This window comes from Pinus tabuliformis, chromosome 4_1 (assembly GCF_031772625.1).
Source record: "Pinus tabuliformis cultivar Carrire ecotype Pingquan chromosome 4_1, CPIR1, whole genome shotgun sequence".
Taxonomy (NCBI): Eukaryota; Viridiplantae; Streptophyta; class Pinopsida; order Pinales; family Pinaceae; genus Pinus; species Pinus tabuliformis.
Genome location: NC_142303.1, coordinates 358,633,293 through 358,705,381, shown reverse-complemented (window position 1 = coordinate 358,705,381; position 72,089 = coordinate 358,633,293).

The following is a 72,089-nucleotide window of genomic DNA, read 5'->3' as shown; positions in this document are numbered from 1 at the left end:
TGCATTCACATCTTCATCTGCTTTTAGTTGCCCGTCGGCGGGTCTGGACAACCTTGGCCCGGACTTTGCCTCACCAAGATAACATTGCGCAATTTTGAGAGGGAAGGTTATGCCTTCCTCCTGGAGAATGTGCAATTTTAGCTAGTGACTACCCTCTAGTCTTTCCTTGCATAATTCTAAGAGGCAGTGATTGCTGGGCCAGAAAATTGCGTAATGCAGTCCCTGGGCTTGCAACACTTGCCAGCTGAAATTGCGCATTGCGCAACCCTAGCACCCAGCAAGCCAGTCTGGATTGTGAATTGTGCAATTTCAATAGCCAACCAGCCTCTCAATAGTCCAGAATGCCTTTTGTGTAGTTTCGGCAGTCACTCTCCTAGCCTCCCAGTGAAAATTGCATAATCCTTGCCAGTGAGTCACACGTATGTAGCATGTCATCCATCAAGTTTTCTTTGGTTTTAACTGACAGATTTCTTGCCATGAATGTCACCATGTCTCCAGATACAATAGGTGTTCATTCATCTCTCAACAGTTCAGGATCAATGGCCTCCAAGGGAGCAAGATCAAATGACACCGACGGAAGTGCAACTAGAGCAGTAGTTGAGCGAGTGTCTACAATTTTTCCGATCTATGAAGACACCAAGCTGATCGTAGACAAAGAAATCAAGCTGAAATGGAAAGAGGTCAATGATGCATTCTCAGGCACATTTGGGGAAGATCTCGAAGACTGCCAAGTCTATGTGAACATTCACAAGTCCGGCTTGTAACAGATTGCATGAAGGTATCTCACATTCCCATGCGTGTACATGATACATTGGATCATCTTGAACACTGATCTCGAGACGATGACATTGAGAAGTGTCAATGGGGCGAATATTTCTACCTTCAAGGCACTGGATTATTAGCAGATGTACCATTTGTTGAAGCCAATGATCACCATGGGGACACCCTTCAACATACCCAGCAGTAATGCCAACTCCAGGGATATATTAAATAACTGGGTGAAGGAACCAGCCAAATTCAGGATGACACCCAACCAGATTTACAAGATGAAGATACTGTGGAAGGCATATCAATACTTGGTCATCTTTGCATGTCACTTGTATGGCCAAGAGAGCACAGAGACCTTCCCACAGAGTTGGGTGATCGCGTTGGACCAACTGGCCAGTGAAGGAAAAGCATGCAACTGGTCTGACATGTTGGCTCACAGGCTGAAGGAATAGGTCATAGGAGCTCGGTAGCTTCCCAAAGGTCAACAAGTAGAAATCTACATGTCCACCTACATCTTGGATGCAATCTATGCCCATCAGGAGTTCCCGAGCATGAAGTGGGCATGGACATTGATAGAAAACTCTGTCAATACTTATTGTAAACTGTTGTCCGAATGCAGCTTCAAAGGAGTTATCACACAACTGTCAGATCATTTTGTCACCCCGGTGTATAAGATGATATTTGAGTAGGATCCACCTTGCATGTCGAAGGCAGCAATGGAGGCACTGATCGACATAGAGGATTGGTATGCCTCACCATCTGACACCTCCATATGGATGTACAACACAGAGAAGCCTCCGCATGTTTTGCTGAATTTTTCCATGGACAAGCTCGTCATGCGAGAAGGATCCTACCACATCTCATGTAGAAAAACCCATAGATTCACAAGCTCATGTAATCTACTAAAACAAAAGACAAGAATCTACTTCTACTCTTTATAGTGGAAGCCCATAAACATTGAGCAAACAATAATCAATAGAGGAAGAGAATCAAAGGCACATAACACAATAAATATTCGGGGAAAGACACAACTAAAAACCCCACTATTTGTTTTGTATTGATCTATAAAATCAAGATGAAATTACAATTCTTGTTCTCTCTAGAATAATCCCAGCACTCAACAAATTCAATCTCCAACTCGTAAGCAAGCTCAAGGCCAGAGATTAGTCTCTTCACAGGCTCTCCATGTCTCTATTCCAATGTGTAATTCCTATGAAGGATAACTTGTATTTAAAGGGAAATAAAGCCTCTAAAAATAGCATAATCCCTCAAGCATCAGTTCCTGAATTCATGCACTATTAGTGCAACTTAGAAAAATATAAAACAAATAGTACATTGTCCCTGCACTCTAGTCTCAACTGGTTCTTTCTCATAATCAACATGCATGAGTTTCTGATGATGGGATCTTTAGCTAACTAGAGTAGCACTAATTAGGTCATTAGTGTCTCAATTAACTGTTTACTCACTATTAGTTCCTGAAACTGACTAGAACTAATTTAACTGGACTTAACTCAATAAATAGATTTAACTAATTACAACTCATTCATAACTCATCCTTAACTCCTATAAGTTAGGGAGAACATATACATGTCTTCTAAAAGAATCGCAAATCGAATTTCCTAAATTAATTAAGTTAATTAATCTTAATTAATTATTTTCAAATTGCTATGAGAAAAGAATTCTATTTTAATTCAAAGCTTAATTCAAGGACAAATTAAATTGGAATTTCTTGTTTCTATTTCTCAACACTCCCTCTCAACAAGAAAGGGATTATCCACTACCCCAATCTTGTCTTTGTGAAACTCGAATTTACATTTTGGCAATGCCTTTGTCAAGATGTCAACATCTTTCTCCTCCATGGGAATGTAATCTAACAACATGATCTGCCTCAATACACAATCTCTGAGATGATGATACCGGATATCTATATTCTTGGACCGATCATGAAAAAATGGACTTTCAGAGAGTTTGATACAACTCTGATTATCACAATAAATCATTATCGGATCCATCTACAAACCGAACAAACCAACCAGGATCTTCCTCATTCAGATAGCCTCACATGCTGCTTGACTTGAAGCCATGTACTCTGCCTCTGTCGAACTAAGTGCAATCAATCTCTGTTTCCTTTTGTACCAAGAAACTGCAGATGGCCCAATACTAAGGATCCCTCCTGATGTGCTCTTCATATCAGATGGACTCCCTACCCAAATTGCATCAGTGAAGCCTTGAATCTTCACTCCCTCTGTCCATCTGTACCACAACCCAAACTGAGTAGTGCCTCTGAGGTATCTCAATACATGCTTTGCCACCTTCCAATATAGCTTGGTAGGCCTAACCATCGCTTGACTAAGTTGGTTAACTGCATAATGCATATTTGGTTGTGTGTTCACCAAATACATGAGTGAATGCACAAGCTGCCTGTAAACAGTAGCTTCCACTACTTCTCCTTAAGTAGCATCCTCCTTCCTCCAGTTACTAGCTAGAGGAGTCTCCATGGGTTTACTGCTCTCCATGTAGAATCTCCTGAGTATCTCATTGGCATACTTGCCTTGAGAAACAAACAACTGCCCATCTCCCTGTCATACCTCCATGCCAAGCAAGTAATCCATGAGCCCCATGTCCTTCATCTCAAACTCTCTTGCAAGGTCCTCCTTGCAAAATTTGATGAGCTTCTCATCACCTCTCAGTATGAGATCATATACATAAATTACAATGATCAAAAGCTTACCTTCCACCACTATGTGATACAGGTTTGCATCTACTTCACTCTTTGTGAAGCCCAACCCAATGAAGTAGCTATCTATCCTATTGTACCAAGCACGGGGTGCTTGCTTCAAACCATACAATGCTCTCTTGAGTCAGCTCACATGTGACTGATGGTCCAAGGTTTTAAGACCTTCAGGCTGCTCTATGTACACCTCTTCCCCAATCATGCCATTGAAGAAGGCAGTCTTCACATCCATCTAATGGATACTCCAACCCATTTGTACAGATAGTTCCAAAATAGATCTGATAGATGAGTACCTTGCAACAAGAGTAGAGGTCTCATCATAGTCAATTCCCTCTACCTATGAAAAGCCATGGGTCACAAATCTGGCCTTATGCTTCTCCACACTACCATTTGTAGCTTGCTTTACCTTGTAAAGCCAACGGGATCTCACAACTGACTTGTCATCTAGTCTTGGGACCACATCCCAAACACTGTTTCGAACTATGGAGTCATACTCCTCCACCATTGCATCAACCCAAACTGGCTGTTGCATTGATTCTTGAAAGGAAGATGGCTCTATCACAACACATGCACCCATAAGTGCGATGTATTGAGTGTAACTCTTTGGTGACCTCCTCTGTCTGTGCTGAGAAGAGGGTGCTCCCACATTCTCCCATGCATCATCCAAAAATATGTCAGCCTCTCTGGTGCGCTTTCTTCCCTCTCTAGAAGACTCTGCCTGAGTGGATAACTCCACTCCTAGAACCTCTGCATGTGGCTGCTGCACATCAATCTGAGGTTCCTCAACCTTAGGAACTAAAACTTCCTCCTTCGCATGTAGCTCAAGGGGTACTCTTATGGCCTTCTCCTCATCAAACTTGACATCCTTGTGAACCACTTTCATCCGACTAGTTTGCATGTACACTTGATAGTTGTGGGGAGTATCAGTGTACCCCACAAAGATCCCCAACTCTGCTATTGGCTCAAGCTTCTTCCTTGCATCTTTAGTCACATGGCAATAAACCGATGACCCAAAAATCCTGAAGTGACCAACATTTGGCCTCTTACTGGAATAAGCTTCCTTTGGTGTTTTACTCTCATGTATCCGATGTGGACTACGAATCCAAACATAAACTGATGTGTTGCATGCATCAGCCCACAAGTGTAGTGGTAGGCCCTGATCATGCAACATCGCTCTTGCTGCCCCTAATTTGCTCATGTTCTTCCTCTCGACAACCCCATTCTGTTTAGGGCTATGAGGTGTCGTCAACTCTCATTTAATCCCTTTTGCTGCACAAACGTTCTTAAACTCATTGGAGACATATTCTCCACCATTATCACTCCATATAGATTTAACCTTCTTTCCTGAATCTTTCTCGACCAATGATTTCAATTCAAAAAACTTTGTGAATGTCTGATCCTTTCTCTGCATGAAAAATATCTAGCATTTACGAGAATAGTCATCTACAAATATAACATAATACCTATGTTTGGTGGTGGATACTATCAAGAATGGTCCACACACATCTGAATGGACTCTCTCTAGAATAGACTTTGCTCGACTGCCTCTATCTCAAAAGGATGACCTAGTTTATTTTCCCAAAGTACAACCCTTGCATGTATCAACTTGCTCAAGCATACTTTTGGGAAGACTGTTAGATATTTGCTGCAATATCTTCAAAGCCCCATGATGCAAGTGGCCCAAGAGCCTGTGCCACAACTTGCCAACATCTCAACTCTGCATCTTTTCTGCTTTTGAACTCAAAGCAGCACACTCCTCTACCTCCATCTTATAGAGATTCTGAACTCGAATCCCTATCTTCTTTACTTGATCCATGGCTATGTGTCGAAGGAACACCTTTCCTTTCAAAAATATCACATCGTAGCCTCTATCCTCAAGCATGGCAATAGATACCAAGTTCTTCGTTAGTCCGGGTACATGGATAACATTCTTCAAGGTGATTAGAGCTGCATTCTCCCTCTGAAAATTAATAGTGCCCACACTAGTAACAATATACTTACTATCATCACCCATCTCGATATGCATCTTGAGATCTTTCTCCTCTAGTTCATTGAATAACTCTTTGTCGCTAGTCATGTGGAAGGAAGCTCCACTGTCTAAGTACTAGACACTTCCCATCATTGAAGACATCATGCATGCAATGAAGGAAAAGTCCAATTCAAATTGAGAGGCCAAAGCCTCACCTGCCGCTCCTCCTGAGGACTTCCCCTTGGACTTCTTCACTGGATAATTTGTAGCAAAGTGACCCATCTTATGACAATGAAAGCATTTAACTTTCATCATCTCCTTCTTCTTAACTCCATGATAAGAATCTGATTTGGAACGAGAAATTTTACCTTTCCCCTTCCTTTTCTTGATCGCCTTACACACTGATCCCGAGACAATGACATTGAGCAGTGTCAGCGGGATAGAGATTGATACCTTCAGGGCACAAGATTATCAGCAGATGTACCATTTTTTGAAGCCAGTGACCACGATGGAGACAACCTTCAACATACCAAGTAGCAATGCCAACTCCAGGGATATCTTGAAGAACTGGGTGAAGGAACCAGCCAAGTTTAGGATGACACCCAACCAGATTTACAAGATGAAGATACTGCAAAAGGCGTATCAATACTTGGTCATCTTTGCATGTCGCTTGTATGGCCAAGAGAGCACAGAGACCTTCTCGCAGAGTTGGGTGATCGCGTTGGCCAACTGTGCAGTGAAGGAAAAGCATGCAACTGGTTCGACATGTTGGCTCATAGGCTAAAGGAACAGGTCATAAGAGCTCGGCAGCTGCCCAAAGGTCAACAAGAAAAAATCTACATGTACACCTACATCTTGGATGCAATCTATGCCCATCAAGAGTTCCTGGGCATTAACTGGGCATGGACATTAGCAAAAACCTTTGTCAATACTTATTGTAATTTGTTGTCCAAATGCTGCTTCAGAGGAGTCATCACACAACTGTCAGATCATTTTGTCACCTCGGTGTATAAGATGATATTTTAGCAGGATCCACCTTGCATGTCGAAGGTAGCAATGGAGGGATTGATCGACATAGTAGATTGGTATGCCTCACTATTCAGAACCTTCATACAAATTATAGTGTGGAGAAGCCTCCACGTGTTTTGCAGAAGTTTGCCATAGACAAGCTCGTCATGCAAGAAGTATCCTACCACTTCTCAGAAGGACTGTCATCTAGGTTACACCGGAAGAAGAAGGCACCTTGGCCCACTCTTCTGTTGCATACCAGGTTGTACGAGATATGGAATCTCAAGCCTATGGATGTTGAAACAGAGGAGATCAAGAAATATCCTTTTGATGTCCGAAGCTTTAATCCGTATGACCCATATTGTATTGTGAAAGATCATTGCATGAGAGTACAGTTTTAGTGGATCCATGGGGCATGTCATTAGGTGGAGGAAGACCCATGGAGATATTGTTATAGCTTCTCGAGGCCCAATGAACTAGTTGGCATTACCGTGGAATGGTTAGCGAAGTAGCATCTAGGAGAGCACCACTAGTAGCAGTAGCAGAGGTAAACATAACAGCCTGCGATAAAGGAAAGAGGAAATTTGTTGACAACATGGAGGAAGAACAAAGCTGCAAGTTCAAAGCAGACTCACTTGTGCAGAAAGCAACTTTGGCAATAGAGGCAAAGAGGCAATAATGCGACAGGAGGAACACACAAAGGAAGAGATAAAAACAGAGGATGGAGGAAATAGTGAAGGAGTTGCATGAGTTGAAGGAGAAACTCCAGAAGGAACAAGAGCTATGTAGACATGAGAAGGAAGCACAAAAAGAATAGGTACATTAGGGGGCGTAACATGTACAGATAGATGAAGTTGTAACTGTACAGGTAGTAGACTCATCCAAACAACTAGCACCAAGAAGACAAGGTGAGTAGTCGCAGGAGTAGGACTTCGCTCAAGATATTGAACAAGAACTTGAGCATATGGATACAGATATGGAGAAATAAGAGCTAGAGCAAGATATTGACCTCATGGCTTACCACCAAGAGGTCGACCTACCAACTTCACCAGATGCAGAAGTGGAGCAAGTCCCAAGTGACCAAGGAGACACTTCGATCCTTGGAGAAAATCTAGAAGAAGAGATGCACAACATATTATTCGACAAGTCACAACATAGAGTTGTGAAATTGCACAGAGTATCTACTCCGGATGATCACACATCTCCCACACAATTTGAGGAATGAGTGATCATGTCTGATGTGTGCAAGAATCCAACAACATTGACCGATGCTACCAGAGCATATGCCGAAGCTGTTAGGTAGCGGAGGTCCCGCGTAATGGTTTTGGGGCAGAAAGCCCAAAAAGTAGGATTAAATTATTGTAAAAACTCCAAATTATGCAGAGCACGAATTATAATAGGATTGAGTCAAAGGGTAGTCTGCTCGAAAGTAATGTAAAGAAACATAAATAGAGTCTGCCCGCGCAGGGATCGCAGGCCAAGGAAGGGTATAAATAGAGCGGAGATCTATGAGGGAAAGACAGTTCTTTTTGGAAAATGAAATGTAATGGGTTTTTGAATAAGATAGTCTGAAAGCGTCTGTAAGTCCGAGTAAAGGGTTAGGGTAGTAGATAGAGGCTCTACAGCTGTGTGTGCAGAGGCCTAGAAAGTCAGCAACTGGGTGTGCGGTGTATAAATTTGAATAATATAACACTCATTCACAGAGATTATCCTGATTATACACTATTTGTGGAATGCATGCATAATACATAACCTCCTCTACCATTGATCATCAATTTGCGGAATTAAAAAACAATTGCATGCGCACATTGAAACATCAATCACACATATCAACCCAGTATGTAATGGGGAAAGCATACAGCTGAAAACCCCCAACTATCTGCATATTATAATGATAGAGAACATGTAACAATACATAGTACAATACTCCTCACAAGTACTTAGTACTATCTCCACCTGCTACACACAAACTAGCTCAGATCTGAACAAGTCACGAGTTCAAATCTCCTCCACTATTTGCCTGCCTCTACTGCGCAATCCAAGTTGAGAATAGATCAGATCCAAGTTCGAATTTCCTTGGAATGTACTGCGCAATACTCATTGGCAATCTCAATCAATGATTGTGCAAATCTCATGCACAGCTCTAGTCACAACTGATAGTAGTCTCACCCTTTCACCCACCTCTAACACTTGTCTCCACTGAACTGTCCATGCACTGAGTTAACTGATGTATTCTTTAGTTGATTTATGAGTTAATAATTAGTGAATTAATTAATAATTAACTCACATCACTCATCACTAGTGTATTTGGCAGTTAGACTAAATACAACTAGTTCAACTAAGTCAAACTGAACATAACTCCATCAACTCCACCAAACTCAATCACTTGAGTTCTAACGGAAGTCCATCATGCAATAGCTCAACTAACCCATAGGAAAAGCATATTTCCTTCTGGCAGTTGCATGTGCCACATCCTTAGCTCGAACTGAAGTGCTGCAAGAGGATAAGATAATGTTTATAGTCCAAATATTATTAAGAGCTAATAATATTCGACTGTTCTATTTTTTGACTAGCAGTCTAAAAATAGACTCCGCCCATATGTCTAAAAATAGAGTTCCATCTATTTTTACCAACATGACCAATCATCCATAAATAGCATCCTGCAACTCATAGACCATGATCCATATGTCTAAAAATAGACATAGTCTAAAAATAGACTTTGCGCCAAAAATAGACTTTGCGCCAAAAATAGCCTGCGGGCCCACTTAGTGAAGGCGACTTCTTTTCACTAAGCTCCATCATCTTGTTGCATTTTGAACACTCCCTCTCAACAAGATATGGATTATCTGCAACCCCTATCCTGCCTCTGTGGTATTTGAATTTTCTCCTAGTGAGCGCCTTCGTCAAGATATCAGCATCCTGATCCTCCGTGGGAATGTATGAAAGTAACATGATTCTTCGCTGTACACAATCTCTGATAAGATGGTACCTGATGTCAATGTGCTTGGATCTATCATGAAATACTGGATTAGCCGAGAGTTTAATGCAACTCTGGTTATCACAATAAATCACAGTAGGCTCCAAGTGTGACCCGAACAACCCAACCAGGATCTTCCTCATCCATATAGCCTCGCATGCAGCCAAACTTATGCCATATACTTGGCCTCTATTGAACTGAGTGCCATGGATCTCTACTTCCTTCTGTACCAAGAAACTGCTATCAACCCGATACTAAAGATCCCTCCAGATGTGCTCTTTCTATTCGCTGGGCTCCCTGCCCAATCTGCATCCGTGAAGCCACATAGCTTCACCTCATCCTCCTGTCTGTACCACAATCCATATCCCGATGTGCCTCTGAGATAATGCAATACATGCTTGCTTGCCTTCCAGAAGAGCTTGGTTGGCTTAACCATAGCTTGTGAAAGCTGGTTAACAACATAGCATATATCGGGTCGTGTGTTGACCAGGTACATAAGCGACCCCACCAACTTCTGATATACAGTGGCATCCACTACCTCCGCTGAAGTAGCATCCTCCTTCCTCCAACCTCTAGGAAGAGGAGTATTAACAGGCTTGCAACCATGCATGTTGAACTTCTCCAGTATCTCCCGGGCATACTTACCCTGAGAAACAAATAGTCCATCACTGCGCTGCAAAATTTCCAATCCTAGGAAATAATGAAGAAGGCCCAAGTCCTTCATCTCAAACTCTCTAGCAAGATCCTCCTTGCATGAAATTATCAACAGCTCATCTCCTGTCAAAATCAAATAATCTACATAAAGTACAATGATCAGCAACTTACCCTCCACCACAATCTAGTATAGGTTAGGATCCGCCTCACTCTTGGAGAATCCAAGTCCGATGAAATAACTGTCTATCCATGTGTACCAAGCATGAGGTGCTTGTTTCAACCCATACAACGCTCTCTTGAGCCTGCACACATGCGACTCGCTGCTGAAGATCTTGAAACCTTCGGGCTGCTCTATGTACACCTCCTCCTCAATGACTCCGTTGAGGAATGTAGTCTTCACATCCATTTGATGGATGTGCCACCCCATCTGTGCTGAGAGAGCAAGAATCGTCCGTATGGAAGAATACCTTGCGACAGGTGCAAAAGTCTCCTCATAATCGATCCCCTCTATCTGTGAGAAGCCTCGGGAAAAAAATCTTGCCTTGTACTTCTCCACACTCCCATCAGCTGCCTACTTCACTTTGTATATCCATCTCAAACCCACCATTGATTTCCCCTCTGGTCTTGGGACAATCTCCCATGCACTGTTTCTGACAATCGAATCATACTCTTCCACCATGGCATCTACCCATGCGGGATCCTCCACAACTTCCTCGAAAGAGGATGGCTCAGTCATGACACATTTGCTCACAAGAGCCATGTATCTAGTGTACCGATCAGGTGACTATCTCTGTCTGCGTTGTGCTGTAGGTGGTCCTACAACCTTCTCTGCATCTTGAGCCAGTCGCTCAGCTTCTGTAGTGCGCTTTCGCCCTCTGATAGTTGGCACTGCATGAGTGGTCTCTTCCACTCCATGAACTTCATCTTGTGGCTGATCCACATCCTGAAGCTCATTCTTAGGAACTAATAGCTCCTCATCTGCATGCAAGTGTGGATCCCTCTCAAGCGAACACTTCATGGCTTTCTCCTCCTGAAATTTGATATCCCGTCGCACAACAGTCTTGCGACTGTCTGACAAATACACACAATAGTTCTGGGGCGTATCAATGTACCCCACAAATATCCCAACCTCTGTGGTCAGCTCCAGCTTCTTCCTGGCATCCTTCGTCACATGCATGTAAACAGGAGAACCAAAAATCCTCAAATGGGAAATATTAGGCCTCTTACCAGAATAAGCCTCCTCGGGTGTACTCATGCCAAGTATCTTGTGAGGACAACGATTTTGCACATATACTGCAGTATTGCATGCCTCCGCCCACAAGTGAAGGGGTAGGCCCTGATCATGCAACATCGCCCATGCAACACCCACGATCGTTCTATTCTTCTGCTTAGCAACCTCGTTCTGCTGTGGGTTATGGGGAGCTATGAGCTCTCTTCAAATCCCTTCTGCACTACAGAAGTCCTTGAACTCGCCAAAGATGAATTCACCACCATTGTCGCTCCTAAGAGCCTTCACCTTCTTCCCTGATTCCTTCTCAACCAGTGCTTTGAACTCACAAAACTTTGAGTATGTCTTGCTCTTCTTCTACATGAAGAAGATCCAACACTTTTGAGAGAAATCATCAACAAAGATCACATAGTACTTGTGATTTGCTGTCGAAGCTACTGAGAAAGGTCCACACACGCCTGTGTGAATTCTCTCAAGGATCATCGTGGCACGACTATCCTTCTAGTGAAAGGTGGCTTTCACAAATTTTCACAAAGTACACCCCTTGCACTAATCTGATTGCGCAAGAGTGCCTTTAGGAAGCCTAGTAGAAATCTGTTGTAGTATCTTCAAGGTTCCATGGTGAAGGTGGCCCAATCTCTGGTGCCACAGCTCACCATCATCCCAGCTCACCAATCCTTCTACCTTGCATGCCATTGTTGCACAACCATCTACATGAAATTGATAAAGGTTCTTGACTCGAACCCCTATCTTCCGGGTTTCTCCAGTTGTATTACTGCGCAGGAAAGCCTTTCCCTCGCTGAAGACAACATCATATCCCTTGTCTTCTAACATCGCCACAGAGATAAGATTCTTATTCAATCCTGGAAAATGCATCACTTCCTTCAATATGAAGGGTTTACCAGACTCCCTCTCAAACGAAATGGTACCGATATCGGTCGCACTGTATCTACCATCATCACCCATCTCGATGTGCACTCCAAGATCTTTCTCATCTATATCAGAAAACAAATCTCGATCTCTTGTCATGTGAAACGATGCACCACTATCCAAGAACCATACCGATCCCATCACACTTGATACCAAGCATGCGATCACCGAAAAATCCAGCTCAAAATGTGAAGCTAAGGCCTCTCCCACTGCAGATCCAACAACTTGCTTATTTTTCTTCTTTTGTAGACAATTTGTGGCATAATGTCTGTGCTGGTGATAGTGAAAGCACTTCACTTTGGACATGTCCTGCTTCTTGCCTTTCGTACTGGAATGAGAAGCTTTCTTATTCTTCCCCTTCTTTTCTTTGGCAGCCAAAGCGCAATTTTCTTCATCAGATGCCTTTGATGAAGATCTGTCCCTGGTATTCCATCTGATCTCCTCTTGCACAAGATCCGACCAAAGTCTCTCCCATCCTGGAAATTTCTCCCGACCATTGACAGAGTCTTGATAGGAATACCAACTCTTCGGAAGACCAAGGAGAGCCAAGCTCACCAAGTCCTCATCATCGACAGTCACCCCCACACTTCCTAGCTCATCCCGGCATTGGGTGAACTTCGTGAGATACTTGGGCATACTGTCTCCTTTCTCACACTTAATGTTTCTGAGTTTATCCTTGAGCACCAACTTCCTCTATTCACTCTTGCTTTGGAATAAATCTGTCAACACTTTCCACATCAAGTATGGAGAAGCCTTTCCATGCAGGCTGGATACAATGTGATCCTTCACGCCCTCCAATAGAATCCTTCGACACTTTGTTGTCTTCTTTTGCCAAGCCTCAACTTGAGTAGCATCAGCTTTGGGACCTCAGTGTCTATGAGATCCTTCAACCCATTGTCATTTAAAACCACCTCCATCCTGTCTTTCCATGCAATATAATTCGAGCTACCTTCAAGGGCATACCCCAATCGCAATCCGTTGAAAGACATTTCCACTTCGACACCAAGAAAACACTGCTGCAAATTCGAATTCCACCAGCTCAAAACTCAACCACTTCTGATCTAAAATTCGTGAGAACAAAGTATTTATCATACAGAGATTGACTGTATTGGCATTTACCAGATATCTCACCTTCCAAAAGAAGGATGAATCCAGAGGCTACTTGGCCCGATTACAGACTCTGCCTGAAGAAATAAAATGTAATCACTTTCTGAATAATAGATCTGATGATCAACTTCGCTCTGATACCATGTAGAAATTTGAATAATATAACACTTATTCATAGAGATTATCCTGATTATACACTATTTGCGGAATGCATGCATAATACATAACCTCCTCTACCATTGATCATCAATTTGTGGAATTAAAAAACAATTGCATGCGCACATTGAAACATCAATCACACATATCAACACAGTATGTAATGGGGAAAGCATATAGCTGAAAACCCCCAACTATCTATATATTATAATGATAGAGAACATGTAACAATACATAGTACAATACTCCTCACAAGTACTCAGTACTATCTCCACCTGCTACACATAAACTAGCTCAGATCTGAACAAGTCACGGGTTCAAATCTCCTCCACTATTTGCCTGCCTCTACTGCGCAATCCAAGTTGAGAATAGATCAGATCCAAGTTCGAATTTCCTTGGCATGTACTACGCAATCCTCATTGGCAATCTCAATCAATGATTGTGCAAATCTCATGCACAACTATAGTCACAACTGATAGTAGTCTCACCCTTTCACCCACCTCTAACACTTGTCTCCATTGAACTATCCATTCACTGAGTTAACTGATGTATTCTTTAGTTGATTTATGAGTTAATGATTAGTGAATTAATTAATAATTAATTCACATCACTCATCGCTAGTGTATTTGGCAGTTAGACTAAATACAACTAGTTCAACTAAGTCAAACTGAACACAACTCCATCAACTCCTCAATCAACTCTACCAAACTCAATCACTTGAGTTCTAACTGAAGTCCATCACGCAATAGCTCAACTAACCCATAGGAAAAGAATATTTCCTTTTGGCAGTTGCATGTGCCACATCCGTAGCTCGAACTGAAGTGCTGCAAGAGGATAAGATAATGTTTATAGTCCAAATATTATTAAGAGCTAATAATATTCGACTGTTCTATTTTTTTCTGGCAGTCTAAAAATAGACTCCGCCCATATGTCTAAAAATAGAGGTCCATCTATTTTTACCAACATGACCAATCATCCATAAATAGCATCCTGCAACTCATAGATCATGATCCATATGTCTAAAAATAGACTTTGCGCCAAAAATAGCCTACGGACCCACTTAGTGAAGGCGACTTCTTTTCACTAAGCTCCATCATCTTGTTGCATTTTCAACATGCGGACCCCTGCAACTGAGTGTGTAGGGTAGATCTGGATGTATTGGTGGGAAATAATAATGAAGACAAGTTGCTTCTGTAATTCTGTGTTATCGCACATCTGACTTTATGATTTGTCTTTCTATATCTATTTAAATGCAAATGCGATGAATGTATGCGAACTGGTTTCATTTAAGTACATGAATAATTAAACTTGTTAAATGTTTGTTTAAAGACCCCGCTAAAAATATCTAATACATTAATTAGATTAGATTAGTAATCAACATAGTGGAAGTTACTCTGGGTCCGGATCTGTGTGACTGCAGAACAACGTGAAGCAGTAGAAAGGTGTGTGAGTCCCCTACACCACATCTTGATAGCCCAAGGGTGCAAAAACCTGGTTCAAGCACCCTCCCCTGCTACCTTGGGTGAGACCGTAGTCTGCGCTTCGCGGGTTGTTGCTGAAAGGGCCGGTGGCTGCGGGATTTGTTTGGCTACATAACTCTTCTAAACCTGGGTCAGGCCCATATAAGCCAACAAATGGTTCCATTGCCGGGACTGGGATCTGCCTAAGGGGTGTCTGGTGTGAAATGTGAGGACTCTATAGAAAATAACGTTGAAAAATCAAAAAGATCAAGGACAATAGCAAATCAAGGGTAACTATGGTGAACACAATTCATTTACCGGTGTTGAAAGGAGCAGGAGGCAAAGACCTGGAACAATTTTGGTTTGTGCTAACATCAGTATGGAACGCGCAGCAAGTTGCAGATGATAACATCAAGAAAGCCATCTTAGTGAGCGTACTACAGGACCGAGCGCTAACATGGTACATGAAGTATTCAAGCATCAACCCAGCGGCGGGTTTACTAGACATCCATATTGAATTAAAAAAGAAGTTTAGCCGGCCAAAGTTAGAAGCACAGTTGGTCATAGGGTTCAAAGAGATCACGATGATGCCTGGTGAGACTCTGTGGGATTTGGATTAGAGGTTGAAAAGCACCATTCACAAGGCCAACATGACCCTGATGGATGCGCAACACCGCACTTGGTTCGTCGCATCATTAATGCCATATTTGAAGTCGACTTTGTCACAACAAAAGATCTCAACCCAAGCAGAAGCGTTGGAGGCAGCAATGTGGCTGCACGAAACCCTGGTATAAGACCCAGGGTTGGGAGTTCAGCGAATCCAAGCACAGGTCCAAAATTTGTGTTTGGAAATACAGAAGTTAAAACAAGAACAGAAACCACGTTCAGAAGTTCGGGAGGAAGTATGGTGTATAAAGTGCAGGAGCCAAGGACACGATAAAGATCACTGTCCGATCTCGGTGAATTTTGTGGTCACGGGGGGACCGACACCATTGCGCCCAGAGGCACAGGCAGGGCCAAGTGTGATCGCCCCGCTCTGGTGCACAATTTGTCAGGTAGGAGGAAAGCACAACACTGATAACTGTCATTTATTGCCAAAATACAACCAGACCCCCCAGCAGCTCTTTTGCAACTTTTGTATATCAGTGGGTCACAAAGAAAGAGATTACCATAGCTATCAAATGTTGATGGACTAGGCACCTACTTACAGAATGCAGACTGAGGTGCGAGGTTAGGATCCAGCTGCGACGATGGCGTGCGGTGGGTTCCTAGGATGGGGTCGAGGACAGGGCAGAATGGGACTAGGAAGGGGTCACGGGTAGCTAATCTGTTATAACTGTGGAGGACTAGGACATTACGCGCATGATTGTACCAATCCAACCCAAATATCATGTCCTTATTGTGAGCAATTTGATCATGAGCTGCTAGATTGCTCCATGCTGATAACACAGATTCGCGAAAAGAAGGCAGCGCCTCCTACAACAACGCAAAATGGCAGATGACGAGATCCGAACCACGTGATGATGAACCCATGGTAAACATGGTATTGCGAAGCAGCACAACCATAAGAGAGGTCAATGGGGAAACCAATATGGAAGCCAGGGAAAGCTTCACGGGTGTCTCTACCCGAGGTAGTAGGGATTGGCTTGAGTCAGCTAGGGATCCCTCAATGTTGACTACCTTTTTAGAGACATGCATAAAACTACTTCGCGAAAACAGGGCAGTTAAAGGGTTACAAGAAGTGATTAATAGATGCGCAGGGTGGGGTGAACCTCGCGTAGTCTGGAAATTAGGAAGACACGCATCACAGATGGGTCAGGAAATGCAGTTAACGGCACAGATTGGTGACTACGAGATGGATCAGGTCATTCTAGAACTAGGTTTGGATGCAAACGTATTACCTAAATAGACTTGGAAGTGCATGGGTAAGCCTACACTACAATGGTTACCTATCCAATTACGGATGGCCAATCATTAGAAGATATTTCCCATGGGAAGTCTACAAGGAATTACAGTAGATATTGATGGCGCAAGTACCCGCATGGATTTTGAAGTTATTGAAATCATGGACGAAAATATCTCATACCCTGCGTTGCTAGAGATAGAATGGGCCACTAACATGAATGGGGTTATTGACCTCAAATAGAGGAAGATGATATTTGAGAAGAAGTTGCTCTGTGTAGTCATTCCGCTAGATCCAACAGATGGACTGCGCTACACAGAACCTGTGCGCAACGAAGAAAGGGACGATGCATTGGATTGTATCTACAAAATTGTTGCAAATAGGCCAAAGGAGGAGCGAAGACTCTTGCGGGGCTATGCCGACTCATGCACCAGCGATTCAGATGAAGAGGACGAGCGATGGTGAAACAGGGTGAATGGGGTAACCACGTTACACTGTAATATGATGACAAAATCCCTGTATTACGTTAAAGCTCAGACCCGCGAGATGCCGATGTATGATGGGCTGACAGTAGTGGATGGTTTCCTGGTTAAATTCAAAATCACGGTACCAAAGGACCAACGATTTAATGTGCTAAAATGGACATTGCGCGCGACACTGACATGGTGGTGGGATACCCATGAAGGAACCTTTGAAGATTGGCGAAGTTGTAGGCACATGATGCAGATAAGATTTGGGAAGCTAGAGCTACGAATAACGGCGAAATACAATGGACGAGATGATCTGTGCCTGCACCTGACCAAATGGACCAAAGCTTATGGTGTGGAGCCTCAACCAGAATGGGTGCACTTATTTTATCATACCCTAGATGTCATTCCAAGGAACTGGTATACGGAAACAAAGCTCCGACATGGCATTGGCGAGTGGGATATCCTACGCAAAGGGTTTCTGTCGACATTTCTCTTTGAAGACCAATGGATGGATACCATGGACAGTGAATTACAGCTAGTAAAGACTTCCATATTCAGAACACCACCGGAACCAGAAGAAGCCGTACCATCAGACTGGTCATGACAGTTGAGCCAGGCCTTAGCATGTTACAATGTACAAGTAGAAGATGATGAGGATGACTCGCGTACATTAATATACCAGAATCCGAAGGGTATCATGAGGTGCACGGCCCTGAGATAGAAGATCCAAACATCACGACACTAAAAACAAAGCAAGTAAATATCGGAACAGAGGAAGAGCTGAAGTATGCTACGCTTGGGGACTACTAGGACGATGCCACGATGGGAAAGGCCATCGAATTGCTCCAAGAATACTGAGACTTATTCCCTACAAAAATTATGGAGCTGAAAGGATTCTAGGAGACCTAGGAATGATGAAGATAACTTTGAAGCCAGATGCGAAGCCAGTGAAGCAACGACCCTACCGATTGAATCCAAAATACAAAGCTAAGGTCCGCGAAGAATTAGATAAGATGTTGACAACAGGAATTATTGAACCAGTAGAGGAGTCCGACTGGGTATGTCCTATGGTCGTGCAGGAGAAGAAACAGAAGGGTGAGATCTGCATCTATGTAGATCTGCCGAAGCTCAATGATGCTTATGTTAACGATCCATTTCCAACACCCTTTATAAATGAGGTACTAGAAAATGTAGGAGGACAGGAAGCATACTCCTTCACAGACGGGTTCTCCGGGTACCATCAGATCAAGATCACGCCAGAGGATTGGAGCAAAACAACGTTTGCTACAGAGTGGGGTTTTTTTCAGTATATGGTAATGCCCTTTGGGCTGAAGAATGCACCTGTGATATTTTCCCATATTGTGGTAGCCACATTCAAGGAATTTATCCACAAGTTCTTAGAAGTCTACCTAGATGATTGGACTGTATTTGGCTTGGTTAAGAAACATGTCACGAGCTTACGATTGATGTTGGATACCTACCGCCAGCACCAGATTGTGCTCAACCTAAAGAAGTGTACTTTCCTCGTCCCTTTCGGGAACTTGCTAGGCCATGTGGTTTGTAAGCAAGGACTGATGGTGGATCTGGCAAAGATCACTGTCATACTAAATCTGCAAGCACCGTGAAGTGTAAAGTAGCTACGCGCTACATTAGGACACACGGGCTACTACCGAAAGTTTATAAAAAGCTATGCCCAGATCACGGCTCCAATGGAACAGTTACTGAAGAAGGATGCTACGTATTGCTAGAATGAGGAATGTAACAAAAGCCTGGAAATGCTTAAGGAAAAGATGGCATCTGCCCCTATCTTGGTCTTTCCAAAGTGGGACATTGAATTTCATGTACATGTTGACGCATTGTGTATCACGTTGGGTACGGTACTCACTCAAGAAGGAGCGGAGGGAATTGATCACCCGATTGCGTTCGCAAGTCGCAGGTTGTCCAAAGCAGAAAAGAATTACTCTACTATTGAGCGAGAGGGATTGGCAATGGTATACGCGCTCCAAAATTTCCGCCACTATCTACTCGGAGGACATTTTAAGATGTATACTGATCACTCTGCACTCAAGTACCTAGTGAATAAGCCTGTGTTGGGGGGGCACATCTGTCAATGGTTGCTATTGTTTCAAGAATATGACTTTGAGGTTGTTGTAAAGGCAGGACGTCTGAATGCAGGTCCAGATCATCTGTCCCGAATTGAGACTGACGAAGAACCAACAAATCTAGAGGAGGGACTCTTGGACGCCCAATTATATGCCGTGCGCATTGCAGATGGCCACTTTGAAGATATAATCCAATTTTTAACTACAAGCATTGCACCACAGGGGTATCTATCCAGCAAAAGAAGTAATTGGTGATACACACAACAGATTTTATCGTAATTGCAGGTGACCTCTACAAGATGGGAAATGACGAAATATTGTGCAGATATGTACCCGAATTTGAGCATGGATAGATCCTGGCCGAAGCACATGAAGGGGTTGCTGGCGGACATTATGTGGGCTACGCCATAGCCTAGAAGATTCTTCGCACCGGATTATGGTGGCCCACTCTACATCAAGATTCGAAAGCATATTATTGGGCCTGTGATGTATGTCAACCAATAGGCAAACTATCGCGGAGGGACGAAATGCCACTTCAGCCACAGATGATGCTACAACCATTGGCGAAATGGGAGATCGACTTCATTGGGCCTACTGAACCACGAGGTAAAACGACCGTGCATTATATCATCACTGCGACTGAGTATTTAACCCGATGGACAAAGGCATAAACGGTTAAGGATTGCATGGCTGCGATAGCAGCAAAATTCTTGTTCGAGAACGTACTAACCAAGTTTGGCTACCCCAAAATTCTCATGAGTGATAAGGGAATGCATTTTCTGAATGAAACGATTAGCGCACTCACGGAGGAATTCCAGATATATCAACAAAAAAGTACGCCCTACCATTCGCAAGAAAATGGGACCATTGAGGCATTCAACAAAATTTTGGAGATCGTGTTGACTAAGGTCTGTAATGAGCGATGAAATGACTGGGACTTGCACATCCCTACTGTGCTATGGGCATACCCAATTACGTCTAGGAAGCTGATAGGCCAGACACCATTTTGCTTAGTCTATGGCAAGGAGGTCATTATGCTTATGGAATATATTGTGCCTAGTCTACGGATCGCGGAAATCACAGGTATGGCAGACTGTGGGGCATTGGAAGAAAGGCTCACACAGCTAGAAGAATTAGAGGAGGAACGGTTTCTGGCTGGATTCCATTAGCAGGTATAGAAATAGCGCGAGAAAGCATGGCACGATCTCCATATTAAGGTGCACACCTTCAAGGAGAATGATCTAGTATTGCTTTATGACAGTAAGTTCAACAAATTCCCAGGAAAGCTCTGCATGCACTGGTTGGGACCCTATGTCATCAAAGAAGTTATTGATGGGGGCACGGTTCAGCTGGCTAAACTCAATGGAGATCCCTTCCCAGGAAGAGTGAATGGTAGTCACCTAAAGCTCTACACAGGTGGGGCGACTGCCTGACTAGCCATTCTGAGGATAGTCTCACTACTCCAACCAGTTGAAAGAGAGCGGGAGATGATAAAGCAGCCTGGGGGACAGATGCGTGAGTACCATAGTGTGCGTACATTTGACCAAACACAAGGGTCGCAATTGTGCGAGAAGGATCACGCGGATGCACTGATGAAAGGAATAATGACCATTAATGTTACTATTCATGACAAGATGTCTGCATTATGGCAAAAGGGAGCGGGCGACGAGCAATTAAGAGAAATAGTACAAGCCAGATATGGAACGAGCTGCCGCAGGTTTTACACAAGAAGTTTACATGAATTGGAAGAGGTGGCAATTAGTGCATTTGAAATTCGCATGGCTTCTAAATCACCGAGGGTAATCCACTAGGTGGCTTATACTTCAGAAACACAGATGGTGCTGTTTATTATCTCTGCACAAGGTAGGTGCTCGAAGGTAGTAATCTGGTTGATGGAGAAGCATGACTCTCTAAGGAGTATGGTGGTGACAGTTGTGGGCATCCTGTAGGCAGCAACATCACTAGTAGGGGATTTACCGAAAAAGAGGGACCACGAAGCAGAATTGGTCTGGATGTCATCGCCTTGCCCACGGGCAGGTCGGTGCACTACAACAGAACAACAAAAGGATGGACAAATGGTGACCACGGGTAGATATGTAGTTAATAAGTTGTCTCTGATGTCCCTCGAAGATTGGGATCTTGCGACAACAACCAGGGTCTTGCAAAATTGCAACACAAGATGCAGCAGATGGTGCGAAGAGAAGATACGAAGGTCGGAAGTGGCTACGGTGGTACCAGGAGGTCCCGTATGTAGCTCCCTCACTTGCACTAAAATCCTATGAGGGGTTGTTCTGTGTTAACTGAGTAGAGAAGAATGAGCATCATCGGTTGCGAGACATGGTAGAAACACTGAAGCAGGAGTTGGAGGAAGTGTTGTAGGAGATAATGAAGGAGCAGCCAGACGACAAATGCCACTCCAAGGGAGGTGAAACGCGAAGCCAAGGCAAAGCATCTAGCCGCGCCGGCGAGTGACTCGGGACGAGTCACGATGATTGTGTTGGGGGATTGTTGGGTAGCAGAGGTCCCGCGTAACGGTTTTGGGGTAGAAATCCCAAAAAGTATGATTAAATTATTATAAAAACTCCGAAGTATGCGGAGCATGAATTATAATAGGATTGATTCAAAGGGTAGTCCACCTGAAAGTAATGTAAAGAAACATAAACAGAGTCAGCCCACATAGGGATCGCGGGCCAAGGAAGGGTATAAATAGAGCACGGCTCTATGAGGGAAAGGGAATTATTTTTGGAAAATGAAATGTAATGGGTTTTTGAAGAAGATAGTCTGAAAGCATCTGTAAGTCTGAGTTTAGGATTAGGGTAGTATATAGAGGCTCTGCAGCTATGTGCACAGAGGCATAGAAAGTCTACAGCTGGGTGCGCAGACCCCTGTAGCTAAGTGCGTAGGGTAGATCTGGATGTATTGGTGGGAAATAATAATAAAGATAAGTTTCTTCTGTAATTCTGTGTTATCGCACATCTGACTTTATGATTTATCCTTCTATATCTGTCTAAATGTGAATACGATGAATGTATGTGAATCTGGGTTCATTTAAGTATGCAAATGATTAAACTTGTTAAATGTTTGTTTAAAGACCCCGCTAAAAAGATCTGATACATTAATTAGATTAGATCAGTAATCAGCATAGTGGAAGTTACTCCGGGTCCAGATCTATGCGACTGCAGAATAATGCGAAGTAGTAGAAAGGTGTGTAAGTCCCCTACACCACATCTTAACAACCCAAGGGTGCGGAAACCTGGTTCCAGCACCCTCCCCTGCTACCTTGGGTGAGACCTCAGTTCACGCTCCGCGGGCTGTTGTCGAAAGGACTGGTAGCTGCAGGATTTGTTTGGCTAAATAACTCTTCCAAACCTTGGTTAGGCCCATATAAGCCAAAAACTCCACTAGCTCGGGTGTTCGCTTCTTGATAGCTGAGAACGAGCGATGACTAAGGAGTTATTGACTTCCAGGCAAGGAGGAGAATTGTTTACAACATCCGCCCAAGTAGAGTTGAAGAAGGCGATACTAAATGAAGTATTGCCCCTTAAGACAGTAATGCGGGCGTTGTATTCCAAATTTGGTACCATGCATATGGTAGTTGTCCATCTCAACAATTGGCAACATTGATGTGCTAGGAGAGCACATATCTTGTCAAACGTGCATAGTAATGTTGACTACATGCAAACATGGACAATGAGACACAAGGGAGCCCTGTTACACTTTTCCAAGATGATGAAGCCCAAAGCGGTCAAGCTCAAGGCATGCATCCGGAGTCAGATTCAGAACTATGAAGAGCTCTCGTAGCTCATCACTACTTTTCAGGATTCCCATGCACGGGTGTTTAGGAGTATGGATGTTGTTGTGCGCACACATGCAATCCCATCTATTGAGACACTCACTGAGGCAAAGACAAAGGCACAAGTCTGACTGGAGCTTGACACGTTGTCACACGGAATAAGTCGATCTTGTGGACAAGATAGACCTTCCTAGAATCTAAAGAAGACCTAATGACAAGCAAACCAACCAGACACTATCTTTCTCTAAATATGCTTTGATAAACAATAGAAAACAAGTGTTTTTAGGGCCTACCTTAGGTCCAACGCAAGCTTGTGGATGCCCTCGCTTCTTCGATCCAAATGAGCTCCTTTGTCGCGAATCTACAAACACAAACAAGGCAAACAAATTAAATAGCACCTGAAAAGCCAATTGCATAAAACATATTTAACATGAAAGTCAAGGAGTCCATGAAACAAATAACATAAGATACTTGTTGAGAAAAATGAGTTTGATTGTATTAATTCAAAAGAAGAAGAACTTTACAACCTTTGCCTTGACGCTGTACAAGCTCCTCCCAGGGTCCAGCAAGAAGTCTCCTCTACTTTGACAAGTTTCACTCACTCCCCAATGAAGCCAAAAAGGTATGTGATCTCTCCTCTTAAGCTCAACTAGGAAGTCTTGATTTCACCAGCATTTACCCTAAAAAATGTTCAGCTTCTAACCTCTCCAGCAACCAGCCCAATGCCTGAATTTATAGTGCAATGGAGGGAAGTTACTAGGTCCTCCTTCAAAGGGATAAAGCCCTCCTTCAAAGGGATAGCTCCTCTCATCAAGGGATTAGCTCCTTCTCTTTTGGGATGCATGAACCACCTCAGAGCGAACAATCCACGTCAAAATTCCTTCTAGAATCCTCTAGAATTAACCCAAAGTGAGTTTTTTAAGATAAAACTTGCGCCTTTTGACTTTCACAGGGGTATGCACCTACACCATTAGGGACAGAGCAGGCAGGTCCGCAGTTTTTGTACACAGAAGGTGCGGGACTGCAGGTGACAATGAGAGAAAGTGCGGAACCAGAGTTACATTGATTTTTAATGTCTTTCTCCCATTTCCAAAGCTTGAATTGAAGAGCTGAGGTCTGAGACTTGCTTAGGAGGACAGTACAAGTGATGATGGACCCATACTGACTGCAAATAATCATGGTGATGATATTTTTGTGTAACACTCGTACTTTCACAAGTTGATGCACATAGCCACCAGCGCAGACTTGGTTATCATTGTAGTCACCATGCATCACTATGTCACTGGTCTAGTCGCACTCAAGGAAATGATGTGCATGTTATCAAACGAGTTGGACAAAGGAGCCAAATTAGTGTACCCAGATGCTATAGAGGCAAGAGTTCATTTCCAAAAATATGTCACCATAGAGTACACGGACACCATCTCGGACTATCGAGCTTGGCATCAGTTTGCTACTGTCGACCACTGTGAGGATGTTAAAGATTTGGTCTACCCATAGTTGTTAAAGTCATAATGATGTGATGCATGGCTTGCTCAAGCCTATTTTGTCTCACATGGGTACATGTGCAGATTGTATGTAATGTCTTGTCAAATAGAAGTTCAAGTGTCGATAGTTGGATGTAACAGTCATAGAGTAGATGAAGAGTCATGATGGTAGATGAACAATTAGAAAGGGGAATTTTAAGGGCCAAACCATCCTTTTCTATATATAGTCTCTCATAACTCATTGTAAAGGTTTTTTGGTCAACCAAGCTTCTGATAGGAGTATCTTAGAGAAAGCTTAGAGAGTATTGTAACGAACCTTGGCTTCTCCACTATGCAGAGCTACTATATCTCTTTGGAGGAGCAGGCGACAGTGACTGTAATGTTCCGCTGTTGGAACTAATGGTTGGTCATGGTTGTATTGTATGATTGGAACTTTAACTTCTTAATATAATAGAGCCAGTACATTTCATGCATATGTTGTTATTGTATTTCATCTAACTTGTTTATTCTAATAATATATGTATTTGTTTTCTTAGCATGTATGGCTTTCCTGTATAAGTATGTGTGAATATTATTGAAATGTGTTGTTGGTGTAACCATCACCTTGGATTGCTAGCTCACTTGCCTTCCAGTTTGTGATGCATCTTTGCTCATGTGTTCCCTTCTTAACTCCATGCTTTCACAGGTTTCCAAGGGGCACACTGTCCTCACCTTCCGTGTGTTAGAACTGTTCATGCACATTGCTTGACTTATCACATATGTCACACCCTTGCTATGAAAAATGACATTCTACTTGCCTCTGTGCGTAACCGTGGTCAAGGTGATACCGTACGACCCATTGCTGGGACTTCTACACCAAACAGTTTGAGGTCTAGTTGAGACTTCTTACTGGGGAGATCCCCTGATATGTTGGTGGGTCCAACACTGTCAAAACTCTCTCACGTAAAGTGGCATAAATCCTCTTTGAAAATGTTGTTTAGACTCAAGCATATATGCAAATACACATTATCATTCATATTCTCCTGCTTACAATTATTGGAAAGGGAAAATCAACATTAAAAGTTGCTTACATTTTTTTTGTGCCAAAACACTCCATCGGATGTTCAAAACTCAACAAACATAACACCAATAGGCCCGTCTCATCATTCTAATATTTTTGACTCTAAACATGACTAAATTCTGAAAAGTGCATTATTGTCTCAAAACTAATGGAAATAAATTAATGACACATGTGTACTTACACAATGAGCCCTCAGATCAGTTGCTCTTATCTAGATTCTATCTACAACATTGGACTCATCTTGAAAAATTGTGAAAAATGACTATAAACATCATAGGTTTCTATTATTGTCGCTTCTGGATATTTGTGAGCTCCACTTCCTCGAACATCATGCCACACAAACTACTCTCTACATTAACTACAATCTATGTAAAAAGTTGTGCCCTGTATGGGCCTCTGAGACTCCCCCTTGTCAGTCAAATGAACTGGGTTTAATAGTGGAGGGTGACTTTACAAAGTTCATTGGAATAAACATTTAAATGACATATTATAATAAAACCATATTATATATGGTGTGCATCCAAAACATATGTAATAACAAAATCTAATATATGGCATGCACCACATATATAATAAACAACCTCTGACCAAATTAAAAACATAAAAAAACATGGAAACATATTAGTCCCACGTGCTTCATCATTTATGGATTGTAGTCATGACCATTATGTTGACCATACTATATTGTGTGGCCCATTATGACCATATACTAATTGGTTTGCACAACCATTGGTTTGTTGTTATAATATGTGGAGGTCATGAGTGGTTGGGTAGAGTTCCTTAGGTCAAGCCTACAGACGTCCCCCATTTACACTTCAGTTGTAAAAAGCTTCAAATATAGAATTGCATCATTCATAATTCCATAATTGAGCTTGTGGCCCATTGGTAGGGTGTTGGGTGACCTATGATAAGGTTGGAGGTTCAAACCTCATGAACTCCAACTGTCAATGAATTTTGACATGTGGAATTTTTGGCTCATTAGAAGGTGCCATGTGGTGTTTTCTCATTGGGCCATGTGTTGGAACCCAATTGCTCCACGTCACATACCTAATCGATGCCATATCACCTGCAAGTCACGTGCCATATTAGTGTTACTTGTCCTACCCATTTAGCTACCAACGTAGTGCCACATCAACATCCAACTATGCCACATGGCACTCTTTGGGGTCACCACATGATAGCTCTACTGGCTCCCTTTTATTATTTTCCACGAACTTCAGACTGCGATATCTTCCTCATACGATCTCTATTCAAAATGATTCAAATTACATGAAATTCAATTTGTCAGTCTCTACACACTGGCATTGTTTCTATAAAATTTTGAGCACTTTGATTTTTGAGGTTTCCTAGAGCCTCCTAGATCAATTATAATATTGACAACCATGTAGAGAATAAGTGCTATAATTTTCATCCAGAACTTAACCTGAAGAACAGAAAGAATGAGAATAAAAAGAAGAATATCATGGCCATTGAATCGAACAAATAGGTTGAAATAATATTGGACATGGATGAGAAGAATGTTTATACATCGGTGTAGAATGAGGTGAATCTTAGTATCCTTCAACAATAAGAAGAGAAAGAAATGAAAAAAATCTTCCACATAAAGATACAATTCAAGAAGAAAAATATTGATGCTTTGTTTGGCTCAATATTGTAGGGGAATCTCATTACACTAGATCCATTTAACAAACTAGGATGGGAAGTTCATGATCATCCAGGCTTATATACATTAGGATGGCTAAATTAGGATGTAGAGTTGAAGTTAATAAAAAAGTGCAAAATTAGATTTTCCATTAAGGCTAATTTTATTGATGAAGTAGAGCTAGATATAGTTCCCTTTGATGTATGTGGTGTCATATTTGGAAGTCCCTACATGTATATGTGGGATGAAATATTCACGTGGAGAGACAACTAGTACCAGTATTTCAAGGATGGAAAATTAGTCACTATCAATGCGCACAAAGGAAAGTCAAAATTTTCACTGGTAAGTGGCAACCAAGCCAAGAAACTGATCAGTTTTATCAATAAGTATGTTTTAATTTTTTTAAGAGAAAATATATATGTAAAAAAGTCAATAAAAGGAAAGGAATCCCTGGAGGGGTTTACTAAGAAATAGAAAAGAAAACTAGAAGAGTTTCTACAAGCATATAGGGATGTGTTCTAGGAGCTTAAAGGGATATTATGCATGAGGGAAGTAGAGCATGAGATCCATCTATTTCCATATTCCCCATTGCCAAACATTGGGATGTACAGGTAGACTATTATAGAAGTAAGCGAGGTGAAGAAATAGTTGCAACATTTACTGAAATAGGGTGTCATTCGACTGAGTACATCACTATGTGGGTCACCCATCATCATAGTGCTAGAAAAGGATGAGACTTGGTGGATGTGTATATATTATAGGGAATTGAACAAAATCATGCTCAAGAATAGGTAGCCCCTAGATAGGATAGATGATTTGCCGGATTAGTTGTAGCAAGTGAAACACTTCACCAAGTTGGACTTAAATTATGGATATCACTAGGTTTGAGTCAAAGAGGAAGATACTTAGAAAACCACCTTTAAAATTATGCAAGGTTTGTATAAGTGGTTAGTCATTCCATTTGTCCTATTCAATGCACCAACTAAATTTATGAGGTTAATGAATGATATACTACACCCTTTTATATATTCATTTGTTAATGTATATTTGGATGATAGACTATTATATAGTGTTACTTGGGAGGAGCCCATGTCACATTTGACACAGTTGTTATAGATTAAAGAAGCACCAACTGCTATAAAATCTCAAGAAGCATGAGTTTGCGCAATAATTGTTGGTGTTTTTGGGATAAGTGATAGGTGAAGGAGAGTTAAATATAGATCCTACAAATACGAAGGCCATCATGAAATGTTTGGTACCTACTAATGTTTTTGAGGTTAGTAGTTTTTTTGGGCCAACAAAGTACTTGATGAAATTCATAACGTCATTTTTAGTGGTAGTAGTGCCACTCTATGCCATAACAATAAGTGGAAAGAGTTTCCAGTATGGAAAGGGTCAACAGAGTGCCTTTGAGGAGTTAAAGAATAAGATCAATTAAGTATCAATTATGGCATTAAAAAAATTGCAGTAACCCTTCACAATCAAGAAAGTGAGTGTGTATGTTATGGGAAAGGTCTTGATGCAAGGAGGAAGGCTTATATGCTACCATTTTGAAGTATTTCATTGGGTAGTTCTTAACTAACCTACATATGAAAATGAGATATATGCCTTGGTGCAATCTATGAAGAAGCAGATGGACTATCTAATGGGAAAGAAGACAATAATTCACATAGATCACCAACAACTATAGTACCTGCAAGCCCAAAGTAAGCTACAACAAACTAGTAATTACAAGTGGATGGGGCTTCTACAATAGTTTCATTTAGTTGTAAAGCATAAAAATGGCAACACAAACAAGTTAGCTGACATGCTTTCAAGACCAACCATATCCAATATCACGACTTTGGAAAGTATGATTCACATCAAGCCATTCACACATGATGCATACAAAGAGGCATATTCAAAGGATGGGTACATTAAGGATGTTTTTAAGTAGTTGTAAAATTGGGTTCATGTGCATGAAGGCGATAACACCATTTACTACCATTTGTAGGATGTGTTACTCTAGAGGTTGGATAAGTTATGTGCCCCTAAAGGTGAGTGATTGCAACTAATTCAAGAGGATCACACCTTCAAGGTTGAAAGGAACTTTGATGTAAGGAAGAAAAAGACCAAATTGTAGAGGTATATGCTGGGCCTCAATAATAGGTATATAACAAGGTCCATTTGGCCATCCTTCAACATGCATTTACCTCTCTCCTCGCATTTGATAACACCCTTTTTTACTATAATGTGTTTATTAGGAAGATTAAAAGATGTTTATCATATCTTGTGGCCTAACATGATAAATATGTAGGAAAAGGTTGCATTTAATGTGTATAAGTACATTGGAGGTATCTAAAGGAGATGTAGGAGGCTTTCCCTTGCATTTACTCACCTACAACTCAACTTTCTCCATGTATTTACTCACCTACAATTGGAGGATCTACTAAATAATTGATGCACTCAAATATTGTGAGTATCTCAAGGAGCTAGATCCACCTTTTTAGGTATTGTGGAGGAAACGAACCCTCCTTCCAAGGAGGCTGCTCCTCAACCATTTTTGTATAAATAAATAATCCCAAGGGCTCAAAATGATTCACACTTTTAGAGGAGAATAGTGATTGTTAGGTCTAAGAGATTTTACTTGTCATTTTCATTTCCATGTACTTAAGCACTTTTTGAGATCAATGAGAAGTATTCTTTTGCCTCAAAATTGTGTGTGTTTTTGAGGGTTGATTTCCCTTGGGTTTGGGCCCAACTAAGGCACTTTATCCTCTCTAATTTTTACAATTTATTATTCATCTTCCTTTTTATGTACATAGGATTAGCAATATTTCCTTTCTGTAAGTTTTGTTTATATCAAAAAGATTTCCCGTGCAGAGTTACTAATCATCCTTCTTAGGAAGAGTGGCTATGAGCCTTGGATTGTAGGGTATAGAATTTTCATTCCCACTTGTCATCCTACTATCATATATTTTCTTCCTTCCTCAAAAACTTATTCAAAAATATTTTTCACCGAGAGTTCATTTTTAGTTTGTTAAAGGTTGTTGTGAGCATTTCTCCTTGTGCAAGGTGGGCTTTTGGCAGGTACTAACCTTGGAAAGGACCTCACAAAACATTCTTACACATTCCACTACCCTTACCTTAAAGATACCTTTTAAGCCTTCAAAATTCTCATGGATTCAATCCTGTTGCATCCTATAGAAATCTTGTGGCATCATGTAGTGTCATGTTGTAACTCTCCAAACTTGACCAAAATTGTCCTTAAAGATTTATGTTTTCCTCCTAGCCCATAATAATGCCTCCTATGATTTAAAACCAAGTTTTAGGAAGAATAGAGAACACTTAGGACTTGTATCTTCATAACTGCAATTCATCTATGCAATTATGGTTTGTAGACAAGTTCACAAATTGAATGGTACAATGACGATTTACATGATTACTTTATGAAGCACACAGTGAACCTTGTTACTAGGATATAACCTATTTTGAATGCAATTATTAAGATTTGATTTGATTTTCTTTACTTTATACAAGTTAGATTAGGTTTTCCTTCTTTGTTTTATATTTTCCTAAGCTAGGGTTTCCATTTCAAGCATTGTTATTTCTTATAAATAGGCTAGGTTTTCCTTTGATGTGATATTTACATATTGCAACTAGAGTAGCCTTTACATTCTGCAAGTAGAATAACATTTCCATTTTTGCAAATAGATTAGCATTTCCATTCCTACAAGTATGTTTGGATTTTCTTTTATGAAATATCTCTTCATTCTTGCAAAATATAGATTCAATTGGTAGAATGGTCTCTGTACACCTTGGTTTGGCTCATTGCCTTAGAAAAACTTGAGTAGAGATTAACTTATTGTGCATACAACACTACCACCTTTTCAGTTTGTATGAACCTCAAGTTGATAAATTAAAGTTGGTAGCCCTTGGAGTTGAAAAATTCTTGTTGCAATACCCAAGCTCGTCATTTTTCCATTTTTTTTGGGAGGTGTCAAAGTAGGTATTGTGTCTGTTAGCCTTGTTGGAAAATGGCCAAAAAATGGATCCAAATATGTCCCAAAGTCTTCAAATTTGCTTAAAATCATGCCAATGGATCCATATATGCTCTTGAAGTCTTCAAATATTTCTTAAGATCATTCGAAGATTGAAATAAGTGCAAGAGGAGAGCCCTTGGAAGGGCGGAAATATACTTTCGGGAGGCAAAAAACACTCTAAAACCATGAAAAATCCATGAAAAACAAATCAAAGCACAACAATTGTTAGATCTGGCCGATCAACGACCCAGATCTAAGCAACAAATCGCAATCGGCGCTGCAGAGAGGACGACTTAAAGAAGGGGTGCAAGACACCGCCGATCAATGATCTCTGATGATCGGATTGGCAGGTCGCATCGGCAGAGGTATCAACGATTACAGTATGGGCATTACGATTGCGATTGGCGATTAAATGTGGATCGTCAATCGCGCGCGCAGATCGATGACCCACATCACATCGCAGGATCCCTGTTGGGGATTCCAGAAGAGCGCTAACCATGGGCCCGGGGCACTAGCGACATGCGATTGCGATCAATCGCATCAGCGGATCGCAATTGGGGTAGGGCCTATGTACAGACATATGTGTGATGTGATGATGCAGACCAGACGGTATTCTGAATATTCTTTGATAATATTTCAGGTCTGTAGGAAGCCGAGTTTTAATGCATTTTCATGTATTTTTTCATTTAACGAAATACAAAGGGAACCAAGGGGCAGTGACGATGTGATAGGTCCCGGACCCGAAAGGGTTTAGGAATGAAATATATAAAATTTGAAGTTCGGAGGGAGGCCTTTTTCATGTATTTCCCGTGTTTTTCAAAGTAGTTCAGGGAACAAAGGGAACAAAGGGACCACGCCATCTGCGATAGGTGACAGTGACCCGAAGGGTGGACTCAATAGAGGAATAAACCATTTTTGAGGACTTTTGAAGTCTGAAAAGGACAGAGAGGGGTAGGATTTCTCAATGTTGCTGTGTTTTCTATTTAAAACAGAAACAATCATTATTTTCGGCAGAAGTTTACAATATGGCAGCATTGTTATGTGCTAATAGAAAGCATGCATTGCTAAACATTTGAAAGGGCCATAGCATGCACAGCTCATCCCAAACCGACAAACCAGTCGTGGAGCAGCACATTGCAAACAACACGTGCAACTTGCCCAAAACAAATAGAAGCATCGACATCCCAACACAACTCATCAAAACAAACATCACGGGGCATATCTGGGATGAGAGAGCTCCTAGAAAGCGCATCAAACTACCTGAAGGTGGTTATTCCTTTGTCATAAGGAGAAAACCTCCAAGCCATGCTTTCCTATTCAGGGAATCAAATAGTTAAGGGACAGAGAGGATAGATTAAGACTCCGAGCCTTTGAGAGCTCAAGAGCATTGTAAAAGGCTTATAAAGGCTGAAAACCAAATGTAGCAAGTGTTCAACTTCTGGAGACTATTGAGACTTTGCTACTCAAGCTTCTCATCTTCATTCTAGCAAATATAAGATTCTTTTGCTGTTATATGTTCAATGTCCATTTTCTCTTCTGTTCTAAGCTTGCACTTGAACAGGTTGTTCATGTTTCTATTGTGTCTAAGGCTAGATAACTGTCATCTTATCTCTGCTTTGATAAATTAGATTTGCAAGCTTCTTTTACTGCCTGTATCTAGCCATTCATATGTGTTTTATATATGCATCTGCCGGTATGGTTAGTATTCTTCATTTACTAAAGCATTGGGGGGACAAGAAGGATCTCCTCTACTACCACACTGAATTTGGGAACTTAAAGAGATAAAATGGTGAGTTGCTGTCTGATTTCAATAAGAGATTTAACCGTATGTATAGCAAGATACTAGCTGAAGTAAAACCCACTTCGACCTCTGCTAGACTCATCTATGCTAGTGCCTTTGATTCTGACTTCTATTTACTATTGAGGATGAGGCGATGTGCTACTTTGATTGACATGCAGGATGCAACCTTGGAAGTAGAATCAAACATCATGGCTGCAGAAAAGCTCAAAGGAAATTTTGATAGAAGGAGACAGAGGGGCGAGTCTTCATCATCTTAAGATCCCAAGATAGATAAAATGACTAAGATGATAGAATCATTAGCCTCTGAAATCTCTAAATTAAAGTTTGAGAAACACTTTGGGAAAGGAATAGTTTCTAATACCTTTTTTCCTAGAGATCCAAATCCATATTTAAGAGCAAATGACCAGTTGCAGATATTGGAACGAAACAAAGATGCCAATGAAGAACAAAGGGTGAAGACCCCTTTCCAGAATGTAGTCATGGAAGAAGAATAGTGTGAAGAGGATGATGAGATCCATTGTATGGAAAACAAAGGCAGTGCCCCTTTTTTGACCAAAGTTGCCTATGAAAAGTCATTATTCAATGACCAGATCAACCAATAGTGGGATGGTGAAGCTGTTCTACAAACTGAAGATCAGCACAAATATAATATGAGGTCAAAGATGAATAATGCCAAGGAAACTCCTGTTCAAAGAGCTATTGTCCCTGTAGAACAACAAGATAATAAGCAGAAGAAACTAGCAGTTGATCCTATCATCCTCAAAGCTCCAACCATAGAGGTAAGAGGCCTTGACAAGTCCCCTTCTTATTTCAGTTTTCAACCAAAAATTCAAAAGCTAAGAATACCTATGCCTCTGATTGAACTAGTGAAGAATGAGTCCTTCAAGACATCTATCCTTGAGGCTCTTGAGCCTAAATCCATCCAAGCCTCCACTGATTATGTAAATCTGCAAGATGACCAACCAGCTTTTATTCTCAGCCCAATGATTGAAAATATTGAAGACAACTCCCCATCATTCTATGTTTCTCTATCTATTCATGATAAAATCCTTCACAATTGCCTTCTAGACATTGGAGCCAACCATAATCTAATGCCCAAGGCTATCATGGATAAATTGGGTCTTGACATTACTAAGCCTTATCATGACCTGTTTTCCTTTGACTCTAGAAAAGTGAAATGTTTGGGATTAATCAAGGATCTAGCCATCATTCTATCTCAACTGCCCATGAAAAGCATGATGATGGATATTGTGGTAGTAGATGTACCCCCCAAGTTTGGCATGTTTCTTTCCAGGGGCTGGATCAAGAGATTAGGTGGAACATTGCAAAATGATCTATTCTTTGCTACTGTCCCAATTTTTGGAGGTGAAATCAGGAGGTTGTACAGAGAGGCTCAGTTGGCTTATAGAATCAATGATGAAAGGAATCCCACCAATCATCCCATCTATGCTGTTGAAACTAATTTTGGAGCTTGTTTTCTTCAGATTGAAGAATCTCAGTTGGTCTCCACTCAGCTCAAGAAACCATTCTACCAAATCACAGAGGAAGAAGGCCCATAGATTTGGGACATGTTGTTTGAAGGAGCTTGCTCTAAGGAAGCTGCAGGAGCAGGTGAAGTCCTTATGTCCCCCACACAGGAATGCATTGATACATCTTTTATATTAACTTTTCAGGTGAACAAAACCTTCCAAGCAAAACATCCAAGGCTGAAAACATATAGAGATGAGGTGAAATATAGACCATCTCTGCCTGATAATATCAAATGCTGGAAATTTTTTGAAGTAGATGATCAAATTAATAGGATTTTGCAAGTCTTTGATGAATTCGCTGATATGCACATTGACCAAGAAAAAGAAACCTTTAACAAAAACGCAAAAGGGGTCAATTTTTAGTTTGGTGACTATTTTCTCAAAAGGGATGCATTAAAGGGAGGAGATGTTTTTGATGGCCCAGTCAATGGGCTGTTCTTCAAACTTTATTTCAGTTAAGGCTTTTAAGAATTAGTATTGTAAATATGTTTTTTCAAGTTGTTATTTCATGCTAAATAGATTCCATTCCCAATGCAACACTAGGAGGAAGATTTGATCTTGATTTTACAAGAAAGACATTGTTCTGTAGTTCTTGAAGCCTCACAGGGAGGATTTCATCCCCAGGAGCCAGTGTTAGCCTTGTTAGAAAATGGCCTAAAAATGGATCCAAATATGCCCCAAAGTCTCCAATTTTGCTTAAAATCATGCCAATGGATCCATATATGCTCTTGAAGTCTTCAAATATTTCTTAAGATCATCCAAAGATCAAAATAAGCGCAAGAAGAGAGCCCTTGGAAGGGCAGAAATACATTATCGGGAGGCAAAAACACTCCAAAACCTGAAAAAACCATGAAAAACAGTTAAAGCACAACAGTTGTTAGATCTGGCCGGTCAAGGGCCTAGATCTAAGCGGCAAATCATAATCAGTGCTACAGAGAGGATGACTTAAAGAAGGGGTGCAAGACACTGCCGATCAGCGATCTCTGATGATCGGATCAACGGGTCGCATCGGTGGAGGTTTCAACGATTACAGTATGGGCATTACGATTGCGATCGGTGATTAAACTTGGACCATCGATCACGCGAGTAGATCGACAGCCCACATTGCGTCGCAAGATCATTTTCAGCGATTACGGAAGGGCGCTAACCATGGGCTCGGGGCACTAGCGGCATGCGATTGTGATCAATCGCATCGGCAGATCGTAATCGAGGTAGCACCAAGGGGCGGGGCCTATGTACAGGCATATGTGCGATGCAATGATGCTTGTTGAAAATAGCAACAAGAATTGCTACAAATATAAGTTCTAAAAATAGCATTGCTATAAATAGAATTTTGGGTACGAGTGTTGGATTGAACAACAGGGAATGAAAAATGGAAGTGCTAAAAATATCATTGCTATTTTTAGTAGTTCGGGATAGATTCCAATTTTAGTCAGTCCCTGGACCAAAATAGGAAGTAAAATTCGAATTTGAACTTAACAACTGTTTGAAAATAAATAAATTAATTCACCATGAGTTAATTAGTTGTGAAAAATCAAACATGAAGTCTATGTGAGGACATGCAATAGTTTCTCCATTAATTGAGGAATTTATCCATCAATTAAAGAGATAAGGATGAGTTGTAATTAGTTGGCTCAGTTAACTGAGTCAAGTCCAGTTAGATTGATTTAAACAGTTTGTTTAAATTAATGTGAGTTCAGTTAGTTAATGCATGCTTGCATATAACTGCTGCACTTCAGATAATTGAATATTCTCTCATGAATAACTCATGCATGTCAGTTGAGACAGAGACCCAGTTGAGATCAGAGGAGGGACAATATAATATCAGTTGGATGGATTTTTCCTATAAAGGAAGCTCATCCACGGAGAAGGATTTATCTCCTTCAGGATTGTACAGTTAGATCAAAGGTTAGTGAGTGCGTGAAGAGGCCAATTCACACAAGTGGCTGCACTGGACCCCAATGAAACTGTACAAGGAAATAGGAGGCTTGGAGGGTAGAGGAGAAGGTTTTTGAGAAGCCTCTGACTATCTATGAGTAATAGAGGGATTGTACTAAGAGCTGGATAGCTTACGAGCTAAGTCTTTGTGTAATCTGGACTATATTTCCATTTGTACGATAATACAGATATGGGGTTTTAGGCAGGTACTTTCCTCGGGTAAATTCTTCTGTGTTATGTGTGATTGATTCCTTCTTATCAGTTATATTTATTCTTATCAATGTTGCTCATGGTTGATTAAGCTTCCGCTAAATTGTTTGTAGAAGTAGATCAAGTGTTTTCCTTTAGTACATTGCATTACCAAGTTGATCTACAGGTGCCAAATTTATACATGGTATCAGAGCTAGCTAATTTGTAGAAAAAGTTCTACATGGTATCAAAGCTAGCTGATTTGTAGGAAAAATTATACAAAATTCTAGATGGTATCAGAATCAAGGAAGAACAATATACTAGAGGAGATTTCAAAGTTTTGAGTTTTGGGCCGAGAGTTTGCAGAGAAAATCTGAAAATTTATGTACAAAATTTTCAGAAAAAAATAGTAGATTCGGATTCCTAGCGGGAAAATACCCAAAATCAAAAAGAAAATTGGCTAAATCAGAGTTCGGATGAGGGAGATATCGCTGATTTAAAATCAGCTCTTTTTCTAAAAAATTTCGTGACAGCGGGAAATTGAAACAGATTAGTGTGCTAGCCAAGAACCTGTATGCACTTGAGGTGCAAGATGCATGCAAAGCCTTGAGGAGCAAGGAAAAGGCTATATACTTGGTGGTTGAGAGGGAGAGTACATTACCTCTCAACATGCAGCACCAGAAGAAGTCTCAGGCAATTATGGAGAAGCCACAGTTGGTGAAGCAGCTTAGGATGTTGTGGAGCAGCCACAACTAGAGAAGCCAAGAGGAGATTGAGTGGAGGCATCCACTCATGCAGAGATGTCCAGTAGGGGGATTTTGAGCCAAGTGGGCAGAGGGATCACATGCATCCATACCTCCAGGTGGGAGGTGGGGTGATGTGGAGTGATCGTCCCACGAAGGCTAAAATAGGGGCTGGATCCTTGAGGTACCCAACCTTTTAGATTCGACTTTGCTACGAGAGCCCTGACAAGGAGTAGTAGGACAGGTTAAGTGGGTAGAGGTAGATGCAGATGGAGTAGCAGAGAGAGCTACAGTGCAGGAATCCCAAGATAATGCAGAGCTAGCAGGCTACAACAATGCGAGAGGCATAGGAGTGTTGCACTAGTGCAGGATGGCACAGAGAGGTGTGCAACGGTGTGAGATGCATGGAGTGTTGCAGAAGCTTAGAGGTCAGAGAGGGAGCATTTGTCAGTGGCAGAGGGAGCTTCAGCATCAGACTATGTTTCTAGCCCAACAGAGAGGTCAGTTGGGAGTTTTTTTGTTTCTAGAGTTGCTGGAGCAACCATACTTGGGAGAAGTGCTGCATGCAGAACATTCCAAAGGTTAAGGATTGGGTTTGAGTTGAATGTCTTTCTTGTTGAGAGGGAGTGTTGAAAATAGCAACAATAAATGCTAAAAATAGAAGTGCTAAAAATAGCATTGCTATAAATATAAGTTTCAGTACGAGTACTGGATTGAGCAACAGGGAATGAAAAATGGAAGTGCTAAAAATAGCATTGCTATTTTTAGCAGTTCGGGATAGATTCCAATTTAAGTCAGTCCCTGGACTAAAATAGGAAGTAAAATTCGAATTTGAACTTAACAACTGTTTGAAAATAAATAAATTAATTCACCATGAGTTAATTAGTTGTGAAAAATAAAAAATGAAGTCTATGTGAGGACATGCAACAGTTTCTCCATTAATTGAGGAATTTATCCATCAGTTAAAGAGATAAGGATGAGGTGTAATATTGAGTTGTAATTAGTTGGCTTAGTTAACTGAGTCAAGTCCAGTCGAATCGATTTAAACGGTTTGTTTAAATTAATGTGAGTTCAGTTAGTTAATGCATGCTTGCATATAACTATTGCATTTCAGATAACTGAATATTCTCTCATGAATAACTCATGCATGCTAGTTCAGATATAGACCCAGTTGAGATCAGAGGAGGGACAATATAATATCAGTTGGATGGATTTTTCCTATAAAGGAAGCTCATCGATGGAGAAGGATTTATCTCCTTCAAGATTGCGCAGTTAGATCAGAGGTTAGTGAGTGTGTGAAGAGGCCAATTCACACATGTGGCTGCATTGGACCCCAAAGAAACTGCACAAGGAAACAAGAGGCTTGGAGGGTAGAGGAGAAGGTTTGTGAGAAGCCTTTAACTATCTATGAGTAGCAGAGGGATTGTACTGAGAGATAGATAGCTTCTGAGCTAACGCTTTGTGTAATCTGGACCATATTTCCACTTGTACGATAATACAGAGATGGGGTTTTAGGCAGGTGATTTCCCCGAGTAAATTCTTCTGTGTTATGTGTGATTGATTCCTTCTTATCAGTTATATCTGTTCTTATCAATGTTTCTCATGGTTGATTAAGCTTCCGCTAAATTGTTTGTAGAAGTAGATCAAGTGTTTCGCTTTAGTACATTGCATTACCAGGTTGATCTATAGGTGCCAAATTTATACATGGTATCAGAGCTAGCTGATTTGTAGAAAAATTTCTACATGGTATCAAAGCTAGCTGATTTGTAGGAAAAATTATACAAAATTCTAGATGGTATCAGAGCACAAGTGATCAAGGAAGAACAATATACTAGAGGAGATTTCAAAGTTTTGAGTTTTGGGCCGAGAGTTTGCAGAGCAGATCTGAAAATTTCTGTACAAAATTTTCAGAAAAAAATAGTAGATTTGGATTCCTTGCGGAAAAATACCCAAAATCAAAAAGAAAATTGGCTGAATCAGAGTTCGGATGAGGGAGATATTGCTGATTTAAAATCAGCTCTTTTTCTAGAAAATTTTGTGACAGCGGGAAATTGAAACAGATTGGTGTGCTAGCCAAGAACATGTATGCACTTGATGTTCAAGATGCATGCAAAGCCTTGAGGAGCAAGGTAAAGGCTATATACTTGGTGGCTGAGAGGGAGAGTACATTACCTCTCAACATGCAGCGCTAGAAGAAGTCTCAGGCAATTGTGGAGAAGCCATAGTTGGTGAAGCAACTTAAGATGTGGTGGAGTAGCCACAACTAGAGAAGCCAAGAGGAGACTGAGTGGAGGCATCCACTCATGCAGAGACCTCCAGTAGGGGGAAATTTCAAGACAAGTGGGCAGAGGGATCACATGCATCCATACCTCCAGGTGGGAGGTGGGGCGATGTGGAGTGATCGTCCCACGAAGGCTGAAATAGGGGCTAGATCCTTGAGGTACCCAACCTTTTGGATTCGACTTTGCTATGAGAGCCCTAACGAGGAGTAGCAGGACTGCTTGGGTAGGTAGAGGTAGGTGCAGATGGAGTAGCAAAGAGAGCTACAGTGTAGGAATCCCAAGACAATGCAGAGCTAGCAGGCTGGAACAATGCGAGAGGCATAGGAGTGTTGCATCAGCGCAGGATGGCACAGAGAAGTGTGCAACGGTGTGAGATGCATGGAGTGTTGCAGCAACTTAGAGGTCAGAGAGGGAGCACTTGTCAGTGGCAGAGGGATCTTCAGCATCAGAGTATGTTTATAGCCCAACAAAGAGGTCAGTTGGGAGTTTTTTTGTTTCTAGAGTTGCTGGAGCAACCATACTTGGGAAAAGTGCTGCATGCAGAACATTCCAAAGGTTCAGGATTGGGTTTGAGTTGAATGTCTTTCTTGTTGAGAGGGAGTGTTGAAAATAGCAACAAGATATGCCAAAAATAGAAGTGCTAAAAATATCATTGCTATAAATAGAAGTTTCGGTACGAGTGCTGGATTGAGCAACAGGGAATGAAAAATGGAAGTGCTAAAAATAGCATTGCTATTTTTAGCAGTTCGGGATAGATTCCAATTTTAGTTAGTCCTTGGACTAAAATAGGAATCAAAATTCGAATTTGAACTTAACAACTGTTTGAAAATAAATTAATTAATTCACCATGAATTAATTAGTTGTGAAAAATCAAACATGAAGTCTATGTGAGGACATGCAACAGTTTCTCCATTAATTGAGGAATTTATCCATCAGTTAAAGAGATAAGGATGAGTTGTAATTAGTTGGCTTAGTTAACCGAGTCAATTCCAGTCAGATTGATTTAAACAGTTTGTTCAAATTAATGTGAGTTCAGTTAGTTAATGCATGCTTGCATATAACTACTGCATTTCACATAATCGAATATTCTCTCATGAATAACGCATGCATGCCAGTTCAGATATAGACCCAGTTGAGATCAGAGGAGGGACAATATGATATCATTTGGATGGATTTTTCCTATAAAGGAAGCTCATCCATGGAGAAGGATTTATCTCCTTCAAGATTGTGCAGTTAGATCAGAGGTTAGTAAGTGTGTGAAGAGGCCAATTCACACAAGTGGCTGCATTGGACCCCAAGGAAACTGCACAAGGAAATAGGAGGCTTGGAGGGTAGAGGAGAAGGTTTGTGAGAAGCCTTTAACTATCTATGAATAGCAGAGGGATTGTACTGAGAGATAGATAGCTTCCGAGCTAACGCTTTGTGTAATCTGGACTATATTTCCCCTTGTATGATAATACAGAGATGGGGTCTTAGGCAGGTGCTTTCCCCAGGTAAATTCTTCTATGTTATGTGTGATTGATTCCTTCTTATCAATTATATATATTCTTATCAATGTTTCTCATGGTTGATTAAGCTTCCGCTAAATTGTTTGTAGAAGTAGATCAAGTGTTTTGCTTTAGTACATTGCATTACCGGGTTGATCTATAGGTGCCAAATTTATACATGGTACCAGAGCTAGCTGATTTGTAGAAAAAGTTCTACATGGTATCAAAGCTAGTTGATTTGTAGGAAAAATTATACAAAATTCTAGATGGTATTAGAGCACAGGTGATCAAGGAAGAACAATATACTAGAGGAGATTTCAAAGTTTTGACTTTTGGGCCTGGAGTTTGCAGAGCTGATCTGAAAATTTATGTACAAAATTTTTAGAAAAGAATAGTAGATTTGGATTCCTTGGGGAAAAATATCCAAAATCAAAAAGAAAATTGGCTGAATCAGAGTTCGGATGAGGGAGGTATCACTGATTTAAAATTAGCTCTTTTTCTAGAAAATTTTGTGACAGCGAGAAATTGAAACAAATTGGTGTGCTAGCCAAGAACCTGTATGCACTTGAGGTGCAAGATGCATGAAAAGCCTTGAGGAGCAAGGCAAAGGCTATATACTTGGTGGCTGAGAGGGAGAGTACATTACCTCTCAACAAGCAGTGCCAGAAGAAGTCTCAGGCAATTGTGGAGAAGCCACAGTTGGTGAAGCAGCTTAGGATGTTGTGGAGCAGCCACAACTAGAGAAGCCAAGAGGAGATTGAGTGAAGCATCCACTCATGCAGACACCTCCAGTAGGGGGAATTTCAAGCCAAGTGGGCAGAGGGATCACATGCATCCATACCTCCATGTGGGAGGTGGGGCGATGTGGAGTGATCGTCCTACGAAGGCTGAAATAGGGACTGGATCCTTGAGGTACCCAACCTTTTGGATTCAACATTGCTATGAGAGCCCTGATGAGGAGTAGCAGGACTGGTTAAGTGGGTAGAGGTAGATGCAGATGGAGTAGCAGAGAGAGCTACAATGCAGGAATCCCAAGACAATGCAGAGCTAGCAGGCTGCAACAATGCGAGAGGCATAGGAGTGTTGCACCAGTGCAGGATGGCACAAAGAGGTGTGCAACGGTGTGAGATGCACGGAGTGTTGCAACATCTTAGAGGTCAGAGAGGGAGCACTTGTCAGTGGCAGAGGGAGCTTCAACATCAGAGTATGTTTCTAGCCCAACAGAGAGGTCAGTTGGGAGTTTTTTTGTTTCTAGAGTTGCTGGAGCAACCACACTAGGGAGAAGTGCTGCATGCAGAACATTCCAAAGGTTCAGGATTGGGTTTGAGTTGAATTTCCTTCTTGTTGAGAGGGAGTGTTGAAAATAGCAACAAGAAATGCTAAAAATAGAAGTGCTAAAAATATCTTTGCTATAAATAGAAGTTTCGGTACGAGTGCTGGATTGAGCAACAGGGAATGAAAAATGGAAGTGCTAAAAATAGCATTGCTATTTTTAGCAGTTCGGGATAGATTCCAATTTTAGTCAGTCCCTGGACTAAAATAGGAAGTAAAATTCGAATTTGAACTTAACAGCTATTTGAAAATAAATTAAGTTAATTAGTTGTGAAAAATCAAACATGAAGTCTATGTGAGGACATGCAACAGTTTCTCCATTAATTGAGGAATTTATCCATCAGTTAAAGAGATAAGGATGAGTTGTAATATTGAGTTGTAATTAGTTGGATTAATTAACTAAGTCAAGTCCAGTCAGATTGATTTAAACAGTTTGTTTAAATTAATGTGAGTTCAGTTAGTTAATGTATGCTTGCATATAACCGCTGCATTTCAGATAACCGAATATTCTCTCATGAATAACTCATGCATGCCAGTTCAGATATAGACCCAGTTGAGATCAGAGGAGTTACAATATAATATCAGTTGGATGGATTTTTCCTATAAAGGAAGCTCATCCATGGAGAAGGATTTATCTCCTTCAAGATTGCGTAGTTAGATCAAAGGTTAGTGAGGTTGTGAAGAGGCCAATTCACACAAGTGGCTGCATTGGACCCCAAGGAAACTGCACAAGGAAATAGGAGGCTTGGAGGGCAGAGGAGAAGGTTTGTGAGAAGCCTTTAACTATCTATGAGTAGCAGAGGGATTGTACTGAGAGATAGATAGCTTCTGAGCTAACGCTTTGTGTAATTTTGACTATATTTCCACTTGTACAATAATACAGAGATGGGGTTTTAGGCAGTTGCTTTCCCTAGGTAAATTCTTCTGTGTTATGTGTGATTGATTCCTTCTTATCAGTTATATCTATTCTTATCAATGTTGCTCATGGTTGATTAAACTTCCGTTAAATTGTTTGTAGAAGTAGATCAAGTGTTTTGCTTTAGTACATTGCATTACCAGGTTGATCTACAGGTGCCAAATTTATACATGGTATTAGAGCTAGCTGATTTGTAGAAAAAGTTATACATGGTATCAAAGCTAGCTGATTTGTAGGAAAAATTATACAAAATTCTAGATGGTATCAGAGCACAGGTGATCAAGGAAGAATAATATACTAGAGGAGATTTCAAAGTTTTGAGTTTTGGGCCGAGAGTTTGTAGAGCAGATCTGAAAATTCCTGTACAAAATTTTCAGAAAATAATAGTAGATTTGGATTCCTTGCGGAAAAATACCCAAAACCAAAAAGAAAATTGGCTGAACCAGAGTTTGGATGAGGGATATATCGCTGATTTAAAATCAACTCTTTTTCTAGAAAATTTCGTGACAGCAGGAAATTGAAACAGATTGGTGTGCTAGCCAAGAACCTGTATGCACTTGAGGGGCAATATGCATGCAAAGCCTTGAGGATTAAGGAAAAGGCTATATACCTGGTGGCTGAGAGGGAGAGTACATTACCTCTCCACATGGGCCACTAGAAGAAGTCACAGGCAATTGTGGAGAAGCCATAGTTGGTTAAGCAACTTAGGATGTTGTGGAGCAGCCACAACTAGAGAAGCCAAGAGGAGACTGAGTGGAGGCATCCACTCATGCAGAGACCTCCAGTAGGAGGAAATTTCGAGCCAGGTGGGCAGAGGGATCACATGCATCCATACCTCCAAGTGGGAGGTGGGGCGATGTGGAGTGATCGTCCCACGAAGGCTGAAATAGGGGCTGGATCCTTGAGGTACCCAACCTTTTGGATTCGACTTTGCTACGAGAGCCCTGACGAGGAGTAGTAGGACTAGTTAAGTGGGTAGAGGTAGATGCAGATGCAGTAGCAGAGAGAGCTACAGTGCAGGAATCCCAAGACAATGCAGAGCTAGCAGGCTGCAACAATGCGAGAGGCATATGAGTGTTGCACTAGTGTAGGATGGCACAGAGAGGTGTGAAACGGTGTGAGATGCATGAAGTGTTGCAGCAGAGAGGTCATAGAGGGAGCACTTTTCAGTGGAAGATGGAGCTTCAGCATTAGTGAATGTTTCTAGCCCAACAGAGAGGTCAGTTGGGAGTTTTTTTGTTTCTAGAGTTGCTGGAGCAACCACACTTGGGAGAAGTGCTGCATGAAGAACATTCCAAAGGTTCAGGATTGGGTTTGAGTTGAATGTCTTTCTTGTTGAGAGGGAGTGTTGAAAATAGCAACAAGAAATGCTAAAAATAACATTGCTATAAATAGAAGTTTCGGTACGAGTGTTGGATTGAGCAACAGGGAATGAAAAATGGAAGTGCTAAAAATAGCATTGCTATTATTAGCAGTTCGGGATAGATTCCAATTTTAGTCAGTCCCTGGACTAAAATAGGAAGTAATATTCGAATTTGAACTTAACATCTATTTGAAAACAAATAAATTAATTCACCATGAGTTAATTAGTTGTGAAAAATCAAACATGAATTCGATGTGAGGACATGCAACAGTTTCTCCATTAATTGAGGAATTTATCCATTAGTTAAAGAGATAAGGATGAGTTGTAATTAGTTGGCTTAGTTAACCGAGTCAATTCCAGTCAGATTGATTTAAACAATTTGTTTAAATTAATGTGAGTTCAGTTAGTTAATGCATGCTTGTATATAACTGCTGCATTTCAGATAATCGAATATTCTCTCATGAATAACTCATGCATGCCAGTTCAGATATAGACCCAGTTGAGATCAGAGGAGGGAAAATATAATATCAGTTGGATGGATTTTTCCTATAAAGGAAGCTCATCCATGGAGAAGGATTTATCTCCTTCAAGATTGCGCAGTTAGATCAGAGGTTAGTGAGTGTGTGAAGAGGCCAATTCACACACGTGGCTGCATTGGACCCCAAAGAAACTGCACAAGGAAACAAGAGGCTTGGAGGGTAGAGGAGAAGGTTTGTGAGAAGCCTTTAACTATCTATGAGTAGCAGAGGGATTGTACTGAGAGATAGATAGCTTCTGAGCTAACGCTTTGTGTAATCTGGACCATATTTCCACTTGTACGATAATACAGAGATGGGGTTTTAGGCAGGTGATTTCCCCGAGTAAATTCTTTTGTGTTATGTGTGATTGATTCCTTCTTATCAGTTATATCTGTTCTTATCAATGTTTCTCATGGTTGATTAAGCTTCCGCTAAATTGTTTGTAGAAGTAGATCAAGTGTTTCGCTTTAGTACATTGCATTACCAGGTTGATCTATAGGTGCCAAATTTATACATGGTATCAGAGCTAGCTGATTTGTAGAAAATTTTCTACATGGTATCAAAGCTAGCTGATTTGTAGGAAAAATTATACAAAATTCTAGATGGTATCAGAGCACAAGTGATCAAGGAAGAACAATATACTAGAGGAGATTTCAAAGTTTTGATTTTTGGGCCGAGAGTTTGCAGAGCAGATCTGAAAATTTCTGTACAAAATTTTCAGAAAGGAATAGTAGATTTGGATTCCTTGGGGAAAAATACCCAAAATCAAAAAGAAAATTGGCTGAATCAGAGTTCGGATGAGGGAGATATTGCTGATTTAAAATCAGCTCTTTTTCTAGAAAATTTTGTGACAGTGGGAAATTGAAACAGATTGGTGTGCTAGCCAAGAACATGTATGCACTTGATGTTCAAGATGCATGCAAAGCCTTGAGGAGCAAGGTAAAGGCTATATACTTGGTGGCTGAGAGGGAGAGTACATTACCTCTCAACATGCAGCGCTAGAAGAAGTCTCAGGCAATTGTGGAGAAGCCATAGTTGGTGAAGCAGCTTAAGATGTGGTGGAGTAGCCACAACTAGAGAAGCCAAGAGGAGACTGAGTGGAGGCATCCACTCATGCAGAGACCTCCAGTAGGGGGAAATTTCAAGACAAGTGGGCAGAGGGATCACATGCATCCATACCTCCAGGTGGGAGGTGGGGCGATGTGGAGTGATCGTCCCACGAAGGCTGAAATAGGGGCTAGATCCTTGAGGTACCCAACCTTTTGGATTCGACTTTGCTATGAGAGCCCTAACGAGGAGTAGCAGGACTGCTTGGGTGGGTAGAGGTAGGTGCAGATGGAGTAGCAAAGAGAGCTACAGTGTAGGAATCCCAAGACAATGCAGAGCTAGCAGGCTGGAACAATGCGAGAGGCATAGGAGTGTTGCATCAGCGCAGAATGGCACAGAGAAGTGTGCAACGGTGTGAGATGCATGGAGTGTTGCAGCAACTTAGAGGTCAGAGAGGGAGCACTTGTCAGTGGCAGAGGGAGCTTCAGCATCAGAGTATGTTTATAGCCCAACAAAGAGGTCAGTTGGGAGTTTTTTTGTTTCTAGAGTTGCTGGAGCAACCATACTTGGGAAAAGTGCTGCATGCAGAACATTCCAAAGGTTCAGGATTGGGTTTGAGTTGAATGTCTTTCTTGTTGAGAGGGAGTGTTGAAAATAGCAACAAGAAATGCTAAAAATAGAAGTGCTAAAAATAGCATTGCTATAAATAGAAGTTTCGGTACGAGTGCTGGATTGAGCAACAGGGAATGAAAAATGGAAGTGCTAAAAATAGCATTGCTATTTTTAGCAGTTCGGGATAGATTCCAATTTTAGTTAGTCCTTGGACTAAAATAGGAAGCAAAATTCGAATTTGAACTTAACAACTGTTTGAAAATAAATTAATTAATTCACCATGAGTTAATTAGTTGTGAAAAATCAAACATGAAGTCTATGTGAGGACATGCAACAGTTTCTCCATTAATTGAGGAATTTATCCATCAGTTAAAGAGATAAGGATGAGTTGTAATTAGTTGGCTTAGTTAACCGAGTCAAGTCCAGTCAGATTGATTTAAATATTTTGTTTAAATTAATGTGAGTTCAGTTAGTTAATGCATGCTTGCATATAACTGCTGCATTTCAGATAATCGAATATTCTCTCATGAATAACGCATGCATGCCAGTTCAGATATAGACCCAGTTGAGATCAGAGGAGGGACAATATGATATCATTTGGATGGATTTTTCCTATAAAGGAAGCTCATCCATGGAGAAGGATTTATCTCCTTCAAGATTGTGCAGTTAGATCAGAGGTTAGTAAGTGTGTGAAGAGGCCAATTCACACAAGTGGCTGCATTGGACCCCAAGGAAACTGCACAAGGAAATAGGAGGCTTGGAGGGTAGAGGAGAAGGTTTGTGAGAAGCCTTTAACTATCTATGAATAGCAGAGGGATTGTACTGAGAGATAGATAGCTTCCGAGCTAACGCTTTGTGTAATCTGGACTATATTTCCCCTTGTACGATAATACAGAGATGGGGTTTTAGGCAGGTGCTTTCCCCAGGTAAATTCTTCTGTGTTATGTGTGATTGATTCCTTCTTATCAATTATATCTATTCTTATCAATGTTGCTCATGGTTGATTAAGCTTCCGCTAAATTGTTTGTAGAAGTAGATCAAGTGTTTTGCTTTAGTACATTGCATTACCGGGTTGATCTATAGGTGCCAAATTTATACATGGTACCAGAGCTAGCTGATTTGTAGAAAACGTTCTACATGGTATCAAAGCTAGTTGATTTGTAGGAAAAATTATACAAAATTCTAGATGGTATCAGAGCACAGGTGATCAAGGAAGAACAATATACTAGAGGAGATTTCAAAGTTTTGAGTTTTGGGCCGGGAGTTTGCAGAGCTGATCTGAAAATTTATGTACAAAATTTTTAGAAAAGAATAGTAGATTTGGATTCCTTGGGGAAAAATATCCAAAATCAAAAAGAAAATTGGCTGAATCAGAGTTCAGATGAGGGAGGTATCGCTGATTTAAAATTAGCTCTTTTTCTAGAAAATTTTGTGACAGCGAGAAATTGAAACAAATTGGTGTGCTAGCCAAGAACCTGTATGCACTTGAGGTGCAAGATGCATGAAAAGCCTTGAGGAGCAAGGCAAGGGCTATATACTTGGTGGTTGAGAGGGAGAGTACATTACCTCTCAACAAGCAGTGCCAGAAGAAGTCTCAGGCAATTGTGGAGAAGCCACAGTTGGTGAAGCAGCTTAGGATGTTGTGGAGCAGCCACAACTAGAGAAGCCAAGAGGAGATTGAGTGGAGCATCCACTCATGCAGACACCTCCAGTAGGGGGAATTTCAAGCCAAGTGGGCAGAGGGATCACATGCATCCATACCTCCAGGTGGGAGGTGGGGCGATGTGGAGTGATCGTCCTACGAAGGCTGAAATAGGGACTGGATCCTTGAGGTACCCAACCTTTTGGATTCAACATTGCTACGAGAGCCCTGATGAGGAGTAGCAGGACTGGTTAAGTGGGTAGAGGTAGATGCAGATGGAGTAGCAGAGAGAGCTACAATGCAGGAATCCCAAGACAATGCAGAGCTAGCAGGCTGCAACAATGCGAGAGGCATAGGAGTGTTGCACCAGTGCAGGATGGCACAAAGAGGTGTGCAACGGTGTGAGATGCACAGAGTGTTGCAACATCTTAGAGGTCAGAGAGGGAGCACTTGTCAGTGGCAGAGGGAGCTTCAGCATCAGAGTATGTTTCTAGCCCAACAGAGAGGTCAGTTGGGAGTTTTTTTGTTTCTAGAGTTGCTGGAGCAACCACACTTGGGAGAAGTGCTGCATGCAGAACATTCCAAAGGTTCAGGATTGGGTTTGAGTTGAATTTCCTTCTTGTTGAGAGGGAGTGTTGAAAATAGCAACAAGAAATGCTAAAAATAGAAGTGCTAAAAATATCTTTGCTATAAATAGAAGTTTCGGTACGAGTGCTGGATTGAGCAACAGGGAATGAAAAATGGAAGTGCTAAAAATAGCATTGCTATTTTTAGCAGTTCGGGATAGATTCCAATTTTAGTCAGTCCCTGGACTAAAATAGGAAGTAAAATTCGAATTTGAGCTTAACAACTGTTTGAAAATAAATTAAGTTAATTAGTTGTGAAAAATCAAACATGAAGTCTATGTGAGGACATGCAACAGTTTCTCCATTAATTGAGGAATTTATCCATCAGTTAAAGAGATAAGGATGAGTTGTAATATTGAGTTGTAATTAGTTGGCTTAATTAACTAAGTCAAGTCCAGTCAGATTGATTTAAACAGTTTGTTTAAATTAATGTGAGTTCAGTTAGTTAATGTATGCTTGCATATAACTGCTGCATTTCAGATAACCGAATATTCTCTCATGAATAACTCATGCATGCCAGTTCAGATATAGACCCAGTTGAGATCAGAGGAGGTACAATATAATATCAGTTGGATGGATTTTTCCTATAAAGGAAGCTCATCCATGGAGAAGGATTTATCTCCTTCAAGATTGCGTAGTTAGATCAGAGGTTAGTGAGTGTGTGAAGAGGCCAATTCACACAAGTGGCTGCATTGGACCCCAAGGAAACTGCACAAGGAAATAGGAGGCTTGGAGGGCAGAGGAGAAGGTTTGTGAGAAGCCTTTAACTATCTATGAGTAGCAGAGGGATTGTACTGAGAGATAGATAGCTTCTGAGCTAACGCTTTGTGTAATTTTGACTATATTTCCACTTGTACAATAATACAGAGATGGGGTTTTAGGCAGTTGCTTTCCCTAGGTAAATTCTTCTGTGTTATGTGTGATTGATTCCTTCTTATCAGTTATATCTATTCTTATCAATGTTGCTCATGGTTGATTAAACTTCCGTTAAATTGTTTGTAGAAGTAGATCAAGTGTTTTGCTTTAGTACATTGCATTACCAGGTTGATCTACAGGTGCCAAATTTATACATGGTATTAGAGCTAGCTGATTTGTAGAAAAAGTTATACATGGTATCAAAGCTAGCTGATTTGTAGGAAAAATTATACAAAATTCTAGATGGTATCAGAGCACAGGTGATCAAGGAAGAATAATATACTAGAGGAGATTTCAAAGTTTTGAGTTTTGGAACGAGAGTTTGTAGAGCAGATCTGAAAATTCCTGTACAAAATTTTCAGAAAATAATAGTAGATTTGGATTCCTTGCGGAAAAATACCCAAAACCAAAAAGAAAATTGGCTGAACCAGAGTTTGGATGAGGGATATATCGCTGATTTAAAATCAACTCTTTTTCTAGAAAATTTCGTGACAGCAGGAAATTGAAACAGATTGGTGTGCTAGCCAAGAACCTGTATGCACTTGAGGGGCAATATGCATGCAAAGCCTTGAGGATTAAGGAAAAGGCTATATACCTGGTGGCTGAGAGGGAGAGTACATTACCTCTCCACATGGGCCACTAGAAGAAGTCACAGGCAATTGTGGAGAAGCCATCGTTGGTTAAGCAACTTAGGATGTTGTGGAGCAGCCACAACTAGAGAAGCCAAGAGGAGACTGAGTGGAGGCATCCACTCATGCAGAGACCTCCAGTAGGAGGAAATTTCGAGCCAGGTGGGCAGAGGGATCACATGCATCCATACCTCCAAGTGGGAGGTGGGGCGATGTGGAGTGATCGTCCCACGAAGGCTGAAATAGGGGCTGGATCCTTGAGGTACCCAACCTTTTGGATTCGACTTTGCTACGAGAGCCCTGACGAGGAGTAGTAGGACTGGTTAAGTGGGTAGAGGTAGATGCAGATGCAGTAGCAGAGAGAGCTACAGTGCAGGAATCCCAAGACAATGCAGAGCTAGCAGGCTGCAACAATGCGAGAGGCATAGGAGTGTTGCACTAGTGTAGGATGGCACAGAGAGGTGTGAAACGGTGTGAGATGCATGAAGTGTTGCAGCAGCTTAGAGGTCATAGAGGGAGCACTTTTCAGTGGCAGATGGAGCTTCAGCATTAGTGAATGTTTCTAGCCCAACAGAGAGGTCAGTTGGGAGTTTTTTTGTTTCTAGAGTTGCTGGAGCAACCACACTTGGGAGAAGTGCTGCATGAAGAACATTCCAAAGGTTCAGGATTGGGTTTGAGTTGAATGTCTTTCTTGTTGAGAGGGAGTGTTGAAAATAGCAGCAAGAAATGCTAAAAATAGCATTGCTATAAATAGAAGTTTCGGTACGAGTGTTGGATTGAGCAACAGGGAATGAAAAATGGAAGTGCTAAAAATAGCATTGCTATTTTTAGCAGTTCGGGATAGATTCGAATTTTAGTCAGTCCCTGGACTAAAATAGGAAGTAATATTTGAATTTGAACTTAACATCTATTTGAAAACAAATAAATTAATTCACCATGAGTTAATTAGTTGTGAAAAATCAAACATGAATTCGATGTGAGGACATGCAACAGTTTCTCCATTAATTGAGGAATTTATCCATCAGTTAAAGAGATAAGGATGAGTTGTAATTAGTTGGCTTAGTTAACCGAGTCAATTCCAGTCAGATTGATTTAAACAATTTGTTTAAATTAATGTGAGTTCAGTTAGTTAATGCATGCTTGTATATAACTGCTGCATTTCAGATAATCAAATATTCTCTCATGAATAACTCATGCATGCCAGTTCAGATATAGACCCAGTTGAGATCAGAGGAGGGACAATATAATATCAGTTGGATGGATTTTTCCTATAAAGGAAGCTCATCCATGGAGAAGGATTTATCTCCTTCAAGATTGCGCAGTTAGATCAGAGGTTAGTGAGTGTGTGAAGAGGCCAATTCACACAAGTGGTTGGATTGGACCCAAAGGAAACTGCACAAGGAAATAGGAGGCTTGGAGGGTAGAGGAGAAGGTTTGTGAGAAGCCTTTAACTATCTATGAGTAGCAGAGGGATTGTACTGAGAGATAGATAGCTTCCGAGCTAACGCTTTGTGTAATCTGGACTATATTTCCACTTGTACGATAATATAGAGATGGGGTTTTAGGCAGGTGCTTTCCCCGGGTAAATTCTTCTATGTCATGTGTGATTGATTCCTTCTTATCAATTATATCTATTCTTATCAATGTTGCTCATGGTTGATTAAGCTTCCACTAAATTGTTTGTAGAAGTAGATCAAGTGTTTTGCTTTAGTACATTGCATTACCAGGTTGATCTATAGGTGCCAAATTTATACATGGTATCAGAGCTAGCTGATTTGTAGAAAAAGTTCTACATGATATCAAAGCTAGCTGATTTCTAGGAAAAATTATAAAAAATTCTAGATGGTATCAGAGCACAGGTGATCAAGGAAGAACAATATACTAGAGGAGATTTCAAAGTTTTGAGTTTTGGGCCGAGAGTTTGCAGAGCAGATCTAAAAATTTCTGTACAAAATTTTCAGAAAGGAATAGTAGATTTGGATTCCTTGCGGAAAAATACCCAAAATCAAAAAGAAAATTGGCTGAATCAGAGTTCGGATGAGGGAGATATCGCTGATTTAAAATCAGCTGTTTTTCTAGAAAATTTCGTGACAGTGGGAAATTGAAACAGATTGGTGTGCTAGCCAGGAACATGTATGCACTTGAGGTGCAAGATGCATGCAAAGCCTTGAGGAGCAAGGAAAAGGCTATATACTTGGTGGCTGAGAGGGAAAGTGCATTTCCTCTCAACATGCAGCGCCAGAAGAAGTCTCAAGCAATTGTGGAGAAGCCACAGTTGGTGAAGCAACTTAGGATGTTGTGGAGCAGCCACAACTAGAGAAGCCAAGAGGAGACTGAGTGGAGGCATCCATTCATGCAGACACCTCCAGTAGGGGGGAATTTCAATCCAAGTGGGCAGAGGGATCACATGCATCCAAACCTCCAGGTGGGAGGTGGGGCGATGTGGAGTGATCGTCCCACGAAGGCTGAAATAGGGGCTGGATCCTTGAGGTACCCAACCTTTTGGATTCGACTTTGCTATGAGAGCCCTGAAGAGGAGTAGTAGGATTGGTTAAGTGGGTAGAGGTAGATGCATATGGAGTAGCAGAGAGAGCTACAGTGCAGGAATCCAAAGACAATGCAGAGCTAGCAGGCTGCAACAATGCGAGAGGCATAGAAGTTTTGCACCAGTGTAGGATGGCACAGAGAGGTGTGCATCGGTGTGAGATGCATGGAGTGTTGCAGTAGCTTAGAGGTTAGAGAGGGAGCACTTGTCAGTGGTAGAGGGAGCTTCAGCATCAGAGTATGTTTCTAGCCCAACAGAGAGGTCAGTTGGGAGTTTTTTTGGTTTCTAGAGTTGCTGGAGCAACCACACTTGGGAGAAGTGCTGCATGCAGAACATTCCAAAGGTTTAGGATTGGGTTTGAGTTGAATGTCTTTCTTGTTGAGAGGGAGTGTTGAAAATGGCAACAAGAAATGCTAAAAATATAAGTGCTAAAAATAGCATTGCTATAAATAGAAGTTTCGGTACGAGTGCTAGATTGAGCAACAGGGAATGAAAAATGGAAGTGCTAAAAATAGCATTGCTATTTTTAGCAGTTCGGGATAGATTCCAATTTTAGTCAGTCCCTGGGCTAAAATAGGAAGTAAAATTCGAATTTGAACTTAACAGTTGTTTGAAAATAAATTAATTAATTCACCATGAGTTAATTAGTTGTGAAAAATCAAACGTGAAGTCTATGTGAGGACATGCAACAGTTTCTCCATTAATTGAGGAATTTATCCATTAGTTAAAGAGATAAGGATGAGTTGTAATATTGAGTTGTAATTAGTTGGCTTAGTTAACCGAGTCAAGTCCAGTCAGATTGATTTAAACGGTTTGTTTAAACTAATGTGAGTTCAGTTAGTTAATGCATGCTTGCATATAACTACTGCATTTTAGATAACCGAATATTCTCTCATGAATAACGCATGCATGCCAGTTCAGATATAGACCCAGTTGAGATCAGAGGAGGGACAATATAATATCAGTTGGATGGATTTTTCCTCTAAAGGAAGCTCATCCATGGAGAAGGATTTATCTCCTTCAAGATTGCGTAGTTAGATCAGAGGTTAGTGAGTGTGTGAAGAGGCCAATCCACGCAAGTGGCTGCATTGGACTCCATGGAAACTGCACAAGGAAACAAGAGGCTTCGAGGGCAAAGGAGAAGGTTTGTGAGAAGCCTTTAACTATCTGTGAGTAGCAGAGGGATTGTACTGAGAGATAGATAGCTTCCGAGCTAACGCTTTGTGTAATCTGGACTATATTTCCACTTGTATGATAATACAGAGATGGGGTTTTAGGCAAGTGCTTTCCCCGGGTAAATTATTCTGTGTTATGTGTGATTGATTCCTTCTTATCAGTTATATGTGTTCTTATTGATGTTGCTCATGGTTGATTAATCTTCTGCTAAATTGTTTATAGAAGTAGATCAAGTGTTTTTCTTTAGTACATTGCATTACCAAGTTGATCTACAAGTGGGAAATTTCTAAATGGTATCAGAGCTAGTTGATTGGTAGAAAAAGTTCTACATGGTATCAAAGCTAGCTGATTTGTAGGAAAATTTCTAAAAAATTCTACAATGTGGACCCGATAGTATTCTAAATATTATTTGATAATATTTCAGGTCCACAGGAAGCCAATTTTTAATGCATTTTCATGTATTTTGTTATTTAACGAAATACAAAGGGAACAAAGGGGCAACAATGATGCGATAGGGCCCGGACCCGAAAGGGTTCGGGAATGAAATATATAAATTTGAAGTCCGGAGGGAGGCCTTTTCCGTGTATCTCCTGTGTTTTTCAAAGTAGTTCAACGAACAAAGGGAAAAAAGGGACCAGGTCATCTGTGATAGGCGAAAGCGACTTGAAGGGTGGACCTGATAGAGGAATAAACCATTTTTTAGGACTTTTGAAGTCCGAAAAGGACAGAGAGGGGCGAGATTTCTCAATGTTGCTGTGTTTTTTTGTTTAAAACAGAAACAATCATTATTTTCAGCAGAAGTCCACAATATGGTAGCATTGTTCTGTGTTAACAGAAAGCATGCATTGCTAAACATTTGAAAGGGCCACAACATGTGCATCTCATCCCAAACCGACAAAGCAGTCGTGGAGCAGCACAGTGCAACACAACATGTGCAGCTTGCCCAAAAAAAATAGAAGCATCAACATCCCAATGTAGCTTATAAAAACAAACATCATGGGGCATCTCTAGCATGAGAGGGCTCCCAAACAGTGCATCAAACTACTTGAAGGTGGTTATTCCTCTGTCAGAAGGAGAAAACCTCTGAGCCATGCTTGCCTATTCAGGGAATCAAACAGTTAAGGGACAGAGAGGATAGATTAAGACTCCGAGCCTTTGAGAGCTCAGGAGCATTGTAAAAGGCCTATAAAAGGCTGAAACTAAATGTAGCAAGCATTCAACTTCTAGAGACTATTGAGACTTTGCTACTCAAGCTTCTCATCTTCATTCTAGCAAATATAAGCTTCTTTTACTGTTATATGTTCAATGTCCATTTTCTCTTTTGTTCTAAGCTTGCACTTGAACAGGTTGTTCATGTTTCTTTTGTGTCTAGGCTAGATAACTGTCATCTTATCTTTGCTTTGCTAAATTATATTTGCAAGCTACTTTTACTGTTTGTAGCTAGCCATTCATATGTGTTTTATATATGCATCTGTCGGTATGGTCAATATTCTTCATTTACTACCTGTAGCTAGCCATTCATATGTGTTTATATATATGCATCTGCTGGTATGGTCAGTAATCTCCATCTATCCATTGAATCTAAAAAATATTGAACATTAGTGGTCTAAAGCCTTAGAAAACTGAGGGTTTTCATGCATGTCTTGAGTAAAAATAGAGTTTAAATGGTTATCTGGCTTGATCCAAACCATCATTCATTCCAATAGTTCAGAGAACAATATTGAATATTATATGTTACCAGGCATCTCCGATATGCAACCTAGGAGAGTTTCCTGGAGTGATAACAATGTCTACTTAATAATTTTTTTTTTCCATTTTAATTTCTCTTTGCACCCATTTTATTTTTCTAGAAAAGCACAAAATAAGGGAAAGAAGAGAGAAAAAAAAAGCACACACATTCATTTCATGCCTCGTAGGATTAGGAATAACCTGGGAAAATTTCTTTCAAAAGCCCCCACTCCTACAAGAATTCAACCATCACTCTTCTTTGGTAACTATGAAGCTCCTAATTTGACCATAGAGGAATTAGAAAACCCTTTAGGTGACCATCTAGAGATAATTGAGGAACCCATAGGGGAGGAAGAACCTACATCACCTATCCAAAAAATTGTTGAAAACAGGGAAATTGAGCTCTTTCCTATCTGAGAAACCATTGGGAAAGCCATAATGAATAATATAAGCCCCACTACTCTCCCACGCTTCCATGGCCTAGCTTCTAAGGACCTTGATACATCAATGTTCGAGTTTGTTGTGGTTTTTAGAACATATAATTACACTTTGATGAGCAAAAGCTAAATTTGTTTCCTTCTACCCTCAAGGATGCACCTTGAACTAGTTCATGAGTTTGGAAGGAGGAAACATCGCCAAATGCGCTCAAATGAAACAACATTTTAATTAGAAATATAGGTACTATTATAGATAAACAGAAATGAAAGAGGAGATATTCAGAATAAGCCTAGCGCCAAATGAATCCTTAGAATATTATGAAGACAAATTCCAAATCAAATACAGAAGAGCTAACTATACCCTTGACCCAAAATACCTTAATATTGTACTTCTCAGGGGGATTAGGAATGATTTAATGGAGACCCTTAAAATAATTCTTGGTGGAAACGTTTTCCAACTAACTTATGAAGACATCAAAACATTATTCAACAATCATTCTAGGGTTGAAAGGAAGAGAGGTAGGTCTAGTCAAGGCCTGATCAACTCTTCTCCCTCTACCTCAACTATCAAACATGAAATAGGGAGTATGTTAGAAGAATTTAAGAGTGAGATTTTTCATACCTTTAACTTACAAAAGGAAACCATGAAAATTAATAAGAAGCAAGAGAAGGTAGAAATTACTCTAACTATATTTTTCCCTAGATGCACCAAGAGGCACCCCAGAAATGAGTGCCCACTGAATGTCATAGAAGTATGCTCTATTTGTGAGGAGAATCATGAAACTAAAAAATACCTCTCTCTTCTGGGCATGAAGGATTTATATCTAGGGGAAAATAATGGTTCAGAGAAGCTTTGTTTCATAAACCAAAGGAGGTCACAAGGCCCTCGACCATATGAACAAGGCATGAAAAGTGCACACTATCCTTCTTTGAATCCAAATCAAAGTGTACCCTTTCAACCTTTGTATCCTCCAACTCACTCACCTTGGCCCATTCCTTCTTCTTGGTCCTATTCTCCTTAGTATCCTCCTCAACTTATAAATCCACCTTTCTAGCCATATCAATCTCAACCTACTCAATGGGGAAACCCTTCACAAGGATGGAGGCCTTAGGAAGCCCAACCACTGATCTTAATAACTCCTCCTCCATTTCAACCACAACTACACCATATTAATCCACACAAGAAACCTTAGATGTCTGTAAAACCCAATTTGAAACCAAACAATAAGCAATACCAATAGGTCTATAATGGGGAACATGTTATCTTTCTTATGTTGTGGAGATCCTGGAGATCAACCTTTGGTCTGGGAAGGTATTTCCAGCCGCTCACCCACCTTAATGACCTAAAGATATTGAATAATAGAAGGAATATAGTGCCCCCAAGCTAATATACCTCCCTATCCTGAAAGGTTCATCCAACCTAAATAGCACACCCCAAAAGAGGCTAAACTTCTAGGAGAGTTGAAAAATATGTGTTAAAATTCCCCTTCTCTAGGCCATCTAATATGTTCCCATCTACAACAAGCCTATCTGGGAAGAGTTTTTCAATAGGCATGAAGGAAGAGAAATAGATTCCCCCACTATCAATGTTGTTGGGAAGCTAGATGATATAATGCTTGGGAAGGTCATCTCCCCCAAGTATTTGGATCCTGATAGCCCAATAATGGATGTGCACATTAACAATATACTAGTACCGAACACACTGCTTGATCTTGGGGCTCCAATCAATGTCATGACTAGGGAAACTATGTTAAAGCTCAACCTTTAAGGAGCCTTGAGGAAAACCACCACAGTGATTCAACTCGCAGATAGATCCATAGTAGCCCTTGAGGGTGTTATTGAGGATGTGATGGTCTTCATTGATTCTTGGGAGTACCTCATATATTTACTTGTCCTCCAACCCAAAACCAAATTTAATGGATACCCGCTCATTTTAGGGAGGCCTTGGTTAGCCACTATTGATGCTTACATCAGTTGTAGGGCTAAAAACATGACAATTAACAATGGGCAACTCACAAAGGAACTTGTGTTATATCCCATTTCTCAACCCATTGTTCAACATGACTTACCTTTGTGGGTGGAGGAAAAGGAGGAGGAATATTTTTATCATTCATCCCCTTAACCAGTTTGTATATTAGAAATTATTATAGGAACCATGTAGCTAGATTAGGACGAACGTATTTATGACTTTCTGCAAAATCAACCTCCTACTACCATGCCAATTAATGAGCTAGTAGAGGAATCCTTAAGGAAACCTAAGAACAACCCATGGGCCAAACTATTCACTACCAATTCTGATCAATATCATGCTAATATTATGGAAATTAATCCATCTAAAACCTTGAAAATCATTCCCTCCCTCTCAGCGGAGAAAGAAGAGCAACTACTCACTGTGTTAAGACAAAATCTTGATAATTTTGCTTAAGACTATAAGGATATGAAATAAGTGCATCCCTCAGTTTGTACCCATCATATCTATATTAAATAGGGATGTAAACATGTGTGCAAACCCCAAAGGAGAATGAACCATTCCCTTAAAGACATTGTGAAAGAAGAACTGCAAAAGTTATTGGATGCAAGATTCATTTACCCCATTTCATATAGTGAGTGGGTATCCCCTCTTGCTATAGTACCCAGGAAGAATGGGAAGTGGAGGATCTGTGTTGACTATAGGGAGTTGAACAAGGCTACAAAGAAAGATCATTTTCCATTTCCTTCCATTGATCAATTTTTGGATGGTCTTGCAGGGAAAAAGTTATTTTCATCCTTGGATGGTTGTAGTGGGTATAATCAGATCCAGAACAACCCTGAGGATCATGATAAGACTACCTTTACATGTCCATGGGGGACCTTTCCCTATAGAGGCCTTCCATTTGGCTTGTGAAATTCTCCTACTACCTTCCAAAGGATAGTTTTGAGCATTTTTGTTGATCTTATTCATGACATAGTTGAAATTTATATGGATTAATTCACTCATGGGAATCATTTCCAAAAATCTCTCTCTAACACGTGTAAATTTAAAAAAGAATACATTGAAATGAATTTCTCACTAACTCCAGTAAAGTGTGATTTTTTAATGAATGAAGGGATAGTCCTAGGGCACTTTCTTTATAAGGAAGGGATCCAAATTGAGCCTAATAATATTTCCATTGTCTAAAGGGTTCCTGTCCCTCAAAAGAATAGGGATGTTAGAACTTTCTTAGGATTAGTTGGAAATTATAGGAGATTTATCAAGGATTTTAGTAAGTTGGCTTCACCTTTATTTGGATTTCCAAATAAGAATTCAATTTTTTGTTGGACGGGAAAATGCTAAGAGGCAATGAACGAACTGAGGGAGAAATTTACCATTGCACCAATTCTTAGGGGTCCCAATTGGGACTTTCCCTTCCACATCCACATAAATGCATCCAACAAAGCTCTAGAATAAACCTTGGGACAAGTGGAAGATAATTTTCCCTATGCCATATTTTTTTATCAATAAGAACCTATCCAAAGATAAACTCAACAACATTGTTATTGAAAAAGAGCTCTTAGCTATTATGCACTCCTTGAAAAAGTTTAAGAATTATATCACAAGACACCAAGTTTTTGTACATATTGATCCTGCAACTATTAATTACTTAATGAAAAAACCTAACTTCAGTGCGAGGATCATTAGATGGCTATTATTATTGCAACAAAAGTTGATTTAACAATTGTTGACAAGTCAGGAAAGGAAAATTTGGTTGCATATTTTTTGTCTAGACTAACATTATCTATAGAAAATAAGGAGATGATAGATGATCAACTTTTAAATGAGCACCTCTTTTCTATCTAACTACTGTTTCTTTGGTTTTCTGATATAGAAAATTACTTGGTTGCAAGGAGATTCCCTCAAAATATCTCATCCAAGGAGAAGAGCATAATTGTCAGAAAAAGTGCCCCTTTCACTTGGATAGTGGAAAATATTTTCAGAATGGGACCAGATCAAATCTTGAGGAGGTTTGTAAGAGAGGATAAGGTATTTGAAATCCTCTCAGCATGTCATGATGGACCCTGTGGGGTGGATTTCATTGCAGAAATGATAACCTTCAAAATTATCCAAGTAAGATATTATTGGCTTACCCTACACCAAGATTCTAGGAGATAAACTATTGGATGTGATGAGTTCTGAAGGATGGGAAAGCCTACACCAAGGGATGAAATTCCCCAACAAGATCAAGTGAATCTTGAGCCATTTGAGAAGTGGGGCATGGATTTCATTGGGCCAATTGATCCCCCATCCAAGAAATAGAGATACATCATCGTTTGTCCTGATTATTTGACAAAATGGGTTGAAATAAAAGCAGTAGAAGTAGCAACAGAGCATAAAGTAGCAAGTTTTCTAAGGGAAAACATATTTTATAAGTTTGGATTTCCAAGTGTAGTGTCGTACCTTGGAAAGGCTAGTTTTGTGACACTTAGAGAGGTTGATTTTGATGCATTGATATAAGATTATGCATATCAAACTTATGTATATGCTTATATGCTATACACTAGATTTGGGTCACCTAGTTGTTATGTGCTTATGACAATATCTATGGTTGTGTATATAAGATTGATTTTTGTTAAGTTCGTATTATTAATATTTTCTCTTTTGGTATCCTAGTTTTGACACAGGCGTATGACATGGATGGTGATCCAGGATTGAGACACATAGATCCATGAATGATCATGGTTATGTGGAACATATGGTTAATTATGACTTATGGATGATACATGATTCGTATGATTATATATTCTTAAGCTTGTACTAAGAAAGATATGGTAGGGGTCCTAGTCATTTTCCGACAAGGATGCTCAAATTTTAAATGACCACGGAAGTCATTTCTCCAAAACTAAAATGACATGGGAGAACCAAGTCTTTAACATTAGCAGAGCATGCGGAAAAGACCAAGCATCAGGTGTGTATTGAGGAGGCCAAGGTTATTGCCAAGGTTGCACAGTTCCATCACCGTAAATTCAGGGAAGCTATTGAAATTGAAAGAAGGCTGAGCAATCTCAATAGAGATGATGGCTGGAAGATCAGTAGCTGCTAGAACGCGGCCCTCTCTTCTTAGTCTTGTTTTTTCTTGCTTTCGTTGTTTCCCTTAGTTTAGCAGATCTTTTTTGTTGGAGTCTTGTCTTGTCCTTCCTCCTAGGGTTTCTCCTTTTGACTCTGGAGTTTTCTTTTGATCCTGTTCTTATCCTTCTTCTTTTTAGATTGTGTCTCTCGCTTTATTTATTTTTTTTTTTTTTTTATTATTTTGTATTCCATTTTTTTTCTTTTATTTATTTATTATTATTATTTTCCTCGTTAGTTAATTATTATATTTATTATTATTATTATTTATTTATTTATTCATTTTAATTAATTTTATTTATTTTATTTTATTTATTTACTTATTTATTTATTTATTTTTTTCCAATATTTTTATTAATTCAAACTAACTTATATATATATATATATATATATATATATATATATATATATATATATATATATATATATATATATATATATATATATATATATAGATATATATATATATATATATATATATATATAATTTATACATATATTATAATAAAAGGTCCTCTATTTAACTAATTCCCATTTAAATACTAAATAGCTTATAATTTTTAATACCTTTGTAACTAACCTTTAACACCATTTAAATTATTTTATTGGTCACCTATTATAACTTATTTCCATTAAATTATAATAATTTTTATGACTTTGGTCCTAAAGTCAAAATTAGCCGTTAGTCAAGATAGCCGTTGGAGGCTCTGCTCAGACTATTTAACATGCTAAGTTGGATCTGTTTCTTCAACTTGTCCTGACGATGAACCACACTAGTTGGTTCGAAATGCGTCGACAAATGATTTATCTTGTGATTTACGCCGAAGAATTTCTCTTAAAAATGACTATGGAAGTCATGCACAATTCTTGTTATAATGTGAATATAGTAATTATCGAATTCATTTGATTCCTTTGATCTATGATATTGTGATGTGTGCACATCTTGGAACAAGACCTTACCAGTGAACCATCAGATGGGTATGAGCTCACAATAAGTGACTTAAGGTGAATTGTAGAGTTTTAAAGCATAGTAGATGAGAAGCCATGAAAATTATGGTGCAGAGTCATAAATCCATGAAAGATAAAGACATGGAGTCTTGGATCTATAATAAAAATATTAGGGCATAGAGTCTTGAATATTTAAAAGATCAAGGTGTGGAATCTTGGATCCCTGGAGTAGATCAGGGAGTGGAGTCCTTAATCTACTAAGACACAGAGATGCATGCAATAGGGGTGTAGAATTCCTATTCTCTGAAAGAAAAATACCACTCATGAGTAGCCCAGGGATGAATTTCCTTAATAAAACCCCATTTCTAATAATCCTAGAGTGACTTTCTAAAAATATAAAGTCATGTTTAGCATCTCAAGCATGACTTTCCAAAAATAGTAAATCACCTTGTATAAATTCGTAATCAAGTGTAGTTGAAGGAAAATCACTTAAATTATGACTAATCGATCATGATAGTTCAATATTGACTTAATAATCAATATAATTAATATTAATATTAATATTAATATTATTATCTTTTATGAGACTATGATATTATTATTAAAAGGGAATTACAGGTCACCTTCATCACTTCAATCACTTCACACCTCCATCCTTGATGACTCCCATGGCTCTATGTAACTCTCTATCTCTCTATTACTGATACATTACACTCTCTCTACACATTCATCAAAGAATGGCATATTCCTCTTCCACTAATTAAAGACATGTCATAAATATTACTCTTACAATCTCTTTAATACATATGTTACACTCTCCTTAAACATAGCATGCATACTTCTCCTTAATGGCATGAGTTACACTCCTCTAAATTGAATATGTTACTCTTCCTCAACACATGCATATTACTCCTCCTTTATGACAAAAATTGGTTGCTCCTCCTATATATGGGTCTTATGTTTTCTCACTTGGGGGAGGAGGTGCATTACGATGCCAAGAGTGGGAACGAATTGAGGAAGATTGTGACAGGGTGAGACCTGGAGAGTAGCCAAATGTTGTCAAAATGAATATGAAATTCTTAAAATAAATTAATTAGTAGCTCTAGCTAATGGAGTTGAACATGAGTGGGATTGAGAGGAAACACAAATTATCTTCCTTAGTTTGGCTTGTATATCTCTCTACTGTTGTATTTTGGTACTGCTTGTGACATTTTACAAGTTGGGGGGCTCTAGGGGGAGAAGTTATTCCTTGATATAGTTGGGAGGAAAATCGGATGGTTCACAATGAGTTGGTAAGGATATTGGAGCTGGAGCATACTCTCATATTTTTGGAGTTGTATATATATACACTACCAGGTATGTTTAGCAATATTCTTGAAATTTTAGTTTATTATTAGTTTAAAGTGTTGTATAAATTTCAATTTATTGGAAATTGTTACTTGTAAATATTTATGAGATATTTATAGATTTATTTTTGAGCTAACCAACAATGAATGGTAGTTATAGTTAAGAATTCACATGCAGAGGATTAAAACAAGAATGTGTTGCCAAAGTTTTTAGATTCAGTTTATAATGAAATTATGTCCATAGCAAGTCATATCTATTATCTAAATTCAATATTCTATGTTTGATAGCATTTTATTTTGTCTTTTAGTAGTTAATTACATGGTTTTTTCTTATTGTGAATTGGGTTGATGGTTGAAACTTAGATCTGTATAAAATGTTGCACACTAAATGTTTGAAGTAATTCCTCAATAGTTGTAGTTCATTTTATGTAAGATTTTTTTGTATAGTTCTGTTGCAAAATAATTGACAGAAGGTCTTAATGGCTAAAGCATTTAGGGTTTCCATGAGTTTATAAAATTCTAATAGTGGTTGGAATAAGTTTGTCAATTTATGTCAAGGGACATAGCTTTGCAGGTTGTAGAACGTTCAATTAAGCATAGGTATCAAGAAATCATATGGTGGTTTGAAATTTGATTTAAAGACCATATTAGCATAAATATGGGTTTTCTTTCTCCATGTACAACTATAGATGAAGTTTGCATACCAAGTGTTTGACAAAAATGGTAAATGAGAAAGTAAGGATCCATTCTTTTTTTGTTTTACAGAATCGTGTCCGTGGGCATTTTGGATATGATTCTACTAAACATTATGGGGTATAGATTCCATATTACCATGTAACCCACACTTTGATTCCAAAAAACATGTTTTCAGACTCCGATTTTACAATCTGGTCGATTTTGCAGAATTGTTGGTGCTTTGTATGGATCACCTATTGTTGGTTTTGCAGTAACCTTATTATCTATGATATAAAAACTGATTTATATTAAGAATACCAATATGATTCATGCTCTTGAAACTAGTGTTTAATGTCTCAATGATTTATACTTGGAAAGTTCAACATTTTGATGACAAATTATCTCATGTTTGCTAACTGTTTGTCAAAAATCCCTAATGGTTGTAGCTTACATGGTTGCATGGTATTTGTAAAATTTCCTCAATATCTATAAGTATTTTGTATCCCTAAAGTGTTTGTAGAAATGCTTCAATGAAGATGGCTAGTAGTTTTACTTGTGTGTTAAGTTCAATCCAAGAATTATTGGCATTGTTGCGAGACAATGGAAAATGAGGTTATGTAATATTAGATTCATGTTAGCTAATTTTTGTGAAAATTCCTTAATGGATTATGGCTGTCAAGTGTTTGAAAAAATTCCTCAATGGCTGTACATTGCATGCTTGCAAAATATTTGTTAAAATGCCTCAACAGTTGCAGATTGCATGGTTGCAATCTATTTGTTAAAATGCCTCAATGGTTGTACATTACATGCTTGCAAATTTTTTTCCATAATGCCTCAATGGCTGTAGCTAATCACATTTATGAATTTTTTGTAAAAAAGGCCTATGTGAAATTAGGATTTTTAACCAAGGTGTTTCTAGAAATGTCTCAATGAATATGTGTGATAATTATATTGAGTTAAAATGCTGATGAAGTCAAATTTGGGTAAGTGAATTATTGTAATGTTTTTTTTTTTTTTTCTCAGTAAACTATGCTAGTGTATTATATTATGTACAAGTGAACTTTACAGTCAAAAAAGCAAGTTACCCAAGGCCAACTGTGGCTCTGTGGGTTGGCTGTTTGCAACTCCCATATAGCCCTTACAGGGGCAGCGTTTCCCTCCGGAATTGCATCCAAAACATCCAAAACACATTATGATTTTCAAATCAACCCATAAACACCCTCGCAGGGGCTATTAGACAGGAACTGCCCTCGCAGGGGCGACCCATTAACTGAAACAGAGCATTTGGAGACCTGGACATAGACTTGTAAAAACTCAGACTTAAACATGCGCCTTAACCCATACCCCGACACAGAGCGCGCATTAGACATAAGACTAGAACAAAACCTGAGCAAAAAGATGGTTGACGCAGCCTGGCGCTGAATTCTACTCCTCGGGCTGCTCCTCAATGATTGGTACCCAACCATATTCCTTGGTGACGACTTCCCGTGCTTCCTCTGCAACGTTCTGGGAGGAGGACGCCTTGGTCTGCTGGTTCTGGGCAGGAGCCTGCTCCGGAGCTGCTCCCTCTCGTTCCTCCTCCGATGCCATAGGTTCAGCGGACAGCGGTGCTTGGCTGCCCTCCCCGATTTCATAATCCTGGGATTCCTTAACAAATAGGACAGAAAGGTGCGCACTGATGCTCCCCAGATTGAAGACAGCAGTGCCGAATGCAGGAAGGGAAGGTGGATTTGAATTGGGGCTTCCCACGTCCATGAATTGGGAAGCCTGCATGTGGGCAACACCAGCCCTTCGGTGACAGTAGCAGCAGCAACAATGGTGGTGGACATCCGCTGCTGGATGGCGTGAGGAGCCCCCTCGTCCTGAGCCACGTCTGCATGGCATTCGTTCTCTGAGTTTGACCATTCTGGCAGAGGATCCGGCAGCGAAGAAATGAGCTTCAATGGCTGGAGGCTCCTTCTCGAATCCTCTCCCCCCACCACGTAGAATTCTCTCCGTTCCTCTTGGCAAAAACACAGAGTAACCCACAGCTCTGTCACTAGGGAAGACAGGCGAGGGAGAATTTCCAGCCACGGCACCCGTAGCAACCACAACCCCTGACAGAAGAAAACAATTGCTGAAACCCACCTGCGCAGCGAGCCTCTCACCCTGAGAATGGTTCGACCCCATGCCCAGCTTGAATTTATCAGTCTCGACATTCTCTTGGAGCTCGGGCGCCATAAATGCGCACTGCAGCCGTTCCAATTCCCCTTCGCATTCATTAACATCTCTGCGTTGAAGCCACAGCAGTTAATACCTCGGCAGCAATCTCATCTGCCCTACTTAAATCACCACGAGGCAGCACATGCAAGCCATGTGGCCTCCGTCCCTCTGTCGTGCGAACACCCGCATCCGGGGGTGAATTATTGTAATGTTATCTTACATATGAATTCATAATTATTGGATACCAATCCTATAGAAATTGAATTATCATTTTAAGAAAAGAATTCAGAGGCATGTTATTTAGAATAAAATCAAACTAGTTGCTCTTGTACACATTTAATTACAACATAATTAAAAATTAGCTTGTTGGAAATTATGGTTTGTAAAGTTTGATATCTATTCATCCCACTAAAGACTCTTTCTTTTAAATGTGATTTTTTACCTTGAGAAGAAAGTATTATGGTTGTAAGTGTTGGATCTTAATGAAACCATTATCCTTGTGATGAGTGCCAGTATTGTAGCAAGGATGCTGCAACTCCTGGGCTACCAGCTTTACTGATCAACCTGGGGTTCGTAAAAAATTGGAGGTGATAGTGCTACATGCACAAGTAGAAGTGAATGTCCTACCTGTTGTCACTTGTTTATCTGGCCAGAGACCCTAGGGGTTCCAAGCTAGAATTCTATAGAGTCAAAAGAAGCTTGATTCTTTGATGAAGAAGAGAAAACCTATTCTAAGAGAGCTACTCTACTGTAGTAATGAAGAAAACAACATGTAATGCTAAATCACACCATATCCTAACTGACCATTTAAACAAGTAAACTAAGCATAATTTCTAAATCAACACTAACCTAATGCTACTATCTAAGTTGCAGAAGTAAAGAGCATCAAACCATACTAAGGTGTAAGCAAGGAAACTAAACTAAATATATTTCCACTTTCTTTTGTTTGTTTTTGGTGTTTGCGATGATCGGACAGTATTGAATGACCAAATCAAAGCTTAGGAGTGGTAGCATTTTAAGGATATGCAGAGAAAGGTTTGGGAATGAGTCAAGTGGAAAAGCATTTGGAGGACCAAATCAGTGAAAGGAGGACATAACGAAGCAGAAGTGCATAGGAACTTTTGGATCGATCAGGAATAGTATTAAGGGGAGATGAGCAGCGAAGATCTTATCGCAGAAGATTACGTGAATAGATGGACAAATAAGAATAATGGAAAGATGAATGGTGGAGATCCTGTCCCGAGAGGTTTAAGTCAAGAGATGAACAAACAAGACTAACTAGAAGATGAACGACGTAGATCCTATCGCGTGAGATTGAGTGAATAGATGGATGGAAAGGAATATTTGGAAGATGAATGGTGGAGATATTATCACGAGAGGTTTAAGTGAAGAGATGAATGAAAAATACTAATTGGAAGATGAATGGCAGAGAAACTATCATGTGAGGTTCAAGTCGAGAGATGAATGAATAAGACTAACCAGAAGATGAACGGTGGAGATCCTATCACATGAGATTGAGTGAATAGATGGATGGATAGGATTAACGGAGGATCAGTGGCAGAAAGGTAAAAAAATGTGTGGAATGATGGAGCGGGTTTCTGTAGGCAGTAAGCAGTTTCTCGCGCGCCCTCAAGACTATAAGCATAATTCCAAAAAATTTCATGATTAGCCTAACTGGGTGACATGTAGCACAAGAAAACCACTTTTCTCGTGTGCTCTCGGGCAGATATCGGTTGTGCAAGAATCCATGCGAGATTGCATGACAGCCGTTGGATCGGGCGGGGTTGATCAACGGTGGAGATCAACCAAGCTAGTTGGCGATCGGGTGACGCGATAGTCGTTGGATTGAGGGCACGACAGATCAATGATGGAGATTTGGAGGACATAAAGTAGGTGGAAGAATTCATGATAACCATTGGATCAAGCTAGATAGATCGATGGTGGACATTTGGAGTGTATAAAGTCAAGAGTTGAAATGAATCGAATGGTGATTTGTCAGGTTTGTTGTGGATCGGATGGTAAGGAGATCTACAGGTAAAATCCGCTGAAGACATGATTTATTGGCTCACGCTTAAGTATTTTGTGCTGAAGGAAATGAGAAGATGAGTGAGATCTATTACAAAAAGAGAGTGATTGAAGATAATAATGATGAAATGAACCAAGTACTGAATCAAGACCACAAACTCCAAATCTCATGCAATAACTAGAAACCTAAAACACAACCAATCTACACTACCCACCCGTAATGAAAATGCAGCTATTTAAGCAAATGAATGGCTAAACCATGGATCTACGCTAGCATACATGTAAAGTAAAGAGGATCTTTAGCTGCTAGGGTTGGGCCCTAACCCAAGAGCTTCAGCCCTCTGAGTTAACTCAGTGCTGGCTCAAAACAAAACTCATTCTTATTATAAAAACAATGGATTACATCAAGAACTGTCACAAGTCTTGCAGCTCGAAAATAAAGTAAAGTTTTACAGTCAAAAGTTTGAATAAAAACCGAATCCTACTAAGGTCCTAGGCCTCTCTACTTATATGACTGAAATCTCCAATGACTTCCTTAAAATTAGGGAGGCTCGGCTCCAAAACTAGAGATAAACTGGTGCTTTGACTTCCACTTGCTCGACTGCCTTCTAGTCCTCATGATTTGTCTGTGTTGGGTTGTGTTATATTCTTTCCACGACTAGCCCATGTAGTCATCCAGGGGATTAGAGGGGGGATGAAGCCCCCCCTTCATTGCGCCGATTGCGTAGCGGGGGGGTCACAGGGGGTTTGAGGGGTGCAAGTAACCCCACTCTATGGTTGGTTTTGGACCCTATGTTAGGTTAGGCGAACCCACCTATGTGTTTTTGTATGATTTTCGTACATGTTTTTGGACGCGATGGTTTTTGGTCCATGGTTTTGGATGCGATGGTTTTTGGTCCATGGTATTGGATGCTTCGGCATGTATAAATATGTATTATAAAATCGAAAGGAACATAATGAAATATCAAACTAGTAGTCCCGATTTTGGGATCCAGGAGAAATCTTTGTGTATATGTATTTTATGTGTTATTCTCTTGCATTGTTTATTTTATGTCTTTTAGAATTCGTATGCAGGTAATTTATCTACGGGGTTAAAATCTACATTTGGTATCAGAGTTGTTTTGGCTTTAAGGGGATGCCTTTGTTGCTGAGGGGTTTTGCTCAGGCATGTGGTAGACCTTGTTTAGTGGGAGATCTACAAGATCGATTCTGGTGGTGAAAGAAGATGGTGAGCAGTGGAAAGATAGAAATCGAAAAATTTAATGGTTAGAGTTTTGAGTTGTGGAAACTCAAGATGGAGGATCTGTTGGTGGATAAAGATCAGTGGATCGCGGTAGATTTGGGTACTAAACCAATGGGAGTGTCTGATGAAGAATGGAAGAAGTTGGATTGGAAGGCAAAGAGCACAATACAATTGTGTGTCTCAGATTCAGGATTGTTGAATGTATCAGGGGAATCCACGGGGAAAGCTTTGTGGGACAAGTTAGGGACTTTGTACCAATCTAAGTCTCTGGTGAATAAATTGTTCCTATGGAAAAAGATGTATAACCTGAGGATGAAATATGGAGACTCAGTGACAGAACATCTGAGCGCATTTAATACTGTGGTAAGTCAGTTAGCATCTATTGATATTAAAATTTTAGATGAAGATAAGTGCATCCGTTTGCTGTGTTCTCTACCAGATTTATGGGATAGTCTGGTTATTGTAATAGGTATCAATGCAACTGCCTTGTAGTTTGATGAAATAGTCTCATCCTTGTTGATGGAGGAGATGAGATGGAAAAATATGGAGAGCCAGAATGGTGATGCCTTGTCTGGATGAGGACGATCCCAAAGCAGAAACAAAAATAAGTCATCGAGTGGGAGATATAAATCTAGAGGGAGATCTAAATCTCTAAGAAAACCTGTAAAGGTGATGTGCCAGAAATGCGAAAAGGAAGGTCACTACAAAAGGGACTGTAAATCTAAAGCTTCTGATAAAGGAAAGGAATCTAATGATGCTCCTTCTGCAAAGGCGAAAACCACCTCAAATGAAGGTGGGGATGTGTACTTGGCTTCTTCAAGTACACATGTAGATCATCAGGCATGGTTGATTGACTCAGGTGCATCCTTTCACTTCACTCCCCATAGAGAGTGGTTTTGCGAGTATGAGAAATATGAGGTGGTGATGTCTTCTTGGGGGATGATAGGAATGCTAGAATAGTTGGTCGCGGAAAAGTAAAGTTGAAGTTGCAAGGTGGAAGGGTTAGAACACTTCCGGGTGTTCTACATATTCCTGCATTAGCTAGAAATCTGATTTCTGTAAGCAAGTTGGATGATGCAAGTGTAAAAACAATGTTCAAGAAGGATACCTACAAGATGGTTTGGGGAGCATTGGTATTGATGCGGGGAGTTCGGATTGGAACTTTGTACAAGTTGCAAGGTAGCATGGTTGTTGATGGGTGCAACAGTTTTGTGGTTCCCAAAAGTGGAGCAGAAAATCTAGTGGTCTCTAGAGAGAATATCATGCTGTGGCACCAAAGGCTTGGACATATTTGAGAAAAGGGCCTTCGAATACTTCATGGTAAAGGTATGGTAGAAGGTATGAGTAATAGCTCTCTGGATTTTGATTTCTGTGAAAATTGTGTATGGGAAGCAAAATCGGGTGAGTTTCCCCTCTAGTGGTAAGAGGGTGAAACATATATTAGAGCTTGTGCATAGTCATGTGTTTCGACCTGTGAAGGTTCCATCACTGGGTAAGTTTGTGTACTATGTATCATTTATAGATGACCTCTCAAGGAATACATGGATATATTTCCTTAAGAAGAAATCTGAAGTCTTTCACAGGTTTAAAGAATTCAAGGTTTTGGTGGAAAACCAAAAATAGAAGAAGACAAATCTGTTGAGGACAG